General features: G+C 45.2%; 4 pseudogenes; 3 read left to right on the top strand and 1 right to left on the bottom strand.

Moving 5' to 3' along the window:
- Positions 1 to 22,909: 22,909 nt before the first annotated feature.
- Positions 22,910 to 25,418, bottom strand: LOC120838134 (annotated as a pseudogene).
- Positions 25,419 to 26,153: 735 nt separating this feature from the next.
- On the top strand, positions 26,154 to 27,711 carry LOC120838133 (annotated as a pseudogene).
- A 21,903-nt stretch (positions 27,712 to 49,614) lies between these two features.
- Positions 49,615 to 51,845, top strand: LOC115323050 (annotated as a pseudogene).
- A 1,883-nt stretch (positions 51,846 to 53,728) lies between these two features.
- Positions 53,729 to 59,003, top strand: LOC120838132 (annotated as a pseudogene).
- The last annotated feature ends 13,086 nt before the right edge of the window (positions 59,004 to 72,089 follow it).

Here is a 72,089-nt window from a genome sequence, read left to right as displayed (position 1 = left end):
GCCTCAGTTCATATCTGGGCTAAAACACATTGGGATTCAGAAGCTCCTCACACTGGCACCGAAGAGAAATGTCGAGAAGGATGAGACGGACCTCCTCCAGGAGTTGTCCCCATGTTCACTTAGTAGCGAGTCAGTCGTTGATGTTGTGCAACATGTCCCACAGGACGTTTTTCCAACTTTGGAAACATCACTGAGTTGGCAGCCAATGAAGAGTCTCATGCTATTGACAACCCTGCTACTTATTTGTTGCTGGCTTCCTTGTTAAAGTGTTTACTAAGAAAGCTGCAGAAGGTTGTCGTTGTCCTGACTTGCTTAGGAATGAGCACATAGCCTTGATGATTCACATCAATTTTTTTATGATGCTTAAAGCGTACCCCGTCCCAGGCAAGCTCTTCGGCAACTTGACTTTGACATCAAGCACAGCTTTCACACTTCTTCACCAGCTCGAGTAAATCTTTCTTTCTATTATCGAAACTGTAGCGCACCTCCGAAGTGTTTGTGAGTCATTGTACATAGCTCTCTCACGTGTTGGTGATTTTCATTTTTACACTCCAGAGTGTCGTGCACGGTTTTTAAAAAATGTTTCGCAGGACTCGATTGTGCTGGCATGTGCGTTTCGTAAATAGAAACGTGGATCAAGTTCGCTTTCATTCTCGCGTCTTTGGTGTACAGCTTGAAAAATTCAGTGGGTAGAACTTCACTCTGGAGATGTTTCAGCCATTATGTTGAATTTCATAAGATATCTTCAGAAGTAAAATTAATTTGATTGGAATTTTATTGGGCCGTGCAGACTGCACACTAGCCATTTGTTGGGATTATTTGCAGCAAGTAGGTTGCACTCTACTGGTATATTGTAATGACTGCTTTTTTAGATGGTCATGTCTATCTTTTCCTATTGTGGTCATGCGGAATGTTTAAGTTTCCATTGTGATCTTTGTTAATACTCTCTTAGGTCACTCACATTGGATGCAAATTCCTTTTCTTTTGGGCACTGTTTCTGCTTTACACATATGAGAAGCGTGAAGGAGATTGAGATCAGGGGTGTCTAGAAACCTGGCAAGCATGAAATTCTCAAGGAATTTTGGATCACCTGGAAAAGTCAGGGAATTATCAGGAAAACTGTCAAAAGGTTGGCCAAATCAGGGAAAGTGAACAGTACAATTGCACGGTGGTGCGGAGCGAAGCCCGGCGATCAGGTGTCGCCATGGCTCTGCTGAATAACATTGCCCGAAATGTCATCCTTCGAAAGAAGGAACAGTCAGGAAATTTTATCAAAATAGTCAGGGAAAACCTGGAAAAATCATGGAATTTGGAAGAAGTCATATGGTAGGCACCCTGTAAGATGTAGTCAATTAGGCAGTGCAGATTGCATGCCAACCCGAAGGAAAAATCCATCAATGTAAACCTGTTTGGCAGTCAATGTTTTCTAGTGGACCGCTAACTGTGCCTGACTGTACGTCAAACATGTCTGATTGGCCAACAAGTTACTTTGACCGACAGTCAAACTCCAGTCAGACTCCACTTGTCGGCTTTCTGATGGTTTCCTGGTGGCAGTCGGCCGCCGCGAAATGCCATCAAGATGTCTTGGTGGCGATTCTGATTGCACATCGATTGGCTCTGACTACGTCAAAAAGCATTGACGTGCGAACAGACGTACGGTCAAAGGACGTAAAGTTCGTTCGGATACCAGCATTTCGTCAAATCTATGAATACGAAAAATAATCTATGCACAAAAAAAAACGATTTCAGGACGTGACTCCATCAAACCGCTGAGATATGACACGCAGCCGACCGACAACCTTGATCAGAAGCCCGCCGAAACCCCGAAAACGCCACTTTGCTTCGCCGAGCTTTCATGAACGATAGAGGCTTCGCCGAGCTTTCATGAACGATCGCTCTCGACTCGTTTTGTTTGCCCGCTTGCTCCAACCTGTCGGTCCTGCCCGGGCTCTACAGTGTCTTATGTTTTAGTAGAATTTCTACTCGACAAGACCCAGCCTGTTGTGAGTTCCGACGATGGAAGGGACTTTAGCGGTGTAGTTGAAGACGACAAGGTGTCTACTGGGCCGGAGACGCGCGAACAAAAGGATCGTTCCACGGCGCGAAAGTACTCTACATGGCAGGTGAGTAGAACTGAAGTACGGCGAGCGATGTACGAGTGCCTTGCATAACATTCTGAAGTCTTTACTGCATTTGCAACCGAAGCATCTCGTATAAAACGAATGGCAAATCGAGTTTTCTAAGCAATGGCGTAGCGCAGGGGTTAAGGTGTCCGATTTGTGCGCAAGTGGTCGCGGGTACGATCCACGGTGGTTCTGCTTTTTTTTTTCTTTTTTTTCTCGAACATTTTGTTTTATCGAGGCATTTGGCGATATTTATGAGTGCGTATAGCTTTACTCTTATATAAATGCTGCCCTTGTTGATGAAAATTCCTTGGCAGTGGCAGTCAGACGTCATCTGATGGACCATCAGATGACGTCTGATGGTCCATCACGTTCCTTCAAGGCTGCTGACTGGCAGTCAGTGTCCCAAATTACGTATCTTGATGGAATTTTCAATAGGGAAGCCTTGATGGAATCATTTGTGATGAGTGGGTCGCAGGTACACCGGGCACCAGTCTGCTTCAGCAGTCTTTTGCAGTCATTTCATGTGTGCTTTTTATGGTAGTGGTCTTATTAAACCTTACATGTTAAATGTGACATGTTAAATGTCACATGAACGTAAAACCTCTATTAGTCCGCCGGTTGGCTTTCAGTTCTTGTTATTTTGGTCATTATTGTTACTTAATTCAGCAGGAGCATGGTATGTTTAATTGTGCAGTGCAGGCTGTGTTAGTGTTATTTAATGACTATGTCACAGTCTAAGAATGTCTATGCTAGTGGCAATCTCGTTTAGGCATTTTCTTGTCTGTTTTTTCTGATTGTGGTTATCGTGCATTTCAGAATTCTTCTGCTGCACTTTTTATTTGCATACCAATTGCATTGGATCAACGAGCTTTGATACTGCATGGCCAGTTTTATTGTATTTGTTGCTGATGCTGCATATGTTATGCATCTGTGCGCGCCTTCTATGAAACTTGCTTGAGAAACAAAACAGGCTTTCAATCCAATTGCAGTTTTAAAGTTTTAATTCCAGTTGTTTGATCAGATTTTCATGCATGCCAGAATATACTTGTCGTTTTTTTTTGTAGGATGTGCTGTTTGTGAAACCTCTGAAACACGGTGCTTGTGTTTTTTTAGTTTTCGTAATTTTATACAAGGTACAAACTGCCCATAATATGTTTGCTGCTAAAATAAACTCTGTTGAATACTCCCTGGAGGTGTTCTTCTGGATAGCAGAAATTTACATGGGTTTCCTGGCTTGTGAAGTCAGTGTTAACTGTATATAGTATTGTCCATCATTTGTCCACATTAGGAATTATACATACGTCTGAACTAATTGTAGCTGAAATTTGGCAAGCGGGAATAGTAGAAAAAACATAACTCGCGGCAAACCAGATGGCGCAGGCTACCGCCCAATACACTACGCTAAACTAGATATCTATCCATCCGGTAAGTTTTTTTATTGTGACTCCATTCATTCAGTTTGGGACTACGACGGCCGCTGGGTGCGCTCCCTGCCAGCTAAATGGGCCGCTGAGGCCTATGGAAGTGTCCGCTCTTTACCTTGTGTACATTACTCTATGCCTTGGTGGCGAGGGGATTAGAAGCAGCCGCGGCCCGAAGAACGACAGTCATGTTTTCGCATTGACAACGCATACATAGTGATTAGGTGTCCCTCGTGCCTTTTTGTTGTCGTTTCTACCTACTAAAGGTTGTGCTGTATCGTTTCACATGCGTAAGATTCAGCAAGACAATTATTATTATGTTGGATGCTTCCATAATCTTAGTGTTGTGGTTTACATACAACTGCTCGTCCGTGATGTTTTTGTTAGCTTGCATAATCCGTAGCTTTCATAAAACATTGAATGTTGCTTGGGGCTGTGGTTTGATTAAAAATTAATCCACACCTGATCGGTATCACTCACGAGACTAATCAATAGATAATCCGTTTGTCGAGTTTTCACTTGTCATATTGCAAGAAAGACCTGAAAATATACTTTATTTTATTGAGGTTCTTAAAATAGTGTATTTCACTTACCAGCTTCATAACTTTATTCATATTCTTGTGCAGAAAAGTGTTTACTTTTTAATGCTAACAAGAGACCCCTCGGAGTGCTACAATCCCAACATCTCAGAGATTCACAATTGCAAACTTTATTGTATTTAGTTTCCAGCACAATTATGCAATAACACTGCAACGGTACTGAATTATAAACGTTTGTTCAGCCACCTCCATTTTTCAGTGCTGTTGCAGCATTATTACATTTACGCCTCAGGTAACCCCTGACGTACGACTCTGTCTGGTTCTAAAACTACGTCAACACGTGGACTGAAAAAAGAAAACAATCAAGATATGTGAAAGATGAAGGCATTTGTTCTTAAAATTAATGTAATCAATCACTTGAACAATATGTTAACTTTCCTCTTGCCTCTACAGTGAAAATATAAAAAGGGATAGGCAGGTGTACGGGCAACAGTAACTTCTGCTTGGACGTTATTTATCTAATATTCTCAGGCCGTATATAAAGGGTTGATTGTGATGATGGCAATTGTTTATTAATGAACGTGAGCACAAAATATTAAAAAAAAAGAATATGTTTGAACAACCAATTTTTCGAGCAGACACACTTTTACGTTTTGGGGTACATCAACCCTCACAGTGGAGTAGTACTAGAAAGTTTCATCAAGCATAACATAAATCGACAAAGCGACAAGCCACTTGCTGGACACAAGCACCTTTACCGATGATGTAACCGACGGTACTTTTGTTCAGGTCTTCTTTGCCCCCCGTGGACCCTTTGAGGCAACACCATCCAAAAGTCTCGCTGCCACACACAATTTCAGCAAGTTCTTTTGTACAAGCTGAAGAGCTGTGCTAAGCCGCACCATCCGGATGGCGGGGACCACGGTGGTGCCTAACTTTAACTACAGTAGAAAGGAAAGACAAACCAAAACAAGTCCTACCAATGCACTTCCAAATGTTTAATAAAATGGTCTTCATCTTATATTTCAAGTCAGCAACAAGCCTGAAATTGCAATTATAAGCTAGGTTTCCCATAAATATGTCATGTGAATGTCAAAACAACATGGCCCTTGGAACAGCACTAAAGGTGTGCCTTGTGAACAGCACATAAAAGAGCAAGCAGTCAGCAGAACGTTATTACTGGATGTATACTTCTACCTAGTGCAGCTAGAGGTTAATAAATCAAACTATGTAAGCCATTATTTAATAGATCACACAGGCTGAACTTAGGTTCGCCACCCTTCCTAGACCGAAAAAAACGGCAGAATGGGATAGGCTCGCACGTCAATAAACGTGAACGTTTCTAATGTTGAAGAAACAGGCAGTTTGCATTTTTTATGTTGTATATCCCGCAAAAGTGATCCAAAACGTGTCACCTTGCTCCGAAAAACTGCCATTCCGTTGCGTAATCGCGAAGAAAGGAACGAATTATTAGCCGATCTACAGAGGCGTGTGAAGGTTACGGGAACCATGGTGGCAGCATCTCTGGGGGATATATAAAAGTAAAAGAAACCTGTCCCCCTCCGCTGCCACACTTCGCCGTCAGCCCCGTGGCGTACCGTCTTTTGTGTCGATCGCTGGCCGCGACCTTAGACGATGCTAAATCTTTAAAAGTAGACAGTCGCAGATAAAGCGGTTGGGGTTTCTGCAGAGATAACACAGGCGGAAACCAAGTGATCCCCCAGAGTACGTCACTCAAAAGGCGACGTGGAGTGTTGAGAGGCACTTTGACCTTCGATTTGTTTCATTTTTTTAAATAAAACTAGCGCTCGCAAGAACATACGGTTTTCTGTTCTTCAATCCATAGGTGACACAGATTAATATCCGCAGTGGGTTGGCTAAAGTCCGAAAAACGTTGCACCGCCCCTTTAAGAGTGCAGCCGAAACTACAAGCTTAAGGGACCAATCAAGTATTTCCAAAGGTGCGACATCAGGGTACTCGTCACCCTTTTTTGCTTCAGTTACCGCCAAATAATCATATCATTCTGATGTTAGCCTGAGACTGAGGAAGGAAAAGAGGAAGTTTCAAAGTAGAAGAAAAAGGAACAGTCGAGGATACGTCTCTATTCTATCTAGATGAAATCTCAGGAGGGAAGGGATAGAGACTCACGGGTTTTTAGTTTTTTCGATCGGATGTGTGGAGGTTCTGTTATCAATCCGGGTGGCGTAATGTTATCAAGGAAGACGCAAGCAGTGTTGGAAAACGGACCGAAGTTTTGTATTGATGTAAAACCGTCAAGGGTGGATGTATTTTCTTCTATACAGTCGGTTGCGAGAATAGTCAGGCATGAAGAAAGAGCGGCGTTTATTGAACAGGCTGTTGGCAGAACGGAAAACGTAATGGGGATTGGATACCCAAATGAGAAAAGAGATTTTCTTGTCGTCAGCTCTGTTAGAAAAGAGTTAGAGGATCGGTCATTACAATTGCTACAAACGGATAAATCCGGTAGATTCGCGGTTCTTTCAAAATCGTCATTTCAAACGAAAACAGGTGAAGCGATGGAATCCTTGTTTCTAGAATGGGGTGGAAACATCGGAAAGTTAAAGAAAAATATAGTTTCAATTTTAGAGGAAGACGAATTTAAGGACGTAGCAAAGACCATGGTAAATCTGTCGAAATCAGCGTTGAGCGTAAAGTTCTTCATTAAGGATCATAAACCGGAGATGCCACTTAGAGTGGTGATCAATGAGAATGGCACTTGGCAGAAGGTAGTTTCCGTGTTTCTTCAAAAAGGTTTAAATCATGCAATTCTAGATAAGTCTTTGTCACTGAGAAATTCGAGTGAGTTGATCACGGTACTCGAACGTAATCATGGAAAGGAAGGAGATATGTTGTCAATGGACATCAAGGATCTTTATTACTCATTAGAGAAGAGTCGTTTGTTGGAAAGGGTAAAAGGGGTGCTTGAAATGAATTTGGTAAGGTTCCAATCGCGGTCAGGCATATCGGTGGACAGTTTTCTTGCCGTTCTTGATTATTACTTGCAGTCAACAATAGTAGAGTATCAAGGAAAAAAGTATTTACAGAAAGAGGGAGTATGCATTGGGTCGAGTGTAGCACCGGCGTTAGCGGAAATTTACCTAAATTCTTTGGATTGCATTGTATCTGATAAGTTGCAAGAACTGACGTCGGAATCCTGTTTTGTGAAAAGATATGTCGATGACATTTTGATCTGTTCTTTTCGGGAGGGATTATCCGACACTCTGGAAGCATTGATCAGATCGGCTGCCCCGGAACTGAGGTTTACAGTCGAACGACCCATGAATGGTAAACTGCAGTTTTTAGAGCTTATGATTCGCAATGAAAAAGGGCTATGTTGGGAATATGGAAAAGAAAACGCAAAACCGCTGCTATCAAAAAACAGTTGCCATTCAAAAACAGTCAAAGCAGGTATTGTCAAGTCTTTAATCACAATTGCAATGAACAGATCATGTACTCATTTCTTGGCTGAATCAGTGAAAAGGCAGTGGAGAAGGCTAAACAGTGCTGGTTATCAGGATGATTCGTAGGGAGGCAGTTATCCGTAAAATTCGCAGACAAATGTAGAGGAGAACCAAAGCAAAGGCCAAAACATAGAACTACTGTAATTCCGTACTATCACAAAATTTCTCACAACTTGAAGGCTTGTGCAAAAAAGTTCGATGTTGATCTGGTTTTTAGTTCCGACTATAAATTGAGTAAGCTTACGCCCTTCCACAAGAGTGTAAGGGAATGCACAAAAATGCATCGAGAAAAGTCTATTCCGTGTGATAATGGAATAGAGACGTATCCTCGACTGTTCCTTTTTCTTCTACTTTGAAACTTCCTCTTTTCCTGCCTCAGTCTCAGGCTAACATCAGAATGGTTAATTTCCACCAGCTCGCCTGCGCACTCACTACAATATCATAAATCATATCATGTGCAAAGTTGCTTGTGACCTCACGCCTTTAGGTTGTGTGCAGATTTGTGTCTCATTATCTGACTACACTTGTAGTGAAAGGTCTTATAGTGGAAGGGACTTTTTCCTTTGGCATGCGATTTTCAGTCGGAAGTGCAAATCAGTCAAATTAAAACCAACAGTATCAACGCACTGAGTTTGTCTTTTGACATGTTTAGGTTAAAGGGGAGCGGGACCATTTTGCACTCAACCAACAGAATAAAAATGCAGCAAAAGAGCCGACAATGCTATACCTTTACAAACTACTACAGCCAGTGTGCCACCCAACTATACGGCGAGCAAGTTAGCCAGCTCTTCGAGCACCTCATGCTTTTGTTTAACCGATAGACGCGCTGGTTTACTGTTATTTACCCCTTGTTTTGACAAATCATGGCACGCGCTTCTTTGCCTCCTCGTCGGGCCTTCTCTGTGCGTGATTTATTTTGACCACTTATTGGCGTTCACGTTTTTTTGTTTTTACTTCAATACGTTGTCTCCTTTAACGTTCGTAAGCGCAGAAGGCTCCCCAAACAAGCTTTGAAAAAGCAGTAACAGCCTAGTCTTTCTAGAGGCGTGGAGCATGATGCGTGCTTCGCCGAACCAGACTGACGAAAAGCAACTGCAGGAATCAAATGCAGTGCTAAAGATTCCCAACATGTGGCATCGCATGGCTCAGCCACCAAATTCGAGACAAAAGGACTGACCGAGTTCGCTTCTGGAACCCAGGGACAATTGAGGGAGACCTCAAGGGACACCAACTGCGTAGTAAGGGCGAAGACTCTTGTGTTTGCTTTTAGTAACCTCTACTTTTGTTTTTTGTATTATGCCTTCTAGTTTCGAAGCCTTAGGTAAAATGTGTGCTCATTCATGCTCCCATGCATCCTTGTTTGTTCTTAACTAAATATTTAGTTGGGCTAGCGTTACTATCTGGATATAAGTGGACAAGGACAAAATAAAGATGACGATACTGGGCAGACTTCCAACTGGAAGATTACTAAAAAAACGCACGTAGGTAAATATTTACGTTAGTATTCTTATAGTAAGGTTTCTGTAAGTATATGGAGAAGTGAAAGTCGTCCAGATTCCTAGTTCTGTCATTTTTTTATTGAATGTCCACCTTCTTGGATACGTGCGACAGCATCAGATTCCCTATGTTCTACGTGCAAGGCACATGTGTGGTGTCCGATTTCTGAAGTTTTTGAGTATGTAATTTCAGCAACACTGAAGTATTCTTGCGGCACTTTGGTTAAAAAACAAATCACAATATAAAAAGCGGCACCAGCTATGAAATAAATGTGTCAAGCCATTCGGGGACTGAAGAATGGAAAGTCTCCTTAAGCTTTGGATGAAGATCTAGAGTATTTCGGTAGCTTCCAGAAAGTGGGCCCTTCTGTATATTGTAAGTTGATAAACTGGGTTTAATCTTAGTTGCACCAATTATTAGAATATAGGCTTTTCTAGGCTCTGCTAGATTTTTTTAGATTGTTGGATGTGCGTCCTGCCTGTGATGCATTGTTGTATCTCCCTATGCCTTGACGTTTTGACGGCCTGCTTTCGGAAATCTTCTTTCACATGCTGCGATTGTGCTGCCCAACCCCTGCTTCTAGCAGCACTGCGGCACCATTCGCGAGGTCTAGTTTCCCATCTGCTGAAGACGACCTATGAGCCACTATTTTTTTTTGCCGCTACGATTCTCTTTGTTGTTCGCAGCGAGCAGACGAAAACAATGAGTTTCACCGGCTTCCAATACCGGCCTCGATGCTCCACATGTCGTCTCAATCTTTCTTTTATTTCATAAAAAAAAACAAAAAAAAAACAAGCATGTTGTACACAAAAAAAAACTTAAATCATGCGAAAATGTTTATTTTCTCCGTTAAGTCGTCTGCTTACCAAGTGAAAACGCCGTCCATGAGCGAGCTTTCTTGGAGTATCCGTTCTCCTTACACGTGATCCTTGCCACACAAAAAATGGCCAGCAATTTCTGCCACTCAACGGCGCCACGGTTCTGCGTGACGCTGTTGGCAGCAGGTTGGCAGTGGAAGCGGCAACATGCGTTGCAGGCGCGGACAGAGCACAACCGGAAACGCAGTCTCCCCAGTCCACTCAGCTTGAAGTCCATGCGCACGATACCCAGAAGACAGTGTAAGAGTTCAAAGGCGCCACAAACTACTAAGGTTGCTAAATTTAAAAAAAGATAGAACGCATGCAGGCTAAATTGGTTTGCATTTTAGTACATTATACGTTACAGGAAACTCACACAATGAAACATTTCAACGAAGATGCACGAGTTGATCATAAATTTGAATGGAACGAGAAACCTTGTGACGGAGTGTACTACCGACTCATTCGGTGCTGTGCGTGCGGGCACGTGTGTGTGAGTGTGTGTCCCACCGTGGCGTTCGCGCCAGATTACAAAGAATTTTCGCCTCGCGGCTATGGGAAGGGAAAAGGACAAAGAGGAAGGACAGCAAAAAGGGACGGTTAGCCATCGCAAGCCTTCGGACAGAGAACGTTGTAGCAGTTGTCTGTGTCGCGAACTCAAGCCGAGTTTAGATAAAGTTATATGTGCCGGAGCAAGCGCTGGGTACTGTCTCTCCTCAACGTCGGGCCCCGACGACGGTGTGTGTGCAGCTCCTAACCAGAGTCTTCACAATTGGTGGCAGCGGTGGGATTCTACGTTGAAGGTTTCGCGGGAAAGTAAACCCCCGCAATCGAGACAGTGCCCATGTCGTCTGAAGAAGCAAGTACGGCGGCCATCAACACCGTAGCCGAAATCATGGCAAACTCGATCGGCGCCGGAGTGCTCGCGTTGGGCTCAATGTTGCCCTCGTTTTCGGGTGAGGGCAGCGGCCCCACTGTGGCAGACTTTCTTCAGGTGCTAAGCCAAGTTGCTCAGATGGGAAGTTGGAGTGATGAACAACAGATTGGCATCGCTAAATGCAAGATGATCGGAAGGGCCTACAACTTTGCCTGGCACGATGAAGAAATGAGAGCGGTGAAGAAATATCCCGAGTTCAGGGACCTAATGCTCAGGAGATTTGACAATGAACCGGAAAGTCTGAGGCTTGAGAAGTTCATGGCTGCCAAGCAAGAGACTAAAGAGGACTTCCGAGAATTCGCAAGTCGACTGCGGGCGCTGGGTGCGAAGACTATCCCGAAGTTCGAGGGGCCGGCGCGGCTGAATCACGAGCAGCTGCAGATAGTGTGCTGCAGCGACAGCTTCTCTCCTTGTACGTAAATGGACTGCGAGATCCTGTCAGACGCTACGTGTTATCAAAAGGTCCAACTAGCTTTGCCGACGCCGTGGAGGCTGCCGCTGCAGAAGAGCGCAACGAGAAGTTAGTTGCACCCGGGGCTGCATTACGTGCGGTCGATGCGCGCGAGGAAAAGTATGAGACGGACTTACTCTCTCAGCGCCTCGACAGTCTTGAGAAGATGTTTGCTGACAGCATCGCTCTTCAGCGGGCGCCGATGGAGAGGGGTCTCCCTCGGAATACGTCAGTGCGTCTCCTATGCGTTGCTGGTACTGTAACCTAGTCGGCCATAGAATAAGAGAGTGCAGAAGTAGAATCGAGAATGAAAGGGGTGTAACAAGGGGTACAGCAGCCCCACAGGAGCAAAGAAAGAGGAAAGGCCGCTTCGGGAGGGTCCCACGGGCAGGGAAACTAACAGGTCCCCTTCCGAGCGACACCGGCGGAGGGGGAGAAATAAACGTGGCCATTAGGTTGTGCGGGGAGAGCAGTCCGGTGGTGGCGGCAAATATTGGAAAAATCGAGCTACGTTTTCTGGTGGACACCGGGTCGAAGGTCAGTCTCCTTAAAGAGTCCGTCTTTAGAGAACTGAGTCAGAGTGGTCGGACGTTCAACGAGCACCTCGGGGGCACGCGCACGCGGTTGACAGGCATAACAGGAGAAGAGCTGGAGACCCGTGGTTGCTATATCATACCACTTAGGATCGGGAAGACCTCGTTCTGCCATCCGTTTTTTATCTGCAACGACAGTGCGATGATCCCCGTGTCCGGAATCCTGGGGCAGGATGTTGTGCGCGCCCACAGCTTGGACCCGCTGACCACGAAGGGGGTGGTTGTGCTCGACGGGGAAGAGGTTCCGATCTTGAACTGGTCACCATCGCAACCTGTGCGGGCTGTATTCTCTGCTGAGACACCTGTCATGTTGGTGTCGGAGTGCGTCATTCCACCAAGGACAGAGATTATCGTGGCTGGTAAGCTCCGGGGGAACCCACCCCGCGGCGCACTTGGTGTGGTGGAGATGGTAGAGATTGAGCCTCATGGGCTTCTGGGGGTTGATTCTCTGGCACGTGTAGATCAGAGGGGACGTGTGCCGGTCAGGATAGCAAATCTTACGTTGTCTGAAATGCGCCTGCCCAAGAACAAGCGGGTCGGAGTCTTCGTTGACGTAGAATCTGACCCACAACTTGAGGAGATGATACTGAGTTGCGACACGGTCGACGGCATGTCGGAGGCGGCTTTCTTGGGAATGTTCGAGCTGCCCCACGTCCACCCCGGGGAGAGAGGAAGGATCGCTTAGCTTCTGTGGAAGTACCGGGCGGCATTTGCTTTAACGAAGCTGGACCTCGGTCACTGCAGTACAATCAAACACAGAATCAACACGTCGGACGCTGCACCCGTATACCGCCGAGCGTATCGGATACCATTCGCTAAGAGAGACGAGATGGAGCAACAGGTCCAGGCCTTGTTGGACAAGGGTATCATAGAACACTCCGTTTCTCCCTGGGGTGCACCTGCTCTCCTGGTTCAGAAGCCCGACGGGTCGTTCAGGTTTGTGGTTTATTATCGCGAACTAAACAAGGTGACAAGAATCGACCCATACCCTCTCCCAAATATTCAGGAGACCATTGCTCAGCTGGGCACTGCTAAGTACTTCACCGTGGTCGACATGGCCTCAGGGTTCTGGCAAATAGAAATGGACGAGAGTGACCGAGAAAAGACGGCCTTCAATACGCCGTCTGGACACTATCAGTGGCGACGGATGCCCATGGGGCTGGTTAACAGCTCGGCGGTATGGCAGCGCACAGCCGACGTAATCCTTGCAGGTATTTTGGGGAAGTCGTGCCATGTGTACTTAGATGATGTGATTATATACAGCCATGACTTTGACCAGCACCTAGCGGATGTGGAGTCCGTGCTGATGCGGTTCCGGGCAGCGGGTCTGAAGTTGGGTCCCTCCAAGTGTCAGTTCTTGAGGGAGGAGGTGAAGTACTTGGGACATATCCTTTCGAGGCAGGGTGTTAGGCCTGATCCTGACAAGCTGAGCTGTGTCCGTAATTTCCCAACCCCTCGGAATGCGAAGGAAGTACGACAGTTTTGGGACTGCTTGGATATGACCGCAGGCATGTGAAAAACTTAGCCGAAAACGCCAGGCCCATGACGCGGCTCACCTCGCCAAAGGTAGACTTTGTGTGGGACGAGGAAGCACAGACGGCGTTTGAGCTAATGAAGGATGCTCTAACCAGTGCCCCCCTTTTGAGATTCCCGGACTTCTCGAGGGATTTCATCGTTATGACTGACGCATCCGGCCAAGGCTTGGGCGCAGTGCTGGCCCAGGTTTTTGATGGACAGGAGCATCCGATCGCATTTGCGAGCCGCCAGCTGAACGAAGCCGAGAAGCGCTATGGTGCCACTGAACAAGAGTGTCTGGGCGTAGTGTGGGCTGTGCGCCACTTTCGATGCTATCTATTCGGACGGCATTTTCGTGTTATTACGGATTGCAACGCCCTCAAATGGCTGATGTCCGTCCGTGACCCAAACTCGCGCCTTGCGAGGTGGAACTTGCTGCTTCAAGAACATAGCTTCGAAATCGTGCATCGTGCGGGGAAGTTGAACCAGAACGCAGACGCGCTGAGTCGGGCGGTCGTTCGCGCCGTGGCGGACTTCAGACCAATGCTGGACCTAGAGAGTTTTCGACCAGAACAGAGGAACGACGATGAGCTGGTGAGCTTGATTAAACAATGTGAGAACGCTCCGGGTCGGCACAGCGAGTACTATTTAGACAACGAAGGTCTACTTTGCCGACGAGAGGGAGACAGGCGGACGACACCGGAGACATCGCGCGGCCACGTCGTCGTTCCGGTTTCGCTTCGCGATGAGCTGCTGAGAACAACGCACGATGCTCCTTACGCCGGACATCTGGGAGCACGGAAGACGACGGAGAGGCTCTCCCGCGACTACTACTGGCCGCACATGAAGCAGGACGTCAAAGTTCATTGCGATCGCTGCGGCTCCTGCTCTCTGCGGAAAACTCCTAAGGGCCGCAAGCCTGCACCTCTACAAATGTTCGAGGAAATCTCAAAGCCCTTCCAACGGACGTCGATGGACATCATGGGGACCCCTGCCCCTATCAACCCAGGGAAATCGCTATCTGCTCGTTTTCGTTGAACACCTCACCCGGTATGCCGAGGTGACTCCCATGCCCGACCAACGGGCGGAGACCGTGGCCCGCCTCTTCGTCGAGCGCGTTGTAATGCGCCACGGGACGCCTCAGCAACTTTTAACAGATCGTGGTGCAAACTTCACGTCAAAGCTCCTGCGAGAGGTATGTAATCTCCTGGGAATCCAGAAGATTCTTACAACGCCTTATCACCCCCAGTGTAATGGAGCGGTGGAGCGCCTCAATCAGACTATAAGCGGAATGCTGGGTCACTATGTGGCCCGTGACCAACGGGATTGGGACGTATGGGTGCCTTACATCACCTTCGCGTACAACTCGGCAACGGACGAGAGTACTAAACAGAGCCCCTTTTTCGTTCTTCATGGCCGCCATCCCGAGATGCCATCAGCCCTTTACCAGTCACCGACGGGAAGTTACGGCACTCTAGATAACTACAGAGATGAACTACTTCAGCGACTCTCATCCGCCCACGAGTCTGCACGCCTGATGCTGGCTGACTCTGCCGAAACAAGGAAACACCTATTCGATAGGGAGGCCGCAACTTCGAACTTCGCCGTGGGTGACGTCGTGTGTATCAACGACTTGGCCGGCGTCCGTGGGCTCGCCAGAAAGTTGCAGCCTAAATGGCGCGGTCCGCTTCGGGTCGTAGAAAAACTGTCGGAGGTCAGCTTCCGAGTAAAAGACACTCGAACAGGGGAGCAAAAAGAAAAAAGTGGAAGCCGTTTACAACTTCCTTTAACGCCGAATTGGAGCGCAGCTCTTGAGGAGGAGGAGTGGAGGGTATATTCCTCCTCCTCCCTCGTGATCATGCCTGCTAGTCCTCCTCCTCTCCTGCTCCCCCTCCCTCTCCTTTACCCCTCCCCCCAAGGTCACGTGACCCCCCCGGACCATACTAGACAATGAGGGGAGGAGGAGGAGGGGGAGGAGGAGGAGGGCAGAGGTCCGGGGGGTCACGTGACCTCGAGGGGACGGGATCACATGACCTTGGGCGGGCCGTCACGTGACTTCGGCGGGGGGAGGGGAGTCACCCCCCGGGGTCACGTGACCTTGGCGGGGGAGGAGGGGGAGGAGGAGGAGCGGAGGGGGAGGAGGAGGAGGGGGAGGGGTGACGCCGACGCCGACGCCAACGCCGACGCCGACGCCGCACAGGCTGGAAACGGGTCATGTGACCCCCTCCCCCCGAGGTCACGTGACCCGCCCGGACCATACTACACAATGAGGGGGGGGAGGAGGAGAAGGAGGGGGAGGAGGAGGAGGGGGAGGAGGAGGAGAGGGAGGGACGCGGTTACGCCGACGGCGACGCCGACGGCGACGCCAACGGCGACGCCGACGCCGCTCAGGCTGGAAACGGGCCCCTAAGAGCTGCGCTCTAAAAATAGTTCATGCTAATCGCCTTAAGCGATATGGTGCCGGAAGCGGTGACCGGGGAGACATTGGGCCTCTTCGGGGGCCGGGCATGCCGAATGATGTTGGCACTCCTACTGCCACGCCCGCCGCTCCAAAGCCCCACGGCCCGTGTCCAGCAGATGAGAACAGAGTGGATTCTGACGAGAAGAGGTCAAACGATTTCATCATGCTGGCACTCTTGGAGGAGTTGTCTCACAGCTCGGCTGCTGCTCCTCCTAGAGCAAGCGAACCCGCGCAGGAACACCGCTATGCTTTGAGAAAATACGGACCAGTTGATTGACCTTAAGGGACACACGTACGAGAAACCTGCGGGGCCCACCGGGTGGTCTGTAATCTGCGGGAACATCCTTAGTGAGCTCCTTATTGTTCTGGGTTCAATGTGTTGTCCCATTCTGTTCACTGTTCTTAGCGACCACGTGATGGTGTATTCTGTGCACTTTACCCAGTGTTTCTATAGGTATCCTATAGTGAGTTCATTACGGTCCGAAAATTAAGTGTCTTTATGAACCTGAACATGAACATCCCTTTAAGTTTTGTCAGATGAATTTTGTGTAAGAGAAAATTGCTTTTTTGTGTGGGCGAGTGTGACGGAGTGTACTACCGACTCATTCGGTGCTGTGCGTGCGGGCACGTGTGTGTGAGTGTGTGTCCCACCGTGGCGTTCGCGCCAGATTACAAAGAAGTTTCGCCTCGCGGCTATGGGAAGGGAAAAGGACAAAGAGGAAGGACAGCAAAAAAGGACGGTTAGCCATCGCAAGCCTTCGGACAGAGAACGTTGTAGCAGTTGTCTGTGCCGCGAACTCAAGCCGAGTTTAGATAAAGTTATATGTGCCGGAGCAAGCGCTGGGTACTGTCTCTCCTCAACGTCGGGCCCCGACGACGGTGTGTGTGCAGCTCCTAACCAGAGTCTTCACAACCTCAATGTCAATCGTCGGCATAAATTGATTCCTTCATACTAAAGCCCTGCATATCCGCGGATTATCCGCGGATATCCGCAGATATCCGCAGTAAACTGGCGGACGCGGATAAAAATTAGACGAATTTCGGCGGATTGCGGATCGGATGCGGATGTCAGGGGCTGCGGATACGGATATCCGTGGATCCGGATCTAAATTTTTGCCCGGTGGCATTCAGTCCGTCGACTGATGTTTCATCTAAAGATCGTTTCGTCGACATGCGACGTTTGATCGAAAGGCTTTCCGTGTTCGTTTCATCGAAAAACCTGAAACGTTTCTTCGCACACAATTTTGCTATTTTCGTAACAAAATTTTGCGTCTCGCCTGGATTACAAGAGGGAGGGGACATGGTTTGGTTAAGCACGCCATAGTGAATCGCGCGCTAGCTTTTAGCGGCTTAGTGAAGAAATACGTTGCCGACGAAACGTCGCAGGGGCATGTTCCCGCAAAACGTACAGCGTCGACGAACCGTGTGTCCATGAAATGTATGTCCGCGAAAATTTGTCTACGATACGTATTTCCACAAAACGCGTTTCGAAGAAACAATAGGGATCATAAGAAAGATCTGATTCTTACTGATAATAGCTCCAGTTCGTGCATTTCATCTATTCAGAAATGGAATCTATAGATAAAGAAAAAGTTAAGAATGCAGGGCATCAATCGTCCCGAGAAAGCTATTTCTTCGGCAGAGAAAGAGCGGAAAAGTTTCTCCGGGTAAAATAAAACCTCAAACGAACAACTCACAAGAAAGTAGAAGAAACCTCCCTCCCTCCCCAGAGAATGGTATGGTCATGATACCAAAAACAAAAGAAGTGCTTCGACAGCGAGCGCGACCCTGTGGCGCCACGGTTTGCAAATTTTCGTGATCAGCGGCGCACGCACATAGGCATCCCGTAAATTGCCTTTTTCTTTTTTGTATGCTTGGAATTCTAGTCAAGAAAGTCTGGTAGTTCATATTCGTCTGGTTACGACGCCAGGGCGCCAGCAATGCAAGTGGCTGCCGCGCGCAACCTCCGTAGCCGCCCCTAGCAAAAACAAAAAAAAAAAACGTTTTCTTTTAATATATATATCTGGGTGCCTCCAGGCCGCGGTCTTTCTCGAACAACACGTTAGTCGATCTGATCAGGCCTTGAACTCTGACTTAGCGGCGCATCCGCCCGCTGGCTGACACGAAACACCGTGAGACTCGAGGCGGCCGCATACGCTCGGTAACATCACAGAAAGTATTTTGTCTTCCTGCCACTGCTTCTCCTCCACTCGTTCCGAACGTGTTTTATTTTTATTTTTATGACCTTTCTTTTCAGGCGTTTAGACTTCAGGGGAGAGTGAAGGGGCCACAGGTGAAAGTTTCCAATTCTGCGTGCGGCGGGGAAGAACGCGGTCGGCGTGATTTCGGCTGATTTTGCCAGTCTAAATGTAATCGTAACCTCTGGTGGTTAGCAACAACATCGACATGGTTCCACATTTTGCGGATGCGGTTCGGATACGAATAAAAAGTATGCGGATGCGGATCGAATACGGATACAGTAATGTAAAAAGTTTGCGGATGCGGTTTGGATGCGGATACTAAGTCTAGGGATCCGGATCGGATGCGGATACTCAAACTGTGATCTGCGCAGGGCTCTACTTCATACCATAAACGCCATCTGAGTGGACATGAAACTTATCGGAGATCGCGGAACACACACGTTAAAATGTGTGTGTTTGTTCCTCGTTCCATGTGTGCTCTGTCGTCTCCGGTTTGAATGATGCGTAACGTAAACAGGCTTGCCTCCTTATTAAATTTTCAATACATGAGATTAGAACCACCTTCCTTTACCTTTTAGTAAACATACCAACAATTGAACTATTGAGAGAGGAATTAAATAATGATCTTTGCTACACGCCGGAGTAATTGTTTAAAGAAAATGGGTCAATTTGTGTGTATTTTGTTTTTGTAAATTTTCATTTTGTGAATTTGTATGCCCTTCCTTTCTGTAATGCTGTAAGGTCCCGAGGATGTTAAATGCAAAAATAAAATATTATTTCAAGAAAAAAAAAAACCTATATGCAAGGCCCGTTTGAGCCGATGCATAGTTGGCATCGCAAGCAGGGAATTTACAAGCGCATGCATTCATTCTTGTGAATTAAATACCTTTACCATACATTTAGTATAGTTGACTAGAGTAGAGATCGGGAACCAGCGGCGCCCAGCACGACACAAATCCCCCCCTCCCCCAATCCGTTGCCTCATCCACGCACGGCAGTTTTGACTTTCAATGAGCTTATACAAGCCGGAGCACTTGAAATTGGCATTGTTCGGCATCCTCATACTTGAAAGAGAAGGTATTCACTTCCGTTTGGCCTCCCCTCCCCCCCCCCCCCCCCCCCACCCCCCGTTGCCGACGACTTGTTGTCCGACAACGAATAAACTCCGGCCCCCTCCATGTTGAATCTGTGACGACTCGGCACGCCGCTGCGAGAGGTTCCCAACCCTTGGTCTGAAGCAATGCCGTTTATTGTCCCGACTGTTTTCTAGAATTTTTTGGACGAACGAAGGCTAGAAAAATTCACTATAATTCAACTGAGTGCTGATATCAAGGGAGACTAAAGAAATGTTTGTGTTTGCTTATTTAATATGGCGGCACACACGAGAAAATTACAAGAGTTAGCGTCGGATAGGTCGAAAAACATTCATAGCGTACTCAACATTTTTACCTCTCTCTTCTACTTTGCTTATGTTGAGAGGAGGTACCATAGCTTTTGGTTAACAATTTAAAAAAAAAACATTATTACGTTCTGTCTTCAAAAGTGTCCAAGAAAATTTATATGCAAGTGCGCAGTATACTCTTGGTGCAGTTGTATACCAACAAAAATTTACCAGAAGTACAAATTGCTGATTTCTCACCTTGCCTAAAAGTAGAGTGCTGTAACACCTTGACGACAAAAAACCGTAACTATTGAGGCTTATTGGAATTGCCGATTTTGAACACGCCCAAAAAGTAGAATGTAGTAATATCTTGATATCTCGCACCAGGTCAAACGCGCGCTGGGTGCCTGCGAACGGCAACTCACGGTCTGAAATCACTCCCGACTATTCCACAACTAAATTATTAGCAAAAACTTCTACGATTCAAAAAATTATTTTCTTTATTAGGAACACGGGTTTCACAGGTAGTAATTAACTTCTAATTTAAAAATTGTGAATATTTGCACACTCTTACAAATTATGCAATTATCAAGTATTTTCTAATAATCTCAGAAACATCTAGAAGATTGAAACACGGAGGTAGTTATTCCTATTTTGCAGGAGTACTTACCGTGGATTCGCTTTTACAAGAGGATAATATAAATGGGATTCCTGAGGTTAATTATGTTCTAATAAGACCTTGATTCGCTTCAGTGTATGGTATATAAGGAGATGCCAGAATTCACACCAGAAAGCCAAACAGGAGCCACTACAATATTGCCACTTGTGCGGAATATTTCGCAGAGCACGCGACTCCCACTAGGAGGAGCTTAGTTTAGGCCTTTCCATACTAATTTCTTCTTTTATTAATTATGCTCGGCTTGACCTAAATTTTCCAATCCCATTTAATAATATGGCAATGCTCGGATTGAAATTATTAGACAGCTATTTATTAAAGACATATTAGTCGCTAGATGGATTCAGTCTTTTGACAAACTTTACCCTGCCATGTGGACATCGAGTAATTTGACGAACGCTATTATTTTTGTTCTACACAAAAATTCACCTTGTAACCTTGGAGTTTTCAGTTTTCAACCTTGGCGCTGGCCGTTCGGGCCCATGATATGAAACAAATTACTACTGCTTTCGTGCACAACAATAATAAAACGAGTTTATGAAAGCCGGTTGTGAACAAGTTAACACGCGAGATATCTGTACATTCAATGAAAACAGCGTGATATATTAACTTTCACTTGTCGCTGTTATCGGGAGAGCTTAGTAAGAGCCAGTATGCGGGACGTCGCTCCCACAGAAAAATAAGTTCATGTTTATTTTTATGTTTTAGACAGGAATTGATGCGGGGAGAAGATATTACAAAAAGGGCGTGGTCAGATATTTTCGGACTAAAACAACCGCCACAATGCAGGAACATATCCACGAACCTTATGCATCTTGCATATCACGTGAAAAAAGGTAATCAAGATGTGATGGGTCGAGTTAGAGAGTGGTGAAGCCAAGCACGCACACCATGAGCGAACCCCACTCCACGCCGCATGCTGACAAAAAAACATCCGCGCCCAAAGTGCGTGGGAAATATGACGGGCCGGCTGATTGTCGCAGTACGTACGGCACTCCTTTTCAAAATCAGTTCGAGAATTGCACAACATTCAACTCCCGTATTTCTTTTAGAGCGACTGAGCAACGCATATGAAACTGCAACTTGAACGGGGAAGGCTGCAATAGAACGGTACTGTCACGTGCTTCACCATGAAGCTGAGATTGTCGCCATGAAAATCTCTACTTCACCATTTGCCGAGTGAATTTGAAATGAAGTGTCAATGGCGGAACATTTTTGACAGCCAAATTTTTTCGAATCGTGTTATTCGGCACTGAGTCAAATACGAAGCAGGGTACAAAACAAAGTGCGAGCTGGTTAAACAAATAAAGTAGAGTAATATCTCTGCCGACTGATATATACGGCTCCCGAGGAGACAGTAAATAGCATAAAGAAATCAACATAAAAATGAAAAGTTCTGCAGCTAATGATTTCATAGCTTTATTTCCTATTGGAAAACCCCAATATGAATAGCGTATTATGAACATTGGTAACCTAATATATTTTATTGCATTACACTACGATATGCAAAGTGTATCTTAAAGCATTACATTTATTGTATCATTATGCAATAAGGATTTGTTATGGAATTCTAATATACATCACATTTATTGTATTAAAATAAGGTGTTCCAATATCCGTAATACGTTTAAACATTGAAATCTCATACTCTATAAACCCTTCTTGAATTTCCATGCGTCGTATTAGGATCCAATAAGAGTTTACGATTGCAGTATATTTAGAGCATCATAGACATTGGACACCAATGGAATCACTTCTATTCTATCGGCTACCAATAAAACTATATACGAGTTGGAATACCACGTTTAGCGCGACATTTTTTTGCAACGCTAAGTCTCCTTGTGTGTATTTCTGAGTGCTGAAAAAAAACTTTTTTCTGTTATCAAATTATGAATAAAGAAGCAAAACACTGAGTTTATTCATACAAGTTATATTTAACATAATCGTACACTGGAAAATCCGTCATTTATTGCCAAAGAGCGTTAAATGTCTAGAACACTCCTTCATAAAGTTGATGCTTGAAAATAGAATGTAAAATCCTCACATTTTAATGAAAACAGCTCCTGCTAGCTGCAGCCATATAGAAACTGCAAGATAAAATTTGTGATTAGTACACGACAAGTAGACATTCCTCACTAAGCAGAATAGGTTTAAGATTTCGTTGTTTATTGCAGAAAAATAAGCTTCAATGCAACTGCCCCGAATCATTCTGAGGTCAGTCAGTTAATTATAAGTATCCGCTTGCTGGCTTCAGTATTCCTGCTTCGGACCAAAGTAGGGTATCTGGAATGCTTACTTTTGGAAAACAAAACAAAAAAACAACGAACTGGTGCCTGCTGGCTTGTAGGCCGTGGAAACTCAAGGAGAGATTTGCAATTAGTTTTGTACAACTAACAATTATTCTGAGTCGCCACCTACAGCACAGTAAGCCAGAACGATATAAAATTACATGCACGGAAGAAAGATATCATCCTTGCGACGTAACTGGGCACACGTCGATGTCGTTCCCGTGTATCACAGGAACGTAAGCTTCAATGCAGGTGCACCCAGTTATAAGCTCCGTCAATTAAAAATGCTGTACCGCTCGCCTGGTGCTACGTTTTCACGTTAAGAGGATTAAATGTAGCGAGTTCGTTCAGAAGGAATGGTTTATGTACAATATTTGCAGGCTCGTTTCAGATGAAGGGATCGACGGGAACCATCGATCCCTACGTTCTTGTTGTCGTCGTCTATAGTTAAATATTTTTATAAGAATAAGCGAAAGCTCATTCTTATAATTCCAGGGGATATGATAGCTGTATCGGCTGGCAAATTCACGACCACTGGGTATAATTATTTTGCAAGGCCGCACCTCGCCGTCCCTTCCTGAGAAAGTCTCGTTGACCCTGCAGATTTCCCACATGTGTCGCGGTAGTGTATTGTCCTTGAGATGGACCAGGTCACCGGATCGTATACAGCTTGAATTGCTGGGTTTAGCGATGTGGGCTGGTCTCAGTTTTAGAAAATATTCTGATTTCCATCTTCTCCAAAATTCATTTATAATGGTGTTTCGATGTTTCCAACCTCGCGCCAAGTTTTCGGGGCTTACCTGTTCTTCTGGCATTTTCTGGCAGGGGAGGGTGGTCAATTTGTGTCCCACCAGAAAGTGTGCCGTCGTGAGAGCCTCTCGTTCGTTTTCATCGGTGAAAATAAACGTCACCGGACGGGAGCTCACTACTGCTTCTACCTATGTGAAGACAGTTGTCATCTTTTTCAAATTTCAGACTACTGTGGCCTAGAACCTTGTGCTGCGGAACCTTGACTGACCTTACTAGCCTCTCCTAAAATCCGCCCCACCAGGCAGCTCTTGCTACGATCGTTTGCTATCTATTTCTGTGGTTTGCAATGTACATTTGCACTTCTTCTCCTTCTGTCAAATCAAACAATCACTGGATGTCTTTGCTGCGCTTTTGAACGTTAGGGCCTTGTCGGAAGAAATCGTTTTCGAGATACTTCTGCCAAGAAGCGTGTGAATGCCAATAAAAATAATGCTGCCGTTAGGTCGCTCACCAGTTCGAGGTGCGCAGCACGTATCACGACACTGGAAAACAGGATAATTTAATCTTGTAGCTACCGCAGTCCCGTCGACACATTAGTGGCCCAGTGAAATCCACACCTGTTTTTTCCAACGGTTCACACCTTAAAGCTCGGTCTGCTGGTTGTGGAGATACATGCTCGGAGGCTGGTGCACAAGTTTGCTTTTGGCAAGATATACAGTGACATATGACCTTCTTTGGGGCTTGCCTTCTCTTTAGAACCCAATAAGTTTCACGCGTTTGCTTCAACGTGTCTTGAACTCAGGCGTGCACTAGCCGACAATGCTCTTGAGCGATGGGGGGGAAAGTGAATTGGTGCTATGCAGGTAAAATAATTGCATGTTTCACTTCTTCTTTGTTGTCGCTAAATCGCAATGGGCCAGCAACTCTTACGATAAAATCACAGTTTATAATTCGGTTAACCCTTTGATGCCCAGCGTTGCCCAGGGGCAACAACTCAAACATGACTTTTTTTTTCCCCCGAAACCCCCGAATCTAGCAGTTACCGCCATCAGCCACAAGGCCGAGGCGACCTGAGCATCTAGAAATAAAAAAGAACACAGGGCAGCACTTGTCCGCTTTCGCTCATCCGCTACACGCGTCTGGACCGCCGAGCGACCTCGTCCCGCTACTGTACCAGGAAACCGCACTTTGATGAAAACAAATCCAGGATGTGATAATAAAACATATAATTTACTCAAATCTCCCACTGATTGACAACTAAGATGTTGCCCAGTAGCAAAGTCGGGCATATCTGGGTAAAACTGGTGTTGGTGACGAAAAATTGGTGGCGTATCTGTTGTGGTTCACGCGCGGCTAAATTCTTCAGATATGAATGACTTTTATGGTTAGATGATTTTTTCACATAAAATAAAACAAAATATATATATTTATCTTGTGTAAAAGCGGCACCGCACGCAACTTTTCACCAAAAGAAGCCTGTTTCTGCTCGCTTCCCGTTCTCTAATCGCACAAGTCCTGACACACGTGAACGTCAAACCTTTGAAGAGAAGGTCAGACACTATGAAAAATGAAAATGCACCTCCAAGCAAGTTCACTCGGCCACTAAAGCCAAGACCGACAGATGATATGAGGTATGATGGAACGCACCACTGGCCTCATTACACTGAAAAGAAGAATAGGTGCTAATGCAGCAAAACTGGTTACATGTTCCTGTACTGTGCAAAATGCGAGATGCACCTGTTCCTTCTCCCAAGTCGCAACTGTTTTCACTCGTTTCACGTGAAGTAGTGCCGCAGATGCCCAACGTTGCTCAGGAGCAACTTTTTTTTGTCTTTTCTAAATCTGCACCAAAGTTCGTATGTGTGCGGGGCTTAAAGTAAAGGTTTGGCCAACAAAGGCTTAAGCATCTTGATTTTTGAAGTCTTGTGAACTTGCCATTGGTATGGCTAGAGTTTGATTTCCATCAGAATTGTTCTGCTTCTATATTTCATCGCTTGTTAGGTGACCATATCGTTGGTCTTGTTTTGTATTACGTTGTTTGTGAAACGTTTCATCGACGCCATCAAACGAATCAATTTAATAAATGAATAGTTCTCCAAGCTCATGAGTTAATTATCTTGCGGCACTGTGGGTTTTGTACAAGTCTCTTTCTTTTCTTGCGCGTGGTATTAATTGCATTCTGGTTTACCCTATATTTGACTTGGCCATTATGTTTAAGAGCGATGAAACCAGATGGGTCCATTCCACCATGACTTGCTCTCTACCAAAGAATTTGCCATAAGTTCCCGTGTTAGTAGGTCTGCTGGATTTTCTATACCAGGGAAATGTCTCCAGTACCTTGGTTATGTCAGAGCTTGGATTTCCGAGACACAATTTGCTACGAATAGCTTCCACCGGGTTGTTGAAGAACGAATCCAATACAGGAAAATTGTAGCGTCCGTCCACATATATATTGGAAATCCTTCCAGTTTCAACTTGGTCGTGAGGAACCGCGTGAGTCGGGCGCCTAATAATGCCCCCGTGATTTCTAGTTGCGGAAGAGTGAATCGTTTGTGTGGTGCCACTATCGATTTCGCCATTATTAGAGCAACCCTCATCTCATTTTGTTCTTTCGATGTCAGGTATGCTACCGCTCCGTGTGCTCTTGTACTTGCGTCGCAGAAGACATGTGACGCCTTTTCTGTTCCGTATTTGGAGACGTCGAGAGCAATGAGTCTTGAAACGGCGAGGTTTTTCAATGCAATGAGGCCTTTACACAATTCGTCCTACTCTTCGTAAAGGTCAGAATGTAATGTCTCATCCCAATCAACGCCTCACTCCCACAGCTGCTGAAACAAACTTTATACAGTGATTATTGCAGGAGCGAGTAGTCCCATTGGAACGAAAATGCGAGATGATGCATGCAATACAAAGCGTTTGTTGTCCTTTCTTGAGCACAGAAAGTTGATGAAAGAAGTGAGATCGAATTTGATCATGTATGTTCGTGCTTCCCAACCAACACCTAAAACTTTCGCTGGACCAACCGGTTTGGTTAGTTTCTCTTGACCGGAACTTTCTTTCCTCGATTCCTCTAATAATCTTGGATTATCTGATTTCTACCTCCGAAGATTCATTTTTGCCCTTTTCATTATCTCTTTTGCTTCTCTGTAGAGAACTTTAGCTTCTTTTAAATTTTCCGTACCCATTATCATGTCATCAACATACAGATGGTCCTATAGAATCTTCGTGGTTTGAGGAAATTCTCTTTCCATTAGGTCTAAAAGGTGTCTTAATGTGGCTGCCGGTAGAACGGACTTGACGTTGCTCCAAAGGAAACTCCGGCCATTCTCAACGTCGCCACGTGTGGTAGTAGATGTCCTTGTTTCGGTGTACTGTCATACCATAATAAAAATAAGGCGTGTCTGCCTTGCCACCCCCATGTGACTTGCCGAAATGCCCCCTCGATGTCCGCTGTTACTGCGATGTTGTGCGTACGAAACGCTATCAGTAGATTCATCAAGTCAGGGTTTAAGTTCCCAGACTCAAGAAGGGGAAGATTCTATCGCCCCTTTAGGTTCCGAAACCTAAACGCTCGAAGTGTCGCCAATAAAGCGGTAGCGCTCGAAGGTGTTCCGTTGGCATTGAACCCTGATGTGGCAATTATAACAGAAACTAGGTTGCACAATCAAATAGCTGATAATTACGTTTTTCCTCGTGGTTTCAAAGTATTCCGACGGGATCGTGGCTCAAGAGGGGGAGGAGTCTCTCTTTTTTTCAAGGATACCATTCCATGCATTTCTACTGAGCACGGCCTGGACTGTGAAATGGCCTGGGCCTCTATACGTTTTGGTAGCCAATCAACGATCGTAGAAGCAGTATATAGATGTCCTCTGGCCAGTATTGATGTCCCACAGAGTTTATCTGAGTTTGTTCTAACTAAAACCAAGCAATTGTTACTTATAGTTATGGCCGGTGATTTTAGTTTGCTAGATATAGATTGGAATTGCGTAATGTCCAATGAGATATCCAATCAGTCTAGGCTTCTTGTTGATATTGCTTTTATTAATAATTTAGGTCGAGTGGTCAAGTGTCCCACACGTGTGTCAAATGGTAGGGAATTCTTGCTTGATCTCGTGTTTTTATCTGAGGTCGTTACATAAAGTATTCTTGACGTATCAATCCCGGATGGCATATCTGACCATGCAATAGTTGTATGTGACCTATCTGCACTGCAACATGTGCAGAATGGCGCCGAAGCAAAATCTTATCATGATTTCAACAGGGCGAATAATATCGATATCATAGACTTCTTGGAAGTAGCTCTAGACAAATTTCTTACGTTTTACGACGCGAACCCGGACTCAGTAGACAAGCTTTGGCTCTTTCGTAAGCAAGTCATCTTTACATGTGTTGATAAGTTTATTCCAGAGCGACCGGCAAAAAAGAAGAGACACAATCCTTGGGAGACGCGCGATATTTTACATTTAAAACGAAAGTTTCAAATGTGTGCTTCCCGCTCTTCGCCAGGAGCTACGGACCCTTGCGCGCACATCTAAATATCGTTACTTTAATGTCACGATACACAACTTTTTCATAGAAAATTTAAGAAGGTTCTGGAGTCATTTGACAAAAAACAATGTGTGATGATTAAGGAGCTTATTCATAGCGGGCAGACGTTAGCCGCTGATGCGAGCATAGCAAGTGAGCGTAATTATTTTTCTCTTCTGTCTTCACCATTGATAACTTTATGTTGCCTACATTTAATCATGACAGTTGTGTAATCAGTGACTAGAAAGTCGAGTGGCCCAGATGGAATTCCTAACGCTTTCTTACGAAGGTACGCTGAATGGTGTTCCAAGTTTCTTTACGTGATTTACTCTTGTAGTTTAAAAACTTGTGACGTGCCTCAAGATTGGAAAGTAGACAAAGTTGTCCCTATTTATAAAAGTGGAGGAAAAAAAGTGTTTGCAATTACAGACCAGTGTCATTCCAGAGTACATGCAGCAAGGTTCTCGAACACTTCATATTTAAGCACATCGTTACTTTCCTAGAATCTCAAACGTTCTTAGTAGGTTATCAACACGGGTTCCGAAGAGGCTTTTTAACAGTGACACAGCTGCTTCATACGGTCCACAATTTTAATTCAGAAACTGATAACAATGGTCAACCCGACACTGTCTTCTTAGATTTTGCGAAGGCGTTCTACAGGGTTTCGCATCGCAAATTACTGCATAAATTGAAGCAAGTGTTGGGCAATGATCGCCTACTGACCTGGATAGACTCGCACCTTACGAATCGTAAACAGTTTTTGTGTGTGGGCAATGCTGAATCAGTAGAGTTACCTGTTTTCTCTGAAGTGCAACAGGGCTCGGTACTTATACCGTAGCTCATTTTGGATTTTATCAATGACCTGCGAGTTGATAAGCCCTCGATACAGTGGCGTTTCTTTTTTTGCTGATAATTGTGTATTGTTTTCAAACATATATTGTGTATCGAACCAAAAATGCTTACAGGAGAGTATTCAAATGATTTCATTGTGGTGTCAAAAATGGCAAATGGATCTGAATGTCAAGAAATGTGTGCATATGTCAGTTACACTGAAGAAAGTGGCTATCGTTTTTTATTATTCTATTCATACATATGCCTTAGAATAGTTAATGAATACAAGTATCTGGGTGTTACTATCACGTCCAACTTAAGCTGGGCTAGTCATATTGAGCAGACTGTCACAAAAGCATCAAGTAAATTGTGGTCGCTACGTAGGAAAATGAGTCCCTGTACTCCTGCGACAACGCTCACGGCCTATAAATCGCTGATTCGTTCTTTGCTGGAATATGCTGACGTCGTATGGGACTCCCACTCGCAATCGCTCATTGACCAATTCGATGGCCTTCAAAAAAATAACTTAGGTTTATTTACAACTCATACGGCATAGATTCACACGTGTCAGCGTTGTAAACCCCCTCCGGAGTGTCTCTATTATTGTGTCGAAGGAAAGTAAGGCGTCTGAAATATTTGCATAATATTATTCATAATTAAGCTGGTTAAAATTTTGATGATTATTTGCAGTATAACGCGAGTCGTGATACAAAGCAGAAGCACAAGAGTTTGCTCCTTGAGTTCCGCTGTAGAATGTTTTTTAAATACTCCTTTTTTTCTTGTTCTGTTTGTGAGGGGAATGAGTTGCCACCAAGTGTGACGGCGATTGCTTCTGCCGGTTTATTTGCAAGTGCAGTTGATGAATGTTTTTCTGTCACCGATTACTAAGCTACTTGTTAATTGTTAATTGTTCATTCGACTCATTGATGGCTTTTCATGTTGTCTATCATGCCTTAGCCCTCGAAAGCTGGCCGCCAGTATTCTGAAATAGAAAAAAAAAGTTTGTTCCGCTAAACAAGACGTCGTTCAGAAAAAGTTCCCCTGTGGTGCTAGAAGACGCGGCATTTGCAACCCGTAACTTTGTTGTTTGTCGGTTTTGTCGCACAACCGCTTGATGTGGCATCTAATATACTGAATTTCCGGTTTCCTGTCTGTTTACGACCTTTTTTGCGAAGCCATTTACAAAGTACTCCCGAATGGTTGTGTCGTAGTCCCTCATGAAACGCTCTGTTTTTCATGAGGCGTGTTGTTAACGACATCAGTCTTCTTTGTGCATACTGCTTGTTGTCGTTCAGCTCTTGAACGTGATAATTCCATGGTAGGGAAACTTCATACTGTCCATCTTTATATTTTCCTTTGCTGTGAAAGTCTTCGAACAGCAGATTTGCCTTGGTCGGTGACTTATTTTGCAGTTATCCCAATATGTTCAGGTTCTGAGAATGAGCGCAGCTGTGCAGATATGTCAGTTACGTCAGCTGTAGTCATTTTCAATACCCCTCTAATCGATGAGGATATAGAAGTAGACGAAGTTGAGGACATGAGACCTTGTAGAGTCCAACCAAAGATTGTTTGGATGGCCATCAGCCCTTTTTCCAAACGCTTTAAACTTCCACTTACTACTTTCCAGTAATAGTCAGCTTCGATTAGAAGGCTCAAGCCTTTCTCACATTCCCTGTCACTGAAAGCGGTATCCGCAATAAGCATGTATTCAGGTATGCTCAACTCTACCTTTGGTGGTGCGGCGATGATGTGGACACAAATCTGTGGGACATCTAGAGCTTCAATGCGTACGTCTTTTCTGCTGCCTTAATTGCGCAGTCATAGTTCCCCTCTTCGAAATATTCTTGCAGCTGCCGCTGCGCCTTCTTCAAAGGTAAAGATTGTCAAGTCTTCTCCAAGAACCTTCCGGTGAAGTTTCTCCGCGATGTCCTTTCTGACAAAAGTGCGTTGACTTCTACCATCAGTCAGGAGCCGAACAAACTCACTATCTCTTTCTCCTTGTGCCCACGCTTTTGATGTTTGTAGACGCATTTAGCAAGGCCCTCTGTTTTTCTTTTCAGTTGCTTTTGGAGAAGACTGGAGCACAGCTCCGGTAGAGATTGCTTTGCGACTTGCTATTAAGGCTTGTTCAGAGTTTGCTTTTCTAATGCATTGTAGTTTGGGTCGCACATTTTGTTGCATGTCCTCTGGAACAATTAGCACGCTTTAGATACCTTGCGCTTTTGCAATTCTTTGCACTAGGCTAGGTTTAGTGCATCGAAAGCAACGATTGTTCTTTCTCAGGACTTCGTTTTGTCGGTCCAGTAATATACGCACCAAACAGTTGGCAGCTATTTGCGTCTCCAGCTCGACGCTCGCTCTCCCGCGGCGGAAACGGGAAGCGCTCTAGTGAGGGTCCCCTGATTCTCCTGCTCAGCGGGCATGGCGGGACTCCTCGCGATCATGGCTCGCGAAATGTCGTTTCTGAATGCAAACAGCACTCTTCACTGTCCCAACGTAGTGCTGCAGCCGGTATGGGATTGTACCTCACTGGAGAGTTTTAGTATTGCGCATAGAAGCAAACGCATGCGGCGTGCGTGTGCGTTAGAGTTGCGTGCCCCACGTTGTGCGTGCGCCTCATCACCATGCGCCATTCAAGACCGCAACTTCGGGCTCCGCGCAAGCGCAGTGTGCAACGCGCAAAGCTAACGCAAACGCACAGGGCTTGAGTTCGCTCGTATACGCAATATTAAAACTTACTACTGTTTCACCGGCTTCCAACGCCAACGAAACGTGCTGCAGTGAGCAGACGTGCAAGCAGGTAGGCGTTCCTTCGAACTGGAAAGGCTGAGATTGGCAAAACGACGGCGAGCAAATACAAAAGTAAATAAATGTTATGAAAAAACTAGTAATTAAAAAAAGCTTTTTTTTTAACTTTTGGGCGTTTGGTCTGGAAGTATATTGGCGGCGACTTTGGACGTTTCGCCGATTGTCAAAAGTCGCGACTTTGATAGCACAATATACTTTACCCACAATTCATGTAATTTTACATGTATTTCTGACATTAGCTAGAATGTTTTTATTTATTTTATACTATTTTTATTTTATTTGTAATTAAAATTCAGCAATTTGAACCAGTGATGATAATTAGCGCAGTTTTCATTGTCATATTTCTTCGCGCGTATAAAATTAGATCATAAGCAACAAATTATATTAGAGCTTGAAGAATTACTTATTCAAATATGTGAATTTGAATATTATTATTATTAATACAAATCGCGGCAATGTATGTCTCTAATTAAGGCCAAGATCACGAGAATACTCTATTTAACCATAATAGTCTTTCCAGAAAGGTATAATTCTGTTTTTTTTAGCATATGAAAAACTCTGACATAGTTATCAAGAAAGACAAACAGTTAAACGCTGGATGTAATATGAAGTCCTACGCGTCACGCGGTGCTATAAAAACACACACACACACTTCAGCTGTCTGACTCGGATTCCGTCTTGGGTTGTTGCAGTGAGAGCAGCGTTTATTAGTTTATGCGTTTCGTGGACTTACTGTAAAAATTGTAATTATTCTCTTATTCTTGTGCTGGGATAATTGTCATTATTTCCCATGACTATTATCTGAGCGAGAAAAAGGCAGCGAGAACGCACACATATCAACACTGATGTTTTCAACAACGACGAATATCAGCCTGGATAGAACAGTATGTCACAAAATAAAGTTTCCGCGAACAACTTTTCTCAGTAAATAATTACGATGTGAGACACGTCTTGAGTAATGAAAGAATCTGAAATTAAGACCTCTGTCGAGATATTAAATCCAAAATAGAGGTCAGTTTCGGTTTCGCTCCAGAATTAAAACGCGCATTCTTCCGTAATTAATACGCTAAACACCGTTCTTGTTTTCAGGTTAAAGAGGTGACCTACGCTCATAAAACATTAGCTTCCTCGTATTACCAGAAATAATTTATGTCGCTCAGTGAAGCCAGCACACTAGACAGGCTCAACAGCGGCACGCATCTCTGACCCTCACTAAACCCGCCATCTTGGAAAATGAGTGGCGCCACCTATAGTTAGTTGGAGTCGCGAATATGGTCAGCTGATCCGCAAAACAGGCACTGTTTTTCGTCGGTGTTCTTTTCTGTCACGAACATAGCTGTCGAAGGTGGATATCGTCTGGGGCGTTCGTTTCCCCAGTTGAAGAACTGGACAAACTGGCAGTTGGTTGAACTCTTTACTTTCCATGCTCAGTCCGCTCTCGACATTCTATTTCGCTTTTGAAGAAGTTCAAAAACTTTTTTAGTGCGTTGCCTTCATTTGTCACTTCGGCTGTTGTTTTCCGGTGATATTCTAGTTTGAGGTCTGATGGCAGAGCCCTTCGTAGAATTGTTAGTAGGAGTGTCCCGCAGGTGCTTGAAGACACACCATGTGCCTTAAGGCTTCGGATTCCAGTCTCAAATTCGTCATATAACAACCTGAGCTTCTCCTCGTTCTGAGAGTTGCTAACTGTTCTTACTGCAAGTAACCGTGACATGTGTTCACTATGCCGCACATAATCAAAATTACAAGCGTGGGACACAGATGTCCTCTTGCGGCACAGCTGGGCACACGTGAATGTCGTCCGCTTGTATTACAAAAAGAAAAAAACTTCAATGCCGATGCCATCACTCGTTCTAAACTTCGTAAATTAAAAATGGTGTACCGGCCGTCTCGCTTCAATACTCCTGCTTCAGACCCAAACGAGAGAATCTGGGATCCTCACTTTTGACGAAATAACTGGCACCAGCGGGTTTGTAGGCCGATGAAACTGAAAGAGAGATTTGAGATTAGTTCCGTCCAAGGAGCAATTACTTTGAGTAGCCATAAGAGCCCACTAAGCAAGAACGATATAAAATTACATGAACGGGACATAGATATCCTCTTGCGAAGTAACTGGGCACATGTCAATGTCGTCCGCGTGTGTAACAGAAAAATAAACTTCAGTGGAGGTGGCCCCAGTTTTTCTGAGCTCTTTGATTTGAAAAAAAAAAAAAAAGTTTTCCAGCCGTCTGGCTTTAGTATTCCTGCTTCAGACTAAACTAACAAGTATGGAATTCTCACATTTGCAGAAATAACTTGCGCCAGCTGGCTTCTAGGCCGTGAAAACTGCAAGAGAGATTTGCCTTTAATGGCGTCCAAGTAGAAATTTCTTTGAGTAGAGGCGAAAAGTACACTAAGCCGGAAAGATTCAAAATTACATGCGCGGGACATAGATATCCTTTAGCGACGTAACTGGGCACACGTCAATGTCGTCCGCGTGTATTACAGAAAAAATAGGCTTCAATTCACATCCCCCAGTTGTTCTGTGCTCCGTCAATTAAAAATTCTGTACCGGTCGTCTGGTTTCAGTATTCCTGCTTCGGGCCAAACTGGACAATCTGGAATCCTCAGCTTTGATGAAACAACTGGCGGCAGCTGGCTTGTAGGCCGGGAAACTGCAAGATAAGTTTGTCTTTAGATGTGTCAAAGTAGTAATTTCTTTGAGTAGCCACGTAAAGTACACTAAGTCGGAAAGATTCAAAATTACATGCGTGGGATATAGAAATCCCCTTGCGACATAACTCGTCACCGAGACCGAGCTAAATACGACTACAGCGCCACTCTTTATCATTTGTCTGTACTGTGGTCACCTTGAGCTTTGAAAACAAAGGGAAAAAAACTCTTTTTGTATGAAATTTGTTGGAGTTTAGTAAAAAATGATGGGCGCGTGATGTTTTTAAAATCTTTAGTTTGCAGGGTTTTGCGGCACAATTAATATTGTTTTTATACAACCACGCCTCAGCGGTGCTTTCAGATAGCGCGTCCCGACCTAGGTGCATTTGAACTTCGGTAGTAAGGCGCGGCGCGTCCGCCGGGGAGACGGGGGTGGCACCCCTGTAACCTCTTCCGCTGTATCTGTTTCGGGGCCAAAATGGCCGATTAAAGCCAAACTAGAAGTAACGTGCAGTTCCTCGAGTGGCCGCTGCGGGAGAAATGGCGGCGTTGTGTTCCGCATTAGCTCGGTTCAGGAGGACAGATCGGGGCCACTTTTTCAGAGCAGTCTCTATGGCAGTTACCCAACTGAGTGTTTTAATAACGTTGACTAAATTGTAGCTTGGCCTGCCTCAGCTTGGTTTTATTTCAACATGGCGGCGACAATCGTTCCCTGTGTGTGCTGTGTCGTTCTCAACCTATTTTTTGTGCATTAGTCGTCCTGTTATCCACCTCCTGCAATCCACATCAGCCGCAAGCATGCTGTCGGAGTATTGTGTGCGCGCGGGAAGAATATACAGTCTTCACGGAAGCAAGGCTGCTACTAGGGCTGCTCGGATCGTGGCTCGGAGGTCGTCGGCTCCCACGAACCACGTCCGCGAGCCTCACGTCGTTTGCTTGGTTCCTTTACGTTTCCGGCGATGAATCCCCCAGCCTTGGCCTTGGCCTCATCCCTACAGGACCTAGCTGGTGAAAAACAATCTACGAAAACGCGGCGTCTTTGGAATGCGATTACTACGATCACTTAAAACCTCACTGGCCCCCCTTCAATTGTGAGCTCCGTTTGTGTGTGTAGGCGTTGTAAAGAGAGCTCTTCGGTGTGAACGCTCTTACCCTCACAGTGTGCGAACTCTTCGAATGGTTATTCAACAGGCGGCGCTGCGAGACGCGAGCCTTAGGTGTTGCTTCAAATCGCAGTGTGCTGGTGTGGTTCTCAAAATGGGCACTTATACTCCTTTTCATACATAGCGTGCAAAGCTGTCAAAGGTACTGAAGTGGTGCGCATGAAAATACAGACAAAGAATGTGTTCCTACGAGCGTTTCGTGGACGAGTGGTAGCGCTGCTTTGGCGATACCGACGTCGCGGCGGCAGTGGTTCGAACCTACTAGACGCGCAGTTCTTTTTTTTTTTCTTTTTTTAGACATACTTTTTGTGCAAGATTGCGCGCATTGCCAAACTGCATATTTCAATTCCTCCTTTCTTCTTGCTTTTTATTTATAAGTCGCCGAGTGGCCACATTTCTAACATCTGCTCTGCCGCTTTGCAAGTGTTATTTGCCTCCAGCACCGAGTTATATATTTCTTTCGTGCAGCGTGGAATGAGGAATCTCACTGATAGCAGCCTTGCCCCAAAATTTATAATAGGACGTTAATCGACAATAGTTGTGGCCCGAACAGTTTCTTTTGAAATAGCTGTCAAGGGTAGGAATCCCCCTCTCGGGGTTCTTGCGATGCACCTTCCGGCGAATGGCGTTGTGTGTGAATTCGGCATGCTTGACAGTCCCCGTGCTCGAAACTTCTACATGGCGAGGTCTTCGCTTCGGGGACGTCACATTGCCAGATAGACACTGCGCCTTGTACTTCGCGACAGTTCGGGCGCACACTCCGGTGTTGTTACTGACCGTCTCCAGGACTTCACGACCGACTTCTCCGGGAAACGCGTTCTTGTACTCGCGCACACGTTGGCGATAACCTGCTTTCACTATTTCAAGGTCTGAGTACAACGAATCTTCGAAAATATCCGAGCAGGAGAGGTACTTGAGCTTGTTGCGTAAGGCGCCATCTTCTCAAAACCAGCCAGTGCCACACAACCCGAAACGGGACCACATGCACCATAAGCATGTTTCAAAGAAACGCCCTCGATGTCTGAACCTTTCGGGACGACCGTATACACTTTAATTCACAAAACCTATGTGACTCCGTTGAAGCTAGAGAGCAAGCATGCATGCTATGACAGACAGCCCTGGCTTCCACGAACGAACGCGAGCAGCAGACATATCTGAACTAATCTCGCGGATGCTTTGTGTCTGCACTCTTCATGAAACAATAATAATGAGGTGCGACACAGCGGTAAGGCCAATAGCCCATGCCAGATAGAAAGGTATCAACTTTCTAGCCCAAACCTCTCGGACCGAGTCAGGAGCAGTTTAGTATTGTAGCACGAGATTCCGACAATGAGCGCATCGCTCTAAAGGATGATTCGGCTGCATATGCAGTTAAGCCTTCAGCATGTTATGCAAAGCACTCGTACATCACTCGCCGTACTTCAGTTCTACTCACCTGCCATGTAGAGTACTTTCACGTCGTAGAGCAATTCTTTTGTTCGCGCGTCTCCGGCCCAGTAAACCTGGTGCACCTTCTCGTCTTCAACTACATCGCTAGAGTCCCTTACATCGCCAGAACTCACAACAGGCTGGGTCTGTCGAGTAGAAATTCTACTAAAACATAAGACATTTTAGAGCCCGGGCAAGATTGACAAGTTGGAGCAAGTGGGCAAACAAAACGAGTCGAGAGCGATCGTTCATGGAAGCTCGGCGAAGCCTCTATGGGCGAAGCGAAAGTGGCGTGTTCGGCGTTTCGGCGGGCTTCTGATAAGGTTGTCGGTCGGTTGCGCGTCATATCTCTAACATCAGCGGTTTTATGGGCTCACGTCCCGAAATCGTTTTCTCGTGCCTAGATTTTTTTTCTTATTCATAGATTTGACGAAATAGTGGTATTCGAACTAACTTTACATCCTTTGACCGTACGTCTGTCTGCACGTCAAAGCTTTTTGACGTACAGTCAGAGACAATCGATGTACAATCAGAATCGCCACCAAGACATCTTGATGGCATTTTGCGGCGGCCGACAGCCACCAGGAAACCATCAGAAAGCCGACAAGCGGAGTCTGACCGGAGTTTGACTGTCGGTCAGAGTAACTTGTTGGCCAATCAGACATGCTTGACGTACAGTCAGGCACAGTCAGCGGTCCACTAGAAAACATTGACTGCCAAACAGGGTTACATTGATGGATGTTTCATTCGGAATGTTACTACCCTTGTTTTAGGGAAATTCAAGTTGAACCTCGCAGGCGGCAAGAAGTCTCCTAATGATCAAAATGCCTCCCTTTGTTCAACAAACGGATACTTGTCTTGGGCTGCTATACTCCAGACAAAGTGAGAGTCAGCACTGACTAACTTTCGGAGAGTCGCTCATACACTCCCATGACACTTTTGCGATAGGAGTCGAGGGCCTCTTCATAAATGGAGGGTCCTCACAACTCTTGTTAAAGAGTCACGGGGATTACCAGGAAGAGTCGTGTGACTCTTTTTCTCCGTTGGAAAAGAGCCGTTAAAGAGTCGCAGTTGACTACGGCACCTGGAGTCGCCCATACGCTACCATGACTCCAGTGTGATGAGAGTCGCAGGACTCTTTTTGAAATAAGAGTCAAGTCACTCTATAAACTGGAGTCGCGGAGGAGTCAAATCTGTAGCGCGCAAAGACCCCCCACAGGATGTCGTGGCGACTGTCTTTAAAAAAGGGTCGAGGGACTCTACAAACTGGAGTCGTGGTGGAGTCAATCCTGCGGCGCGCCAATACCCCCCAAAGAGAGTCATAGCGACACCTTTTTTTTAGAGTGTAGGGAGGAGCGGCTTAAGCAAGGGAGGCTACAGATACGCCAGCTTGTTGTGGGCAAGAACCGTAAATAGATAGATATTGTGTGTTTCATTTGCTATGCTTTCGGCATGCACATCCTGTTTGTAATATTTCAAGATTCCTGCACAGTTCAATTTTAACTATTTAAAATACCGAGCATGCGCCAAGATCGCAGAAGCGCGTATCCCTGTTTTGGGAACGATCCACAATTAAGGAAGGGGCATACCAGACACCCGTCCTCCGGTTTTGAGCCGCGCTCAAATTATTAAAAGAACACACCAAGCGCCAAGATTTCGTGGCTTTGTTGCCACAATGGCGCCGGTCGCGGAGCTAACAGATCCGTGCCTTGCGGGAGCCATGCCATGGCCTTTGGGAACCAGGAAATCGAAATTAAAGAAGTAGCACAGAAATTAAAGGCAAGCGGCAAAAGTGAGCAGAGTTAACAAAACACAAGGATGAATGGGGTTCTGTGAAGCGAGGCATCGAGGTCCCGTGCTTAAAATTTTGAGTGTGGTGTATGCGGCTACTCAAAACAATTGTTACTTGGACGCAAGTAATCGCAAATCTCTCTTGCAGTTTCCACTGCCCACAAGCCAGCAGGTGTCAGTTTGTTCTTTTCAAAGGCGAAGATTCCAGATTCTCTAGTTTGGATTGCAGTAGAAAGGCTGAAACCAGACGAACGGTACATCTTATTGAATTGCAAGTGCACAAGACTGGGGCACTTGCATTGAATCTTATTTTGCTGCAATACATGCGGATGACATTTTTGTCGACATGTGCCCAGTTCCCTCGCAGTACGCATCTATGTACTGAATATGTAGTTTTAAATATATGGGGCTTAGTGTGCTGCAGGTGGCTACACAAACGAAATTGCTACTTGGACACAACTAATCGCAAAACTACCTTGCAGTTTCCGCTGCCCACAAGCCAGCAGGTGCCAGTTAGTTATTGTTCAAAGGTAAGGATTTCATATTCACAAGTTTGCTAAGAAGCAACGGCACGGCATATTTGATTCACGCAGCTGAGAACAACGGGGGGCACCGGCATCGAAGCTTATTTTGCAGTGATGGACGCAGACAACATGTTTGTTGATATGTGCCCAGTTCTGACGCAAGACGCATCTGTGTCTTGCACATGTAATTTTGAATCTGTCTAGTTTAGTGTGCTGTAGGTGGCTACTAAAACAAATTTCCGCTTGTACGCACCTAATCACAAGCCTTGCATCCAGTTTCCATGTCCCATAAGCCAGAAGCTTCCAGTTCGTTTTTGTTCAAATGTTAGGATTCCAGATTCTCTAGTTTGATCCATAGCAGCGGTACAGCATATTTAATTAAAGTAGCTCAGAACTGTGGGATCTTGCATACAAGTTTTTTGTTTTTTGCTGTAATAGTCGCGGACAACATATTTGATGATGTGTGCAGAGTTTCGTCGCAACAGGCATTCATGTTCCAACGTGCAGTTTTGATTCTATGTGGCTTAGTGTGCTGTAGGCGGCTACTCAAGGACATAGCTACTTCGATGCAACTATTCGAAAACTACTTTTGCAGTTTTCATGGCCCACAATGCACCACGTGGCAGGTTGTTCTTTTTCAAAGGTGAGGATTCCATATTCTCTTTTTGGGCCGAAGCAGAAATGCTGAAGACAGACAAGGTGTACTTCATATTTATTTGACGGGGCTGAGAACGACTAGGGGCACCTGTATTGAAGCTGATTCTGCTGTAATACACGCGGACGACATGTTTGTCGACGTGAGTCAAGTTCTGTCTCAAGAGGCATCTATGTCCCGCACATGTAATCTCAAATTGATCTGACTTCGTGTGCTGCAGGGGGCTACTCAAAAGAAATTGCTACTGGGTGCGATGATGTGAACGGGACATAGAAGAAAAGGAAGACAACATCACAGATGTGACGGGACAAGCAAGCTCGTACAATGCGGTGTTGGGGTTGGACACTGAAGGAACAAACGCAGCTCAACGTCGTGGGCCCCAGCAGCCAAGTAATGTCCCGGACGGACGTCTGAGGCCCGTGGGGGCACCTACGGGGCTTGCCGGGGAACCACCACCGGTACCAAAAATCAAGCTCTCGTCGTGCGGAAAACGCCTAGGACATCCGAGGTTCCAACAACACCAGAACTGCGGCGGCGAGTGAGCAGAACGCTCCAGACTCGACTTTCTAATATATTTTCGATGTCACAGTAACGTCATTATTCCGATTCTTTGCCAATAATATATTTTTCCTCACATCTACCGTGTCGGAATCCCGAGTTTATACTTCTTACCGTCACACTTGGGCACAACTAATCGCAAAACTCTCTTGCAGTTTCCGCGGCCCAAAAGCCAGCAGGCGCCAGTTCGTTCTCGTTCAAAGGTGTGGAGTCCAGATTTTCTAGTTTTCGCTGAAGCAGCCAGACGAGCGGCCCGGCGTGTTTAATTGGCGGTGCTCCGAACGACTAGGGACGCTTTCATTGAACCTTGTTTTGCGGCAATAGAGGTGGACAAAACTTTTGTCGACGTGTGCCCAGTTTTGTAGCAAGAGTCATATTATGTGACGGGAATTTAATTTTGAATTTATCCGGCTTAGTGTACTGTAGGTGGCTACTCAAGGAAATTACTACTTAGACACAACTAATCGAAAATTTTTCTTGGAGTCTCCACGGCCTAAAAGCCACCGGGTGCCAGTTCGTTTTTTCTCCGACTTGAGAATTCCAGATTCTCTAGTTTGGTCGGAAGCAACGGTACAGCATATTTAATTGACGAAACTCCAAACGACTGGGAACACTTGCATTGAAGCTTGTTTTTTTTTGTAATACACGCGGACGACATTGAGTGTTTTAGTAACTTTGAGTTTAATACGCAACGAAGCTGAGACAGGCCAAGGTTCAGTTTAGTACACAACCAACATACTTCATTACATAACTCTATGCGTCATTACAAAGAATTAGACAAATGTTAAAACAAATTTTTTTACGTTTAAAAGTTCTAATGTATGTCGACTAAAACAGAAACATTCACGTTGCGTCAAATGAGTTTCGTCGTAACCAGTGAACGTCGCCGCATCGCTATCGCCAGCGTAACCAAAATCAAAAACAAAGCGAGCAGCAAACTTTCGGGCGGTTTCAGTAGTTTCAAGCCTTTAGGCTTTCAAGAAAACATCGAAGAACATTCTCCAAAAAACAAAAAGTGTACCAGGTGCCGGCGTGCCCATGGAACCAGCTGTGGGTTTGAGTCTACTTGGTGAGTACTCGCCTATTCGCTTGACTTTTTCAGTGCTTTCTCTTCGAAGCGTTTGCGAAGTGTTCTCGTGTGTGTGTGCAGGAAGCGTGAAGGGGAACATGTGGGGCTCCTTTTCGCACACGTGCTTTGCGCATGGGATGACCTTCGAGCTTTTCCCAAGGAAGTCCCGCAACCGACCTGTCACTGAGCGAGCAGTCAGATTGCGGGAACGCACACAGAGGCGAAGGTCCCACCGAAGCCGGAGGGGGGGACGCGACTTCGTAAGTGTATCGGAAGCTTTATCTCGTGGATCGGTGGACAAGAAGGGTTCTACAAATCGGGTGGCGCCTTGGTACCACCTAACTAGGCGGTGTGTTTCGCGGAACCCTTGACTGCTAAAGGTACCCATTACGCGCTGGCTCTGGTATTTGCACCCCGTTTGCTTTCACTGCGGGTGTTCGAATTCAGGTTCGATTCTCTGCATTGATGATGTTGCTTGTGAAGAGTTCTTTTTTGACTAGGGCACGAACTTTTTATACAAATTGCTGCATATGTTGCACTTATTTGCTAGCCCTCTGGCTGTAGTTTATTTTGAAGGTTGTGGGAAAAAACGCGCAATGAGTAGTTACAAAAGAAAAAAAAAATATATATATATAATGTAGTGTCGAGTACCGTCCGACGGCACTCTTGCAGAACGTTTACGTGCCATGCAATGGCACTGCACTCGCGTCTTCAAGGGCCGTCCGAATGTCGTATGTAAAGCGAATTGTCAAAACGAGTTTTTCGAGGTTGTAGCGTAGCTTATTGGAAATTGTAGCGTAGCTCGCCTCATAGGCAGCGGACCCGGGTTTGATCCGCAGTGTGGGCTTACTTTTTTAAATCTTTTTCTCGCACATTGTGTTTCGTCGATGCATTTGGCGATATTTACGTCATTTATTTTTTACCATTAACACTGGGGAAAAAGCAAAAAAGGATGTTGTCGAGGAAACTTTGCTTAACAAAATGGTATGGGCGCCCCTTTCCGGAGGTACATGGGGGACAATGGTGCTTGGTATGGGACAGAGGGGCTGGACGCTGCGAGGCGTCATGTGCCACGGGGCCAAGTAGGTTAATAGTTTTGTAATTAGCAGCCGCATACTGTTGCCGCGAGGTGGCATGAATGTATGCGGGGGGTTGGTTAACGAGCTCCCCAGGGATACGTGTGCTGTTCGACTTGCTTTCGGACGGCACTTTAAGGCGCGGGTGGAGTGCCGTCGGACGGCACTGTAGACAGCCAGAAAAACAACAACAAACGAGGTGTTTCCAATAACTTTCTTGAAGAGATCATGAACTGATTTTTCAACTACTTCCTCGTCAGCTTTCCTCCTCAGTACATAAGCAAAGTGAGAAACCATGTGGTCGTACTTCAATGAAACCCAAAGTTCTGCCAGCAGACTGAGAGCCGGCATGGACAAAGCCCTACATAAATTTCACACTTCACATTTTTGCAAGCGCTGACAGCCACGAAGGGAGCGACGAGACAAGCGATGGCGACCCTTTTTTGCTATCGCTCAGCAGCACGACGAGGCATACCACATGAAAGCGACAGGAGCAAGCGACCAATGCGTTAATCGACGTTTTCTAATAATTCAAGAACCGAGCAGCGTTACAAGCGACAATGAGAAATCTCCGTCGCTGTTGCCGATGCTCGTCTCGTTGCTCACTAAATCGCTAACACGCGGTCCAGTTTTAATTGTCTGAAAGCGAGAGACACGTGCCACGAGTGAGTGCCGTGCTGCCACTCACTTCCAAGTGCCTCTCATTTCAGGGCTACACTGCCATTTGCTTCCAAGTCCTGCACGGGCCTCCTGCTCAGGCGCTTTGATGCCACTTACTAAACTAGCACAAACTCGTCAAGGGGTTTTAGGCGGGGTTAGCCGTCCGGTATGTTTGCCGCACCATTCTTTTCGGTGCCTCAACAGTCCACAGTTACTTCACAGTAACAAGTTGGGACGTCACGATGACAGCGGCACTTGTGCCTGCTTTTCTTATACACTAGAGGTTTGAAGACCAACTGCAGGCTTTCAACAGCATGCCACTTTCAGTTTTGTAACATCATTGTTGCTTTCTTGGGACAATTCTTAATACATGGGAGGAACAGGATGGCAATTGCACCAGTGGGGAATACGTCCAGGCACTACACCTGTACTAAAACTTGCTTGAGCACCTGTTTATTTATGTTTATCTTTACACTTGCAGCGTTACCTCCGAGGCGGGGTTTCCCTACCAGAAGAAAAATTTGACTGGGCATTCCAATCGCGCGAATATTTCAACCAGCGCGTCACACACTGCCTTTGCCGTTAGCGATCTGATACAAACCACCTCCGGCCATATCGTACACATATCGACCAGACACAAGGCATCTTTGTAACACCTACGACGCCGGATCTAACGGTCCAATACAATCCATTACAACGGTCTGGAGTGGAACATCTGGTCTTACCAGCGGGATAATAAGCACCCGGTTTGTGGTCCTAGGTCTCGCGTTCACCTGGCAGTAATGAGGCTCTTTGCAGTATTTACTAATCTACGCCTGGGTGTTCGGCCTATGAAACGAATTCTTAATTTACTGCTGCGTTTTCCTTCAAGCGAAATGCCCGTGAACAGGTTTGTGATGGGCTACCTCCAACACTGTCTTACGCCTATTTTCCGGTAAAACTAACTGCTTCACAATTCTGCCATTTATATTTTCTTTGTGGAACAGCATTCCATCAATCACTTTCGTTCCTTTTTTGCCTGTAGCCACAGTGGATTCAGCGACTCGTCGTTCTTTTGCTCTGTTCGAAACTGAAGGCAACTTTCAGATTCTATTTCGTGTATGTCACTTCGCTCGTCCTCAGACTCTACAATCCCGTTTTCTCCCTCGGACGGTGACAATCCCGTTCTCTCCCTCGTACGGTGTGGTCACCACACATGCCTCCATCACAGGCCCTTCCTTCAATACTGCAGCTTCACAAAGAATATCTACATGGTCTGCCACGGGCATTTCCTGTTCTACTCCTCTTAAAACTTTTAAATCCTCCGGTGTGAGTAGTGCGTGAATTTCTCCGGCGAGCTGCTCGGTTAGAGCGCAGAGCAGTAAAGTACCCGGCCTTGTATCAACCGTACTTCTACCAAGTCGAACCAAGACATACGTGAGATCCGCCTCCACCTAGTGACCGAAAGCGCCGTCCAACCGAACCTTTCCCTTTTGATTTTCATCCAAAATGGTGGCCATAGACCTTCGAAGCACTGTAATGTCTGCCCACGAATTAATCCTGGCATTGAAGTACTTGCCTCCTGAGCGGAGTTGCACAAATCGTTGTCCGTCAAGCGCTTTGTGTTGTACAGCCAGCGATACTAGTTTATCATGCACATTGAATGTTTGCTGGACGTGTTCGCAGTCTAAATGCCTTTTTACTGGTGCCGTTAGCTTTGGATTGGTCTCAGGGCAATTTCTTGCCCACACGCGAAAGAGCGTCGAGTGTCGCCGAGATTACTAAGCTCAGTACGCCCTCTCCCTTTCCGTGGCGTCACAGCCTCGCTCTTACCAGAGTCACCGGCAGCGTCTCTCTTGTGTTAGGGCTTTGGATCACTCTGTTCATTACTGTCTTGATGGCATCCAGCTAGCCTAGCTATCGCCTCAGGACGCAGCCACTATCCTGTTTCATTCAAGGCACCATATGTTTTTATTTCATTAGAGAGGGACTTCTTCAACCTATCCGCGACGACTAGTGGCAACAAGTCATCGTAAGCATCCACGCTTCTACTGTTCACACAATATCTGAAGTTGCTATTAAGTTGGCCGGCGAACTGGCTCCACAACTCTTCCCGAAATTCGCCTGCCGTATTGAACAGTCGCTTATATTTTTTTGGAGATAGTCTTAGCTTACGTAGAATTCGTTCTTTTAGCTTAGCGTAAGATGGCAGTTCCTTCATGCCACTGCGCATGACCATTGATCTGACCCTCTCAGCTATAAACGGCATAATGAGAACCGTTTTTTTATTTTATCAGGAACCTGAAAGGAACGAAATATGACCTCTACCGCCTCGAACCAGCCAGGCACTAAGGTCTTGACCCCGGGCATCCGGCTGAGTACATTACTCGAGAGTGCAGTTGTAATGCCAGCCCCCAATTGGCACCACCACCATTCTCCCTCTGCATTTTTTGGAGCTCAATTTGTGCCCATATTGTTCGAGCTTAAATTTTTCAAGTTCCAACCAAGTATTCATCACTTCAGAATCAGTTTCTCCCTCATATTCTGAAGTGTCGTCAGGCTTCTTAAGTTTATCAGGCATTTTACCTTTCCCTTTGCACGACTCCTACTTCTTCACCAATGCTCGAGTGATCATTCAACCCAAATAGACAAGCATATGCGCCCACCAATTTAGGCTGACTAGCTCTTCATTGACGATAGGCAGTCAGAGGCACTGGCAGCAGAAATGCCTAGCAGGGATGTCTCAGGGGGCGTCCAGATTCTACCGCTTGCAGACAGTAGTTCCTGTCTTTGACGAAGAATGGAAGTCTTGTTTTCCGCCGCTCGTTCTTGCGCTGAGGCTGCGTCATGCAGCGTTCGTCTCACTGGTCACGCCAAGCCCTCCTCTGGCGCCCGGTTGCATGGCCGCCGAAAAGCCGAGTTTGCGTGATGTCAGCAACATCCGTGCTATGCTCCGGACTCACCGCTTCGTCGCATATGGTAGACGAAAAGCGTGGATTGCTTGAAAGGGCAACGTCCGTGCGGTATTCCGGACCGACCGCTCCGTTGCTTATGACCAGAAAAAAGCCTGGCTTGCTTGAACTTGGCGACGTCCGTATGGTGTTGGTGCTGGCCACTCACCCCAAGGTTCCGTAGCTGAGCTCCCGCTGTCGACTGCGCCAGTCACGGCTTGTGGTTTGGGTGCCGTGAGACCCGGGAAGGTTGGGAGTCAAAATTAGGGGGGATGCGCTTTATTCGGGTTCCAAGTCTTGCTTGAACCAGCTCCAGCCCAAAACTGCCCGTCACGTCCATTCTTCCTTCCGTCGTCATCTCGCCTTTTTCGACGCACCAATCAGCGTACACCACGGGTAACAAAAATATAATAATCACAAAGCCTGATAACCCGTCGGCAACGGCGCTTAATCCGCTGCCTCATACATGCCGCATGCATGAGATATGCCGAGACCGAAGCCCTTCCATCGGGCACTGTAGGGGAATTCGCCAAGTTCATTGTCCAATTCATCGTTCTCCGGCACAGTTCACCGCAACACTGATATCAAACCAAGGAGTGTTGTGTTTGGCAGTGCTAACTAAAGAGACCCTCCCGATCAGCCACTCCAGTCATCGTCGAACGACTGCGTACTATCGGCAGAAAAACGTACTGACGTAACGCCTAAACAAGACCATCGCCCACATTATCGCCATGTACGACGAGCTGTAGCACAAAACTTGGCACGAGGTTTGACTGTACATGACGTTTGCTCACAACACGGCAGTTCGAGAGACGACTGAATTTACGCCTTTCTAGCTGGTGCATGGTAAAAAAAAAACGACTACGCAGGACGCGATGCTGCCCATCGCGCCAACAGACGATTGAAGCGACGACGCTCATGCGGTTGATCAACTGGCCGAAGAAGTCCCCAAGCCCACCCGACTTCGGATTCAAGACTAGCAGCGTTTCGACGCTCGCCGCTACAACCTTCGAACCTCGAGGTTGTTCACTTCCAGCTCTGAGACAGGGTGTTGGCGTGGAAACCCATTCATTTCCGTGGCCTCAGCGAAAAACTACGGAAACGATATTCGGACCGTACAAGGTACTTTGTTGCCTTCGGGAGCTCAACTACGAAGTGGAGCCCGACGGACTGCACACATCATCACGATGCCGACCACGACCCGAGGTGGTTTACGTCTTTCGACTCAAGCCGTTTTACGTCCTGTAGGACTGTGGACGTTTTGTGTTCCAGGGGACTTTTATAGCTGAACATTATCATGTTAAATTTTGTGTTACATCTGGACGATGCGTTTTTAAAGGGGGCAGCAATGCCACGTGAATGATCGCGAAGGTAGCTTATCCGTTCATCTAGAAGATTCGCGCATACTGTTATGCCGAGCGTAAAAGATAAGGAGGCCAGAATGATGCCCTCTCAGTCTCGCCCTAGCTCTTTCCTGGTCATCTTAGGTCGAATATTAAAGATTGCAAACATAGTACATAAAGCGTCGTGTTTTAAAAGTACACAAGGTGCGCATCTGCATGAGGCACGTGCAACTTGCAGCCTTTATGGCGATCATGGCGGCACAGCGCAGCACAGAGCTAGATTTCAGACGCAATGTTCTTACCAGAAGGGGCGCGCGGCATGTGTCTCGAGCATTTTAACAACAATGAATAACGGCAGTTTTCAGTTATTTAGGCGTTTTACTTTCTTGACGTGTGTTATTTTTTTGTTTCTGGCAGAAGCTCGATCCCGTTAAACCTTTAGTTTACTTTGTTTTCTTCTACCTTATTATCCGTCATTCGTGAATGTATTTACATAATCGGCGGGCCGTCCTGCTGGCTCCTTTTGAGAAGAGCGGTAAAGCGAGAGCCCCCGAGGTGATATGCGAGATGCAAGCCGCAAGTATTACGAAGAACCGAAATGAGGGTGACAGTACGCCGGCACGATGAGCAACAAAAATATTGCTGCGGCAATACACACACACACACACACACACACACGCATGCGCACGCGCACGCGCACGCACACGCACACGCACACGCACACGCACACGCACACGCACACGCACACGCACACGCACACACACACACACACACACACACACACACACGCACACACACACACGCACGCACGCACGCACGCACGCGCGCACACACACACACACTCAGATATATGTAACCTAAAAATATCCCACCATTTATTTATACGGTTGTGTACGCTGATGAGAGAATTATTTTCTTTAAAAGCGCAAAACAACACTACAGATACAGGCAAAGTATTGCCGCGCCCAGGGCTGAGAAAGCAACGCTCGGTCACGGACCTCCAGAAAGTTCTCGTTTATTCATGTACCGCTCGTAACTTCTATCATTTATTCCTGCTTTTGTTTTCTAGAAAGTGCGTGTTCATTCTCGCCCGATCACGCGACGCTCGAGCCGCTTTCGCCGAATCTTCGAGATAGCGACGCACTCTAGATAAGAGGCCGCCAGCGACCTTGTCGAGTCAGTTTCGCCCCAGCGTTCGACTCTGCTGACACGCCGACTTCGACGCCCGCGACGCTCTGCTTTCTTCTGTTTCCTTCTTTATTTTTGGCACAAGTTCGCCACATTAAACGTTTATTTATTTCTGTTTATTTCTTGTTTATTCGTCACCACCCGTGACAGTATTACCTAGTCAAACTTTGGAAATCTCTCAAAAAAGTCAGCTTCAACTTAATGTAATTTTAACAAGATGTGTTATATTTAACCCCATGAAGAAGCAAGGCAAAATGAAAATCAGTTATTTCCCTATATTCCAGTTACTACAGTGAAAGTTCTCTGGTGTTTGATTTAATGAGCAGTTTACCTGGACAACTCATGGGACTCAACTAAGAAGTGATTTGTCGAAAAAGGTTGCTTTAATTTGATGCACAATTGCCTGCAGAAAATGTAATATTAGGCACTGTTTAACACGAAATTATTTTTTATACTTCTGTTCTGGCAACAACATATATAGACAAAATGCACTATATTCGCTCCGCTCCAGAAAAGGATGCTGAGAATATGTAAAGTTGGTAAAGTTGACGAATTTATAGTAGTACAGTTTTTTATTTAAACCACTAATTACTTCAAGCAAATTACATTAATTACTTCAAAGTATTGATAATAATTTACAAACATATCTATAATATACATAAAATCAATGCTACACTAAAAATTAAATTTTGCAAACCAAAAACCCCGAAGATAAAAACAAATTACGGAAAACCAAATTTAATTTTATAGCTTATTTAGTGCTAAGTTTTTTTCACGACCATGCCTACTTGTCGTTACTTCATCAGTAAAATAACTAGAAAAAAAAAAACACTCATTCACCACGAAATAGGTTTCGGGAAGCAGGATCTCAAAATTTTTATATCTACGCTGTGTTGCAGATTGGAAAGAATTTCACGCTCACGAAAAACCGACGACAAAGCAGAAGATTGGAACGACACGCGTGGAACGAGGAGAACTACAGACAGAAGCCGATCGAGACACTTCTCTGTAATGATGTATATTCAATTGATTTATTAGTGTACATACAGTTTGTGTTTTGTTTTAGCGGTAATTGCCTAATTTAAAATACGACGCCCACACGACTTCTCCGAATCTCAAACATTAGGATGCCGAAAACCCGGGATCAAGAACGATTAAGGTGATCGGATTTTCCATCTTTGTGGAACACCTGACTGGAACGCTGTTTCCGAGAGCTGTGTGAGAGATCCTCAAATATGGAACGTCTCATGGCAAAACGTGGGGTGAAGCGGTCGCAAAACATGATAATTATCCAGGAGGCGACAGCGGGGATGGAGACAATAGACCTGACATCGCTGACTGCCCGGCTAGAGAGGCTGAAGGCCAATAACCGGACATTTGAAGAGTTGAACATGGAGTTAGAAGATCATGTATTGGAACAAGACCTCATCGCAGATACCACTACGGTCAAGAAGTACGACGACGAGGCCATCCGAATGATGGCGCTGTTGTACTACAAGGCAGACTCACTGAGACGTAAGGAACAACAGGCACGGGCCACCCAGACAGTGGCGTCGGAACTGGGGGGGCAGGGGGGGCGACCGCTTCCCCAGAGATTTTTTAGTAATGGCGGCTCGCGAGCTCGATATTTTGCAAATTTCTCAGAGTGCGATATTTAAGATATTTCGCGGGCATGAATTTCTCGCATTACGAGTGGCATGATGATATTCATCATCATGGCATTAGCCATTCGAGGGCTCAATTATTTGCGGTTATTTTAAAACCAGAAATAAGCAGGAGCTTCTCCATTTCTGAAGCCGAATAAAGCAGTCGATACGCGCCTACGCTGCTCGAAGCGCATATGACTTCGCAGCTCGAGGCTGCAGTAATCCCCGGGGCGTCGTGCCGTGCGGGTACCGCCGAGGACTTGGACGAAGGTGGTCAAGTATACGACCCGCAGACCTACATGACTACGCCGCATCCTGGAACACCTCGGTTCCGAAGGAGTCAAACACCAGGATGTCCTTTCACATCGGCCGCGGTCACAGAACTGAACTTTTTAAAGCATACGAACCACGCATAAATACAAGACGGGCTGCAACGCCCTCTTTTGTCATGTCAGTCAATCATCATTCCGATCTTTTGACTATCTGCCAGATCGGTGGCGCCATCTCTGGGCACAAATATAAAAGTCCAAAAACAACAGTCATTCCCCGATTGTTTCTTGAAATCTCTAAGGTTTGCAAGCATTCCCCCTCCTCTTAAAAGAACGTCCTTGGACAAGTGGTTGCGGGATAATGCCGCGAAGAAAAGAAAACACACTGGGAATTCTTCGACAACGGTGCCATGTGACACTGAGTGCAGTGTGGGTGACAAGGACACGAGTACTGCACATTCACCGGGATCACAGACAGAAGTGGAGGAATCCCAAGCCCCACAATCGTCTCGAATAGGTTCTGTTGCGAGCATCGTAACGAAGTTTCATCCAGCCAGCGACTATCGGTTTCCTAAAAAACGCTCAAGAGAGAGCCTGTTTGCCTGAATGGTTCGAGAAGTTCAGATGGCTTCACTATAACTGCGATAGTGACGGTGTGCTGTGCTATGAATGCGTGGTATGGTGCACTATGAAATGCGAAAACAGTGTTCATGGTGCTGAGGTGACTTTCATTTCATCCGGCTTCAGAAACTGGAAGAAGGCCACTGAGAAGTTTAGAACTCATGAACAAAGTGAATGCCACAGCCGTTCCGTGGATAACTTGTTGCAGAGACTGCAGAAAGCACCAGTGATCAAGCTTCTCAGTGAGCAGAGCATGAAGGAGCAGAATGAGGCGCGAACGGCACTCCGTGGTGTCTTCAGTTCCATCAGATACCTTGCACGCTCGGGTCAGGCCCTGCGCGGACATTCGTATGAAGATGGAAACCTGCGGCTTCTACTCGACGAAAGATCTCAAGACGTCCCGGCCTTGGAGATGTGGATGAAAAGGCTGGACAAGTGGCTGAGCGCTGACGTTCAAAACGAAGTCATATTGAAATCATGTCTCACGAGCTGCTGCGGGGCATCATACAGGACGTAAAGCATTCAGCCTTCTTCAGCATCATTGCCGACGGCACGACGGACGTTTCATCCTCTGAGCAGTTCTCGCTGTGCATCAGGTGCGTGGATCTAGACACTTTGCATGTAAAAGAGATTTTTGTTGGCTTGTACAACCCGAGTGATACCACAGCCGCAACTATTTTCGCTGTGATTAAAGACATGATCATGCGGTTGGGTCTAGACTTTCAGAACCTTCGTGGACAGTGCTTTGATGGTGCTGCAAATATGTCAGGAAGGTTTAACGGGGTGCAGAAAAAAGTGACCGAAGTGCAGCAAAAAGCTGTGTACGTTCATTGCAGCAACCACGCCTTAGATCTTGTTCCGAAGGAGGTTGCACAAGGCTGCGAGCTGATTCGCGACGCGCTTGCCATCGTTAAAGGGGCGGTGCAATGATTTTAAAACTGAACGAATGTGCAGCTTGTATTTTTTATATTGTTTACTTCGGCATAAGTAAGAGAAAGAGTGCCACCATACCCCGAAATACCTCTATTTCGCTGCGTAATCGTAAAATAAAGAACGCTTTTTTTCCCAACCTGCGGCCACATGGTGGCCGCAAATGGAACCTGTGCTGTGACGTCATTCGGAGTGGTTTTTGTAAGTGATGGTGTTAGGCAATTGTAAGCTTGATTTAAGGTTAAGTTAAAAAAATCTTGTTGTTTAGGCATGCATAAACGCTTCAAAAGCCTAATATTGCCGCTAAAAGGGTATGAATTATTTGTGGCGCCATCTACCGCAAGTTCACAAAACCTGCCGTCGCCGACATCCGTCGACGCCCGAGGCGCCTACGGCGGCTACACGAGCAACCCGGACGTTTTGTCTTTCCCTCGCTCGACGGAGTGCGTGGGTCGTGGTCCGTAGTATCGTTATTGTTCCTGGTGTCTCGACCTCGACTTCGACTTCGACTGCCCGCCGCGTCGCAAGCATTTTGCGCTCGACGTCGCTCAGGCCATCCGCCCATGCCGCCATGTTGGTCGGGAATCGGCGGGAGAGCGGCGAGCCTGGCGAGCCGGCGAGCGCTGGGGAAACGGAAGCCAGAAGCACCCAACCGTAAACCAACGCCGCTCCGAATGACGTCACAGGCAAAGCTGGTGCCGCTTCAATGTTGAGTTGAGGGGTGCCAGAGATACCAATTTCTTTTATTTTTTTTAATGAAAACTAGGGCAAGCAGGAAAGAATAGTTTTCGGTCCTTCGTTTTATATGTGGCCGGGATCAATTCCCGCAATTAATTAGCCAAAGTCCGCAAATTGTTGCACCGCCCCTTTAAGGACGTTTTGGGAATCATAATGCAGTCAGCGAAGCGAGCGAAAGCATATAAGAATGTTGTGATATCTCCTGGCCACGAGAGCGAAGAAGGTACCATCGCCAGTGGAAAAGTATCCAAGCTGCTTCCCCTGTGCCCCACCCGGTGGGTTGTTCAAGTAAAAGCGATGATGCACTTCGTCGAGAACTACGAAAGGGTGCAACTAACCTTGAAAGACATTTTGAATGACAAGGGGTATCCGCGAGACGACAAGAAGGCAGCAATACACGGCTTCTTGAAGAAAATGCAAAAGTTCGAGACCGTGTTTGGTCTCAACTGCGCCATCACAATATTTGGACCATGCGAAGAACTTGCAACATCGCTGCAGAAGCCAGATACTTCTGTGGGAGGAGCGCTGAGGGCGACGGAGGTCCTGGAAGCACAATTGACAAGGCAAAGAAAGGAGAGTGGTTTCCAAGAAGTGTACGAACGTACAGAGGGGGCAGCAAAGAAGTATAAGCTAAAGGCCCCTTCAAACAAGACCACGCGATGCGGTCCTCCAAGAAGGTTCGAACACAGCAGCGAGCCCTGTCAACCAGCGTTTCTAGACGCGGAGACAGACCTTCGGAAGCAGTTCTACGAAGCGTTAGATTCTGTTCGCGCCGAGCTTGCAAGACGATTCAAGCAACCAGGCATGCAAAGTCTCGCACAACTAGAGCAAATAATTTGTGCGCTATTCAAGAGAAGCCACAAATTGCAGAAGAACTTGAAAGGAAGTTAGGATCCCACGCTACTGATTTTCACCTGGAAAGCCTTTCAAGGCAGCTGAACATGGTTCACTCGCTCTCAAGCGGTCAGATCGGCTCTGTACCCGAATTGTGCCGTGCTCTGGGCAGACAAGTTCCAGAGGTCAAGAGGATGATGACTGAGGTGATGCGCCTTGCGGCACTTATAATGACAGTGCCAGCGTCAGCGGCATCAGCTGAACGAAGTTTCAGCGAACTTCGGCGTATCAAGAATTATTTCAGAGCTACCATGTCACAAAAGCGACTGACTCAGGTGACGCTGCTGCACGTAAATAATGAGCGAGCAGCAAAACTTGATCTGAACTCTATCATCAGAGAGTTCGAGTCGAGGACGGCTGAACGACGAACCGTTTTCGGGCACCAGTGAGCTCTTTCTTATTTCACGCTATTTGAAGACGTCAACATGGTAGAAAAACAAGATCACCACATTCCTAAAGAGGAAGGACATATATTCGTTCTAAATAAACGTTTGTGAGCGTTTCGATTTTATATATCCATATTTTTCTAGATGCTTCATCCCCCCACCCCACCCCAATTTCGTTGCCCCCCCCCCCCCCACCTCAGAAATACTTCCGACGCCACTGCACCCAGATGACCACATCCACGACAACATCTGCGACTGCCACTACATTCCTGGGAAGAACACTCCCCAACATGACTAGCGGCGTGAAGCTTCCAGGCGGCAGCGGCCATCGCTGGACCCCAGGCAACTGAGGCCTGCTACGACGATGGCAATGAAATCCTGACACTGCGCTTCAGTGATAAACAAAGGATTGAGCAAAATCATCTTGCGAAACAACGAGCACTGCCTCCTGTTGGCTCCGCGAAAGACACGAAAGGCCCCCGAAGTATGTACGATCATGTTCAGAGGAACATCCGCGGTCTGAAGTGGCTCGTCGTGGGATCGGCAACGTACTGCACAATGATGTCCAATATCCTCCTCAAGGACTTGCCGAGCGAAGTCGTCATAAATTATTACCGGCAGCAGGCAAGCAGCAGTGCCTACAGGTCGTCGGGAGAAAGGCTAAAGAATCCGACTTCACTAAGTTCACCAGCGGTGCCGGACACCGGACACTCTGTCGACGGACGACTTTCCACCCGGAGCGCTTCAAGGCTGCCCTCTTTCGCCGATGCCGAAGATGAGCTCACCAATATTCTAAGCTTTCTTAGGATCGAGTTTGAGAGTAGGGAGAGAGCCGGAGTAGTAGAAGAACGACAAGAAACGCAGAAGAAAAGGCCTGAGAGACCCAGAATTCCAGTAGCCTCTGTGCTACACGCAAGTATCACAGCCCTCTGCTTCTCTTGCCGCTCCACAAAGCACGCAACAGAAGTATGCACTAGCAACGTTAGAGGTGAAGAAAAGGAGGCTGTCAGAAGACCGCTGCTTCAGATGCACAATCGTAGGGCACCGGCGAGGCAGTGTTGGTGGAAGGTGACATGCACGTCGTGCTCCGGTCGACATGCCACATTCATGTGCGACCAGAACTGGAAACCTTGCCTCAAGAAATCGGATAGAGGTGCTTCCGCGACAAGCGTCCAGGACGCCATCTCCGACAGCGCTGACGTCCCAATGAAGTGCCTCTTCAAACGTTCGGGGCTTGAGCTGAGGAAGGCAACCAAAACCTTTACGGGCGAGGCATCATCGATGGAGGTAGCAAACGGACGCTCATTTGAGAGGACCTTTCTGGCAAACTCGGCCTCAAGGTTTTGGGAGATATTGGCCTCCGGCTAAAGACGTTCGGCCACTCCACGTCACAACCGCAACGTCGGCGACTAGTGCAAGTACAGTTTCATAGCCAATACGCCCATGAAGAGTGCGTTATCGAAGCCGTCGAGATACCCTTCATATGTAAGGACGTTCTGTAGGTACCCGTCAACCACGAATTTGTTCGTCGTATGATGAATGAAACACGACTGTCGTATTGCGGTCATGCTTCTCTCCCCTTTGGCCACTGCTGAAGAGGGCATTTCCATTCTGGTCGTGTCAGACCAGCTGTGGCCAATGAACGGTGACAATGCGCTGCATTGCAAGTAAGCTCAGAGGCTAATATCTATAAGCACCATTTTTGCGTGGGCCTTTCAAGGCCCAGTTTCAAACCACGACTCTTTCAAACTCTTAGCACGCATGGTATGCGTGCTAAGAACGAAATGTTCCACGAAGGGTGACGTCGGAGACATCCTGCGGCGTTTTTGGGAGCTGGAGAGCACCGGCATTTCTGACCAGTCCTCCAACAAGATGGAAGAATAGAACAAATTGCTGAACAAGTTGAACCGAACAATACGGAAGGTGAATGGACGGTACGAAGTGGGACTACCGTTCAGGGTCGGCGCGGGAGAACTGAAGGGCACGCTGGCATTCAAACGTCCTGAGAGTTTGAAAAAGATATTTTCATGGCGACGAGTCCTTCGCAAAAGATTACGACAACGTCATATGCAGCTACACCACCTCAGGACACGAATAAAAGGTTTCAACAAGCCCATTTGGCACCGACTCGACAAACCCCACAGATTTATTATATGCCCCATCAGCCCTTAATTCGGAACGAATCCGAGACCACCAGGCTGAGAGTCGTCTTTGACGCTTCTTCTCATCTGCCAGGAGTTTCCTCACTCAATGAACTCCTGGAAAAGGGGCCGAAATTGAACGCTGACCTTGTCGGTATCTTGGTGCGCTTTCGTCTACACCGGATCGCCTTAACAACGGACATAAAAAAAGGCGCTTCTGCAGGGCAGCGTTTGACCTGAAGATCGAGACGTCCTACGCTTCCTGTAATTTCAAAGAGATTCATTGTCAGCAAGCTCAGATACAACCGTTGAGGACTGGAGGATGACGAGAGTGCCCTTTGAGACATCGGCCAGCCCCTTTCTACAAACCGCCACTTTTACTCATCATCTCAGCAACGTCAGTAGGAAATTAAGTTCGACTGCGGAACTGCTTCACTGGAGATTCTGCGTCGACTACCTCTTAATCGGAGCCAACCAGATTTAGAAGTTGAAGAAATGAGACTCGGAAAGTGGTATACCAAAGCGACAGAACTGCAAAGATCGTTTGATAAAGCTGCATCAGTGTCCGCAGTCTCAGAGCCAAGAGCTGCACTTGGACTGCTTTAGCGATCTGAGGCTGACAGGCTGGCCATTCCAGTGGAGAGGATCCTGAACTTCGTCACGTGCAGCGGGACGACGAAGTTCTACGTGCTCCGTGCATCGGCTAGGGTTTTCGACCCGTTGGGACTCCTTGCCCCGTTCGTCAAACGAATCAAGGTTTTGTTTCAGCGGATCTGGGAAAAAGGAATTGGTTGGCACGACGATTTAACGGACGACCTACTGGTGCATTGGCGACGATGGTGCGCCGAACTTCCACAATTTGAGGAGGTATTTATTCCATGCTGCATCATGAAGACGCCAAGAGGAGTCATATGTTCTTTGCAACTACACGTCTTCTGAGACGCAAGTCCGGTGGCCTATAGCACTTGTGCCTACCTGAAAGCGGAAGGAGAAGATGGGAGGGTAGAGGTAAATTTGATAATTTCAAATCACGTGTGGCGCCAATTAAGCGGCTAATACTCCCTCGATTAGAAGTAAAAGCTGCCCTGATTGGAAGACGGGACGGATTTGCCGCTATCTTAAAGAGACCATGAATATTCAAGACATTTTACAGGACAGATAGCGCTATCACACTTCACTGGATCCACGGGTCAGCAACTCAGTGGAAGCAATTTGTGGCAAATCGAGTGGGAGAGCTCCAATCTGGAGGGTCACCTTCTACATGGAAGCATTGCACTCGGACAAAAAATCCGGCAGATTTTATGACACGGGGAATATCTGCGGAAACTGTAAAAGGTATGCAACCGTTGTGGAAGGGTCCAAACTGACTTGGTAAAACCGAAGACGTATGGCCGAACTTCGTCATGTGCGAGGAAGTTCCTGTAGCAGTTACTACAGAGGACGGAAAGCTGGAACTTTCACGTATTGCTGAATGCAACGGATGGGATAGCACCTTTATTGGAAATTGAACGGTACGGAGCGCTGGAACGGATTTTCAGGATTACTGCATGGATTATGCGGTTTGTAAAGAACTACCGAACGCGGCAAAGCCGACGTGAGGGCTCGCTAGCGTCCGAATAACTTGAACGAGCGAGACTTGGTGGATCGCACGAAAGCAAAAGGAAGCTTTTACGCAAGAATTGAACGACCTAATGGCAGATAAGAGTCTAAAAAAGGCAATCCAGCAGAGACTCGGTCGCCCCCTTCATTGACCCTAATCGATTGCGGCGGCGGGGGGGGGGGGGGGGGGGGGGGAGGGACGACTGCAACAATTAAACAAAAACAATCGAGGTCAAGTACCTGTTTTGCTACCTCCCGATGACCACTTCACTGAGTTTTTGGTAAGAGACGGCCATCGTCGAACACTGCACGGCGGACTGCAGGACACCTTAACCGAAGTCCGAGAGCGGTTCTATATACTGCGAGCAAGACAGTTGGCCAAGAAGGTCATTAAGAAATACAATGGTTTTCGGTATGCCCGACTCATACAGGCTAACGCTCCGACCGCACCATTGCCGCAGGATCGAATTGCCCAAGCAAATCCTTTTGAGACGGTCGGAATCGACTTTGCGGGTTCACAGGTGGAAGAGACTGCAGCATCAGATGAAAAGTCGTACATTGCGCTTTCCACATGTACGGTGTCGAGAACCATGCACCTAGAGTTTATCTCCAACCTATCGACAGAATCTTTCATCATGGCCTTACAGCGCTTTACTGCCCTACGGGGCTTACCCAGCGTCGTTTACTCAGACAGTGCCTTCACATTAAGAGGGAAGCAAAGGACTTATGCGGCGTATGGGACGTGTTTACAAACCGACGCTTCCAGGACCACTGCTCACAGCATCGGAAAAAGAGGAGGTTTATCGCCGAGAGAGCAGCCTTGTGGGGCGAGTTCTTGAGAATAATGGTCCAGACAAGGAAGCGCAGTCTACGGAATATACTAGAAAGGAATAAGTTAAGTTTCGAAGAACTGACAATCATGCTACACGAGGTGGAATCCCTCGTAAATTCTCGGCCTTTGGCCTCTGTTCACAACGCTCCATATCAGCAGGATGTTTTAACGCCTGCGCACTTCTTGTTGGGCAGGCGTGTTACTGAATCTCACATCAGTCAACTTAGAAGCTATACAAGACTCTGTGAGAGGGGACATTACCATACGTTGGCTACACGGGCAGCAACTGCTGAACCAATTCTGGCAGAGATGGCGGAACGAATACCTCCATGAGCTCTGCTCCGCGCACCAGTCACCCGATACGCGCACAAACGGCCTACAGAACGCAAACCTCGCTCTTGTTCACAAAGGCAAGGCCGCACGGATCATTTTGAGGACGGGGAGGATCGAAACAGTTCAGCTGAGCCGAGATAACCATGTTCGTTCCTGTTTGGGGTGCCTACCGAGCGGGGTAAAGCTTCGGCGCCCCGTGCAGCTTATTTCCACCCTGAAACTGGCAAGTGAATAAACCAAGGCAACTCTCACGCGAAAAAATAAAGAAAGGGGGAGGGGGAGGATGTTGCAGATTGGAAATAATCTGACGCTCACGGAAAACCCACGAATAAGAAGAAAATTGGAACACCACGAGCGGAACGAGGCGAACGACAGACAGAACCAGATCCAGAGACTTCTGTGTAATGATGTATATTCAATTGATTTATTAGTGTAAATAGTGTTCGTTTTTTGTTTTTACGTTAACTGCCTGATTTAAAAAACGTGCCCACATTAACGTTTTGATTTATTTTGAAATATTCCGTGTTAATTATTGTTTGTACAAGCGTATCTGAAGAAAATATTTTGTGCGTTCTGATGAAAGCAGCATTTTGTGACTTTTAGGTGAGTCGAATATTTATTGTAAACCTAGAATTTTTTTTTCACATGAGTTTTTTTTTAATGAGTGTGGGTAAGTCCATATTTTTTCGCCTTTTCGTGTAAAAGCAACTATAACATTTTTTCAACACATTAAAACCTTTTCATGACCTCTTAAATACGTGTTTATTTACTACACACAAATCTCTTAAGATTATGATCTTCTCCGCGTGTGTTTGTTCCTCTTTCACAAATGTAATGCACCTGCTGTAATCTACGGGAGGAAGCTTGCAGCAAGTGCATTTCTGCATGAGTCAAGAAGACTTGCCTTTTGTCTCCACATGGTTGCCAGGATTGGGACGTTTTAATACCCGCAAAGAGACTTCAACTCAATTCAATACAGTTCAAATGTCATTTTATAGGAAACATTTTTTAATATAAATTATTCTATAAAAGTTCGGCTCAACCTTCCTGTTAAATCCTAAGTTTTGCTGCAACTCGTTTACGCAGACTGAAGTGTCCTTGACTCTTGATGATGGCCCAAAAACTGACACTGACAATGTTCATGGCCTTTGGGCCGCTGGCCATTCAAACGTAAGTACTGTTTAAGTACTGTGTCAGGAAATACCCATCATATTATTTCACACATTTTTGAAAAACCGGAGACGACGGAAGACGAAAAAGGTTACAACGCACAAAACGCCTTAAACGCAGCTACTAAACTTTATTGGCACAGTCGTTTATATACCATCTCTCCCACACGTTTCCCGGAACTGCACACGCCACTGGGACAATTTTGTAAAATATTTTTCACATTCATTTACCTGCACAGTTTCTCATAACGGTAAATTGAATATAGTAGACGAGCATGTGCCTTTTCTTTAAAGTAAAATAACGTTTCCTCAACTTATACTATGCCTCAATGATCAGATGATTACACTATATTTTGCGTTGATAATGTCGCTTTGCAGTTAGGTTCTGCCAAAAATTATAACGAATGTTTTCACATTGAATAATAAAATAAAATAAAAAAAAATGCGAAAGCGATCTAGATAATTTTAATGTGAATTACACTTTAGTTATAAAATTTCTCTCCTGCCTTTACAAACGAAAATAACAGCATTATTGGCAATTTCGTAAACCATTTATGATCATGCTGCTGCAAGAGGTTTGCTCAATCGGAGCGGAATTATATACGGCATTATTCCGTTCGTCCCAGAAAACACTAATAATTCAGGTCTAACGACAGTCTAACCTGGATTGCACAACAATAAGCTGCTTTGCAAAAATATAGTTCAGATGCGGGTTGCAGAATACCGCTGCTCTGCGTGGAATACCCCTGCTCTACGTTACAATAAATCAAGTTGTAGATTTTCTGCCGTGAGCTTCGAAAATTTAATATTTTCTTGATATATTTGAAAACTAAATCCTCCCCGCTTTGTTTGTTCTTAGAAAACCTTCTATCTGGCTGATCAGTAAAAACTATTCTATGTAAATTGCTTATCTAAAAATTAAAAAATGAAATGCGGAGCTAATAAACTTTTAGGACATAATATGCTCACTATATCTAGTAATGTTAATATTATCGATACAACCTGATGCCTTACCAGTAAAACACGTGATGTAACTGTTTCGTAGATATTAGAAAAAAAATCTAATAGTAATCATGGATAACTGCGGTTGTGTTTCTACAAGTTTTGAACTCATCCTCGGCTGTTGTCTTTTATCAATAGATTACTTTGCAGATATACAATACACTGAATATAGAGTACTGTATAAGACCCACCTTTGAAATATTAGATCTAAAAAAAAGAACGAATTGCAGTGACAACATTAAACTTCCTATTTTTTTTTATTTTAGAAGCCATGCGAACAAACTCGGGAATAATATTTGATATCTTCCAACTCAGACATGAGTCCAAACCGCTAAGTGTCTTATATGTGGCTGGTCATTCGTTCCTCTTGCTCGTTTAAGTAAAAGCCTTTCAGTTTAAGTTAGTTATGTAGGTGACAAACTTAAAAGGAATCAATTTAAGCTTGCAACCTTTCACAAATAGTAGCGGCTACTAATTAAGGTTTTTTTTTACGATATGCGAAAACAACCTAAAAGGCACATATGCTTATAAAATAGTAAAGACGCTATGTATTGGAAACGGGAAGTGAGATAATTAAATCTTCACAAATATTACCATTCTTGTATTATTCACAATAATTTTAATTGTTTCATTTATTTATTTTGTATATTTGGTTGGATTATTAATAAATGATATTTCGTGAAACAGATCATATGATGCTCCATACTCATCTTTTCATTATTTATAACCCCACAGAATAATAACCAGTCACTTAACTGGCCATTTTGAGCGGAAATTCATTGTGGAAACGTAGCCGGAGTATAGATACGGCACATGCTCACAACTCTTTCCATAGCACAATAGCCAACGATAGCGGCGTACAGTGGGTGAATATTTGAGGGGGCATAGTCAGAATAATGTAGTATTAATGCACAATATGTTAAGCGGCTGATTTTGACCTTTTCATCGCAACACTTATCACTAATAGCCCAAAAAAGACTTTTCCATGAAACTTGGACACAGAATAATGAAAATAGTCACATAAATTAAATGAATAACGGAATAATAATTGTATTTTGTGTTTATTTTATTGATAGAATTCTACGTCACAGGAGCATTGTATGCGATGAATATTATGAAACAACATTTCTTTATGATACGTTTATTCGCCCGGACTAACCTGAGTTTCCTTGGGTATCGAAAATTGACAAATACACATCCTGCTAAAATTAAGTGTAGTAAATTGTGACTCGCGCTATTCTCTTAAAAGCGCGTAAACTTGAATGGTATTGGCGACATTTTCAGGTCCTTATCACATGAGATAAAAATGACATACCCTATCGTTTATTAAAAAGATATTCCCATAGAGAAAAAAACAAACATATCAGCATCACAAATTTTTATAGAACGCCTACCGATTTTTTATCACGTAAACGCGTTCACACCAAGCAAGAAAAAAACGTTTAAATCAAACGAATACTCGTCGATCTATTTACAATGTCAGTACTTGTCCTCCTCCGTGAAGCTGTAAAGTCCAGAAGGATCGTGTTATAATATACGAATAAGGAAGGAAATTAAGCCTCTCTACGAAGTCCCTTGCTTAAACTCTAAGAAATGCTTGCGCATCTATTTACCCGCAAAACATTTGAAGAGCCAATTTCTTTGATCTAAGATATCAGCTCAGCGAATGATGAGGTGAAACATCCGTTTACACCTAAAAATGAAGTTGCGCTGTGGCATTACGCCATGCAAGCCTAACGCTTTGCATTGCGTAGTGCCACAGCGCGCAATTCATTTTTAGGTATAAATGGATGTTCTGCATCATCATTCGTTGAGGTGATTTCGTAGATCACAGAGATTGGCCCTTCGAGTGTTTTCCGGGTAAGAAGACGAGCAGGCACTTCTTAGAGAGTAGGTCAGCGTGAGCCAGTGCCCTGCGGAGATAGCAATTCCGGCAGAGTTTTATCAAAATTATTTCAGTTTTGATTTGTATAGTTTTGTAACGTATATATATAACTACACAAATGATTACCTCTATATTTTTTCCAGAAGTATTCTTACACCGATATATATATTCTAATTTGAAAACCGTACAATCACATCACCGCATTCGGGAAAAAAAAAGATTATCGTGCAGTCACTAACAAACGGGATTTTCTAATTAGCGCAGTATTTGTTAGGCCTCATTTCGGAGAAGAAAAAATTCGATGACATCCATATGCGAGAATGACGTCATCATGAACAGAAAGTGATATTGCCGTCAAGCTTTCACTCTCGCCTTGTCCTTTTTCTTTCCTCGAAACGGAGAAGATTTTGAGGTTGAAGGCGTTCCGCTCCCGCAGTCACGTCATCTACAGCAAGGTGCGCTATTGGAATATTCCGTTCTTTCTCCCCCCCCCCCCCCCCTGTCCTGCCTTCTTTCGCCACCACCACTGCGTGATTCTGGAACATTCTCCGCCGTCTGTACACGGCGCTCGCTCATTGTCTGTCCCTCAGCCATGACCAGACCATAAAAATTCTATCAACGTGCGAGTACCAGGAATGACCAGTGCACCGCGCTGAACAGATTAGGCGTAGTGCCGCAGCTCCACGGAAACACCAAATGTCGCAAGGCACCGACTATGACACACGAGACACAGCGCATTTTACACATGCCCTAAACACATCTACGAAAACTAAGTTAGTACTAGCAAATATCAAGGTGCAAATATCGTGAGACACCTTTCAAGAATGCAACTTAAGTCAGAGTCAATTGCAGTACACTTTGTGTGGTTACTTTTTGTTTTGATATGTTTTACATAGATAGGCTTGAATAATACACGCAGGCTTCTTATTATTTCGAATATATATACATATATATATATTTTCTTCAGAGGATGAGAGCTAGAGGAGAGCTGTCTTTATCGTGTATCTATGAGGCTCGGCGGACATTAGACGAGAGACAAATCGCGAGGGAAGGTTGATTAATTAACATAAATTTTTTATATAATTATTTGGGTATTGGTTTTGGGGTTTAGGTTGCAATTGTAGTATTTATAGCAATTACTATTGAAGGCACAATGTTTCATATAAGGTGAAAAAAAACGGAAATTTGAATGATAATTCTCTCAAAACAAATTACCTTCCCAAGATTTTTAAATATGTCTAGCCTCCAAAGAAAAAAAAATTTATTCGTCGATGCTGCTTTTGCAAAATGACCGCTGGAGACTTGAACATTTTTGTTATTTAGCCAACTTACCACTACGACTATCTCATCATATAATATTCGCCAAGCCTAAAAGAGACATGGTGAAGACCGCAATCGTGTACCTTCGGTCACATTTTTTTATGTTTTCTGGTTAACATCTCTGTAAATAGAATATACAATGTCACTATTACTTCCCACCTAAATACACTAGAATGAACAAAAATGGTACAATGAATTCCCGTATGCATTAAAATTTTAGCGCAGCTCTTCATCGGTTGTAATGATGCAACCCTACCAAAAAAAAAAACGGTTTAAAAATAAACCGGAATGAATCCGGAATTTTAATCCGTCACATGGGCCCCTAAGCAAACCGGATTTCTAGAAACCGGAAATGATCCGGAAATACCCAGTCCGGAAACCCGACCGTAATTGGTCGAAGCGGAAGCTGAACCGTATCTGGCCAATCCGTAGAGCTTCACCGGAGTGGGTCTAACCGTATATTAAACCGTATCAGGCAACACCTGAATATAATAGAAATAGTTTAATAGAGTAACACACCTACTGTTTCACCTTTCGATGTACTGCAGCTGATGCTACAAGCCATCCCTTACAAAAATGTCATATCTAGAGTTATAATGAAAATACAGATATTGATATATAAGGAATTGGGCAGCTATGACCACATATGCATAATCAAGCCGTATATGGATAGATATAGCCATATCTGCCCAATTCCTTATATACTATATATAGACTGCTTTATATGATCCTGTGTTTGGGCCTGGCAAATAGGGCACCCACCTCATATAAAGCAATTTTCATGTGATGCTCCTTCTAGCATCACATTAAAATTATTGCCATGGGGCAGGTACCATACTTTCAGGTCCAGACATGGGATCATATAATGCATTTCTATGAATATCCACGAAATACACATTTTACTGCTATCCCACACTGCCAAACGTGTGTTTACGTCGATATATCTACAGAATAGGCCACTGACCAATCCTTATTGGTCTTGTTCGGAATCTGTCATTCCGACAAATATGTATGCTACAAATATAGAATGCAGGCGATCGCTAGCTCGGAAACATTGTAACATATCATTCGACGTCGGAAAGCAAACAGCCCTTTGGCGGGATTGGTTGTCGAGGGAGCAGACAGATAATATGGTTTGCAAAAAAAGTTTTATACATAAAAGCGCGAAAATTTCAAACAAGCACTTCCGCCGTTCAAGAAAAAATAATAGTAATATCACACGAACAACCATTAAAATAAACTAAAAATGTAATAGCACACAGACTCCTATTAAAATAAAACAAAAGGAAGGCGACAATTAAGCTGTAAACTATATGAAAGTTCCAAAGTCGTTGATCCTTACTCACACGGTAAAGTTCTGATTCAACTCTCCGGTCGAGCACAGCAGTTTTGACATGGGCTTGCTTGCTAGCCTCGTTGTTAAAGTCCTTCCTTGCACCGTGCGATGTTCAAAGTCCCCCAGTCGCTCCTCTCTGGTCTTGTATTTCCGTTCAGTCCCGAAATCCTCCCTTGTGACCAACACACACGCACAGACACCATTGTTCGCCGGAAGCAATACAAGATGAGAAGTTCATTACTGCTCCTTGAACACGACGAGGTCACCACCGTTTCCCGGACTGGAAAATGACGAGGGCATCATATTTTTAACTAAAACCTAATAAAAGAAAAAAAAATCATTATTTATTTATTTATTTAATAAATAAATAATGAACACATAAGTAGCAGAAACCCGGACTAAATAATAAGAAAAAAATGAAATAACGAACACACAAATAAAAAGAGTAAAAACACAAAGGACTTACACAGAAAGCCGCATTTGTTCAATTAACAATGACGTTTAAGTCTGATAAAAAAAATATTCCTGCTGCGCTAACCATAAACAATATGGTGTGTAAACTATGCGACTTTGAGCAAAGCAGGAATATTTGTGATCATAATCAAATGTCATTGCAAACTCAAAACGTGTGGCTGCCTGCCTAGGTTCTTCATATTACTATTTTTCTGAATTCTGTGTTCATATTTGTGGCTGCTCAGGACCAGGCAGAAATTGGTGGTGCTTTTTCCATTCCGACTTTATTTCGGACAGCTTTGTACCCATAGAGAGAAGCACTAGCTCTTCTACATAATCTCACCCCTTCTCCTTGGAGATACCCCACGTGTATGCTGTAATTGGAAGAAAAAAAAACAATAATCATCAGATATACACATTATTAGCTACATTGTTTTGTAATAATGTTTCTAAATAGGCCCCTGGCCTAGGACAATACAAGACCTTTTTTTGGGCGATGTAAAGTTTTGACACAAACAATTTGGCCCGCATTTCGCAGAACATACCCTGTAAAACCTTAAAGTGCACCATTACGATTTCGGCATACTTTACATCGTCATTGTGCTTTCTATGTGCATGACATTTAAAAGCCAAATCCGCGAACACTTCACAATAATTGATGCGTGTTAAGCAGTGTGCTTTATGTGGGGCCTTTAAGTGCAAAGCATCCAAAGTGCGCGTCCGTCTGCATTTGCACGGTATACAGAAGAGTGGAGAATGCGGGCGGACTGCTGTTTTCACTTCTTGCAGCATATAGCTCAAAGATTCTCTAATTTTGCTTATACAGGGAATTTCACCGCACAGAACGTACAAACACAAGCTTGGAGGTCGCACACGCAAGTCTCAAAAAACGATTACATCGCGTTTTTTTTTGCACCATAAAACGTTATGTAATCATAATCATAACATCAGTGGGAGTACAAAAAATTGCAATAAAGTTCCCAATTGGGTCTGTCTTATACCGCACAGCCACTGTCTATACACAAGTCAACTAGCTCTACACATACCGCTCAGCACACCACTGCTAGGCTGAATCAGGTAAGTGTCACACTTGCCGAGCTTGAAGTACAGTCGTGATCTATACAAAGGTGAACAAGCAATCGTCGGCTGCTCAGTACTGGGAGCATCATCCAGCAGCTGACTTGCTCTCCTTTTCAAATGCCTTGCGAACCAAGTGTGGTAAGTCGTCTGATAAGGAGAGAACGTCACCACACACGGAACTGAGCCGTTGATACTCGCCTGTTTACCTTCATATGGATCAAGTCTCTGTCTGGCCGAAGTAGCCAGTGTGTGTGCAGCACAAACGGCTGTATTGAAATCTCAAGAGGATGAAAGTTCAGAACAGGCTTGGTAAGGTTTCACATTGCAAGTATGCCCATGCAAATTTCACTTTCTAGAACATAAAAATGCATTTCAAATTGTCACCCAAGACAAGCTGCTCTTACACAGCGGTATATATAAGGCAGCTTACCCATCAACAACTTTTGCACACTGCCATGGACTGAACCTCGGCCTGGTCGATGCTAGCTTCTGTTCGGCCAGGGCTGCACCGAGTAGAAAGGTAAAAAATGTGCCGTAGATTATGTGAAACAAACAAACGAAAGCAATCCTAGCATGCACAATTCGCTAGAGGCACTGACAAATAAAAGTCAGAGGTTGGGTCAATTATGTTAACCCAATGTACTTCAAACGCGTACCATGAGTGCTGGCAAAATATTTGCTGCCTTCAATCTAGATAAGCTTGTAAATTTACATGCCAAATAACAAATAACTTAAAATCTGAAATATATTTCGATGGAACTACAAAAACCGAAGACTAGCTCTGCAAATATGGGGCTGTCTAGTACACCATAGATGTGTAGAATCGGACTACAGCGTCCCCCTTACAAAGACTGAAGCAAAACAAGTATAGAGTCTGCAGTGCCTCTACAACAGAAACGATGGTATTGTGATCTCGTGGAGATCAAAGTTCAGAACAAGTTTGACAGGCTTTGGCATGACAAATATGCCAATGGCATTATTCATTTTTGTATATTCTACGGTGACAGATGCAGGGAAACAATCACACAACAGGCACTCAGAAAGACAAGCACACGCGCTAAACTTATAGCTCTTGTGTATTCGACTACTTTATTCTTCTCTTCAACGTCTGGATTGACTTTCCAGAACGTGAGAAGCAGAAGAAATAGCACAAAATACAAGGAAAAAAGCGAAAGACAAGACGAAAGAAGAAAGAAAACCCTTACAAATCATCATTCTCTCTCACCGCTATTGTTTAGATAGAAATTGAAGCTCTTTGGTCGACAGCGCTATAGAAGGACTACTTACACACTTGTCCTTCAGATGCTCTATTCTTTACGCTTTCAATATTTCTCTTGTCAATCGGTCCCAAATCATATCTATTATGGAACAATTTTCTAAATGTGCTATGCAACCAGAATCTTGACAGCAGACTCCCGAATGCTCAGCGATGACTCGGTGATTATTAGAAAAATGTTCCCTTAAACGATCATTCAAACACCTGCCAGTCTGGCCTACATACGTCTTACCACACTACTTATGCAGACCAGACTGGAAGGTGTTTAAATGATTGTTTAAAGGAGCATTTTTATAACACCTACCGAGTCGCCGCTGGACATTTGGGAACCCACTGTACGGAGTGTGGTTGTGTAGCACATTTTGAAAATTGTTCCGTAATAGTTAATAGTCGAGACCCATTGCCAAGAGAAATAATCGAAGCGCAAAGAATAGAGCACCTGAAGAACAAGTGTGTAAGTAGTCCTTCTATTGTGTTGTCGACCAAAAAGCTCCATATCTATCTTAAGGATAGTAGTGAGGGAGAGGGATGACTTGTAAGGGCTTCCTATTTTTGTTTTTCCTCCGTTTCTTTTTTTTTCTGTTCTTTGCTTCTTTCCTTGTATTTTGTGCTATTCTCCTTATCACACTCTGAAAAGTTAATCTAGACGTTGAAGAGAAGAACGAAGTAGTCGAATACACGAGAGTTGTAAGTTCAGCGTGTGTGCTTGTCTTCCTGAGTATCTGGTGTGCGAATGTTTTTCTGCGCTGTCACCATAGAATATGGTTCATCAACTCGCCCAAGCATCCATTCTATCATTTCTGCAACATTAAAATGACTCTGAAAGTGCGAGCACCTACAGTGTGTATTCACGCAAGTCTTGCAAGTGTTGAGTTGTAGGTACAGTGCCCTGGTTGTTTCCATGTGCGATATATGAACAAATACCACAAGGACTAACACTGCAAACTTCTCCGAAAACCAATGGGCGCGGCGGCGAGCGGTAAAAGTGGTGGTGTTCACCACTCTCGCCGTTTGTTTGTGTTTGTGTGTTGCTACTAACAAGCGCACCAATGGGAAGGCTTCAGCCATTATTGGGAACACTAAATAAACAAATACAAAATACAGATACGACATACAGCAATACTGGATGCAATTAGTGACGCACTTCTGTTGGGGTTCTGTGGATATATTTACAGCGTGTAGTTGGTGAGCCATTTCAAAGTTGCGATGAGTTGCTCGCTGTAGGTGAGCAATTTAGCCAGTGCAGTATGACTGCTAGCCTGGAATCTACAACCTGCACCACGCAGTAGTGATACGCATGCCAGTACGATGCTTTCTAGATCGAAATGGGCAGGGGTTCGGACTGAACCCAGGATCCCAGGGTTCTGCAGCGCAAGCTTTCGTTCCACGTGCTCCAAATGGTGTGCGCTTGCCCAGTCGGCCACCGACCCCCAAGGCAAGGCAACGCAATGCACTTCTGTTGTAAACTCAGCATTCCGCTTACGAATGAAATGCGCAGTTTCCCTAAAGGCTTTCATTCCACGTGAGTGGCAACAGAATTGCTAAAGGCCAGCCCATAAATGCAGTCTGTGTCAAAAACAATCCTAGCAGCAATAAGTTGCTATTATATTGCTAAATGTATAGAGCACCTTACCATGAACAGCCTTGGCAGTCTTCCATGAAGCCAGGACTTCAGCAGGGGAGACTGTCATTTTGTGTCGTCTCAGGTCACTCACATCAGGATGACGAAAGTGAATGCCAACATCTAATTGGGAAAGGCTGCAGTAAGTACAAAGATGAAAACACAGATTAGAATATATGATAAAAAATATCATGAACCAACTTAAAAAAGTGCACAAAAAGACAAGGACAAAAAGACAGGAACACGTAGGACGCAGACTGGTGTACATTCGCAACTCGATTGATTGTACGCAAAAGAAAATAAGAGGATGAGAGAAATCAGAAAGGCTGTACTCGGAGAATGTGAGCTTCAGGAACCGGGATGTGAGGCAAAGATGTCAGGTAGATTGTTTTACAGACACTCTAGAACTAGCAACAGCCTTTCCATGTAGTAAAGTGGTGAGTTCATTCTGACTGAACATCTTGAAATATAGTACCCAAAAAACAAGGAATAAAAACTAGGAATACATACACTACATACGAGTGCTGACTCGCAACACTCATACATTAGAAAAGAAAAAAAAAAGAATGCGTTAGGAGCTTTAACAAAAGTTCGAACAGGTCCAAGTGGGCCGTGCTAATTCCACCCATATGCATAATACTGTAAAAACAATTTCCTCGGCAGCTCAGGTAACCGACGGATGTGCGGACACCATTGGTTGCCCCATACTACGAATAAGAAAGGCCTAAAATAATTATCTTCTATGTTTTTATAGTATCTGCTAATTATTGACTTTTTTCCTAAGGATGACATACACGAGTAGTGTAAACAGTGCATAGGTATGTGACAATCCATCGTAGATTTTAGAGAGAGATTGAGCTCTCTTTATGTACTAGCCATCTATCTGTTACCTTCACAGACATGAAAAATATGTTGTTGTTTTTTTGTTGTTTTTTTTAATCGGCTCTCGCTAACAGGTAAATCAGCGCGTTCCACTTGGGCCTGTGCTCGAGCCCTTCCGCATTTATATTTCTCCCTTCTCTGATTTGTGCGAGTTCAGTTTGCGCTTGCATGAGGTCTATGTGTTACTTTCCCTGTCTCCTTGATTTTTTTGCGAGCTATTTTTCAAGATGCTCCATTAGTACCAGCTCACCACCTTACTACAATCATGAAACAACTAAAAACAATTACAACTTGCACCATTCCCTAAAGACAATACCAAACGAAAAAACGGGGATTTGTTGAGGTATGTCTAACACTATATACTTACACTGAAAAAAATATAGATACCGAAAACTGGCGAGACACTACCTTAATTCAGGACATGCTTGTAAATTTCCCTAGAAGCTTGTAATTAATACTTGATAGCCTCTAAAAAAACAGCAGTAGGAAAAGAATATATGCTTCACCATTTAAAGCAGCCTGAGTGTTTCTGGAGTAGGAACTTCGTTGCACGTGCGTTGGATCATACAAAACACGTGTACAGCAAATGATATTTAGAGCTCAACGTTTCGCGAGGAATAAGTGCCTGCGTCAAAAATTATTTCGCGCGCACAAATTTTTGCGATCGGAAGTGGTATGCTATGCATTAATAACCATGGGGTGAATTCATTGCGACACCAATTTTTGGCAATTCTTTTCTGATTACGAATCACGAAAATGAAATCGTTTGGAGACGACTGGGCGGTGGAAGCTACGGGCTTGCTCGATCAATCAATCGCACCGCACCGCGCGCTTCCAGACATTCTAGTTTACCAGTAAACAATACGGCAGAGGAAGGCCTTTGGGGAGGCAATCCTCCCCCATCCGCTTTGACCTCCACCCCCTTGTCTCCCAAAGAGTTCCGCCGCTACTGATGAACCTTGAGCAAGTACAGTCTCTGCATCGGGGAAAAAAGAAGAAAAACAGCCTCGCATAACACCATTCGCGCACAATTAATAATACTGGTAAAAGCAGGCGAACTACACACAATAACAAGCTTTCTGAACGCAGGAAATAAGCTAGCCCTAACGAACAAAGAAACAAACTTACTTCGGTTCCCGTGCCATGATCTTGGCTGTTGAGCCGATTTGATGAAGTTCCAGTTCTCACAGTCGCTTCCGTCTTTTTCGGGCGTGTTTGAAACTAAGACAAACTCCACGCATCACGACTAATCGGGAAATGTAACCGTTAGCCGGTCGTGAACGTAAGCCTTCAAACG

The sequence above is a fragment of the Ixodes scapularis genome, unplaced genomic scaffold (genome assembly GCF_016920785.2).
Source record: "Ixodes scapularis isolate PalLabHiFi unplaced genomic scaffold, ASM1692078v2 PGA_scaffold4__175_contigs__length_147842914, whole genome shotgun sequence".
NCBI classification, from domain to species: domain Eukaryota; kingdom Metazoa; phylum Arthropoda; class Arachnida; order Ixodida; family Ixodidae; genus Ixodes; species Ixodes scapularis.
This window is presented reverse-complemented; position numbering and strand designations above follow the sequence as displayed.